The 72,089-nt window shown below is 33.2% G+C and overlaps 1 long non-coding RNA gene across 1 annotated transcript; it reads right to left on the minus strand.

Moving 5' to 3' along the window:
* Nucleotides 1–1,860: 1,860 nt before the first annotated feature.
* Nucleotides 1,861–47,483, minus strand: LOC129222675 (uncharacterized). The gene is made up of 3 exons (XR_008580596.1): nucleotides 47,336–47,483; nucleotides 22,377–22,434; nucleotides 1,861–2,245 (listed from the first exon to the last, which is right to left on the minus strand). It is a non-coding gene; the product is annotated as an uncharacterized LOC129222675 (long non-coding RNA).
* Between the last annotated feature and the right edge of the window lie 24,606 nt (nucleotides 47,484–72,089).

Genomic DNA, 72,089 nt, shown 5'->3' on the forward strand with positions numbered 1-72,089 from the left:
TTTTCTTCAAGGCCTTTCTTTTCTTGGCCATGGTCCTCGAGTTATTTCCTCGAAAAGTGGCAAAATCTTTTCTACGCATTCAATGCATCTGAGGTTAAGTCGACCCCTATTTCTAGCTCCTTTGATTTGGGCCAAAAAGACGTTCTGTGTTGAATGTGCACTGTTCAATCTAATAGCGTAGCCCAGCCCATTTAATTATGTGAATTTTTATAAATTTAACCACTTCAAATTCCTTAAAGGCACCATAAAGATCTAACTTAGAGCGTCAGTGTCAAACATCGCCAACTTTTGTGTTCGTGTGACTTTATTAAGTATATTGTTCAAAATCGGATTATTTGATCTTCTCTTGTAACTTAACAGTTCGCTTTTGTGAACTGTTTCGTTCAGTTCAAACATCGTAATTTGTTCATTTCGGTAGCTTATTTGTTTAATTTTATTGTTTAGTGATGAAATTGAAATTTTGGAAATGAATGGTGATGCAACCTATAAAATTATGTCATATCCTGCACTGTGCATGTTGGGTAGACCCACAAGAAAATGAACACACCCCAGTAAACGAAAAGCTCTGGTGTTTTTTTTTTTTTTATGTTCTTTTTTCCCTTGAAGTTTTGCTTCTTATGGGCCGTTGTGCGACCAAAGTGAACTGTAAAAAAAAAAAAAAAAACTTTCCATGTGCTAAATTCGGCGCGCATGCGCAGAGATTTGTTTAACATCATTTAGCAATTCGTCTGACGCGAAACCTCCGTGGCGCAATCGGTTGTTAATAGAAAGTAACAGCCGAAAGCGGTAGTTCAAGTCGAGAAAATGATATGTTTTTTAATATTGGGGAAAAAAATGGGGCAGTCACGGGTCTGGTCAACATGCATGTACGCTTTGCTTTTACTAAGGGTAAAGGTACGTTGTATGATTCGGATATAATAAATAACTTTGATTAAATTAACTGTATTAACTGAAACTTATCCACTTTGTTGTTTCAATATACCTACAACATTATAAGCTTATGTTATTTAATAACCCTTAGTAAAAGCATATTTTATGTCGACCAGTCCTGCGACTGATTTTTTTAAAAAAAATTTTTAAATTTATTTTTATTATTTTTTAAATTTTTTTAAAAGTATAAATGAGGTTTTGATCGTTTTTCTCGAATGAATTGGCAGAAGTTAGATATGAGATTTCCTTTTATTCATTTCTAAAAATGAAACGACTAAAAAGTGTTCTGTTTGCCAGCTGGTTTGCAGTGTTCATTCACAGAGATGCTGTACTTTTGTCAGTTCAACCCTCCAAAAGAACCTAACGCAGAACTGTAACAGTTCTCCAAATTTTTAGATCTAATTATATACATCAATTTAAATGTTTTTACTGTCACATGTCAAACACCGCTGTTTTTAACGAAGTCATGATTTTTTTTTTAAATTTAATTGTACTGAACCCATATACAGGGCCGACGGGAGGCAATGTTAGTCTAGTCGGAAACTAGAGGCCTGGCCCTTGAGGAGGCACGGCTCAGAATATGAGTATTATAAGTTCTTAAAGCTTTATGAGGGTGGAGGGCCCGGCGACCAAACTGATAAAGAGCCTCAGTTGGCTTTCGACGGCCCTGCCCATAGAAGCACAGTGGCTTCGTTTCAGGCCAGCAGTTTTTCAATTTTCTTCAGCCTCGGTGACTTCAACAATTTGCTGAAACAGAAAACAGAAAGAAAAAAAAAAAAAAAAAAAGAAATGTAGCCTCAAACGAAGCCGCTTTTTTTCAAGGTGTTAATTCGCTGGTCGGTCTACCCTACTATATTCCAAAGGAAATTCTTCAGCAAAATGAAACAAGAGACTTCGTTTTAAAAATTATTTTATTCATTCTCTCACTCAAATTTCAGTTAGCAGTAGACGCTGGGTATATAGTATTACCAGAATACAGAATGGTTTTATAAAGTAGAATTCAAAAACGCATCACTCACAGATTCCTTTCGCCAAACTCTTCCTCTGGAAGGTTGAAGTGACAAATTTCATTAGCTACGGATGAGCGGACTTGCTGGAAAATCAAACGGCGAAATAGAAGAACCATTTCCCAGATGTGGAAGAAATGACTGCAAAAGTTACGCATGCTTGGAGCACCCTTGCGAAGAGTAGATAATGGCAATTCAAATTGCATTGTTAATGCATTTATGTACCCACTGATGGCGTCGGTCAATCATACCTTGTCGTGACTTAGCGTAGAGCCATGATAATTAGCTATCTTATCCATCGCTGCTGTCTGAAATTAATGAAGACAATGCAAGATAACAAAATATGCCAAAGTTTTCAATTGGGGCTTATAACAATGAACTGAAATTGAAATTAAGCTTAAAATGGCTGTCATTATTAATCATACTTACTGTTACATGTAGGTAAATGACTATGCTAATATTTGATGCAATGTATCAAAAAAAGATAGTTTACTTTAGATTTCATCAAAAGTGATTGGAGTTTGAGCTAAATTTATAACGTTATAATGTTATAGGTTTAGCTATAATATAGGTTAGCTAAAGTCTATAGTCTTTTATAAGCGTGTTTTTCATTATTAATTGTAAATAACGGAAAATATTGTAAACGAAGTCCTTCTGGTTGCTTTGCAGTTCAACTCATTGAAATTAGCTACGTTCATACTGAGAGTTAAGTACTGAATTGATTATAACTTTTAACTAATATAGTTAATAACAAGCAAGAGTAGCACGCAAAACATTGTTATTTCATGGTTTGTTGAATAATTTCAGTAACAATAATTTTGATGACTGATACACACAGTTGAACTTGAGATTTAAGATGACTTAAGAAAACTCCTTCCGTTAGCCTTTAACATACGTGCTTTTCATTATTATTGCAAATAACAGAAAATATTTTAAGCTAAGTCCTTCAGGTTGCTTTGCAGTTCAATTCATTGAAATTAGCTAAGTTCATACCGAGAGTTAAGTATTGATTATAACTTTTAACTAATATACTTAATAATAAGCAAGAGTAGCACGCAAAACTTATTCCATAACCACTTCTCAATATTATTCCATGGTTTGTTGAGTACTTGCAGCAATAATAATTGTGATGACTGAGTTGAACTTGAGACTTTAAGATGAATAAAGAAAACTAATTCCGTTAACCTTTAACATGCGTACTTTTCATTATTATGGTAATCTAGAAAACCGCCCGTCAAGGTATGACAGGTGAAAATTGCTTTTACATTTAAACGAAGCAATGGCCTGTTTGGTGATAGTTTTGATAGTTGAAATTTTAACTCTAACTCCAGTGGATAATTAACCCTAATCTCTAGTAGATAACGTTCAATGTTGACCACTTTTTCGTTTCTTCATTCCCCTGAAATGGCAGTTTTATCAGTAAAAAAGTTAAGTTATTAGATACAACTCAGTCTGGTCAAAAAAAAAAAAAAAATCCCAGCATGTCAAATATTGTCAAAAAATACTATCAAATTATCGTGCCGTGGCGCGAGTTTCATTGTTGATGACGTCAGGAGCGTTACTCGATTATTAGATGTCATATATGTGAAGATAACAGAAAATAATAACGTGCTCGTTTAAGTGCTCGTGTAGTAAGTTTTCACGATTCGTCTAGATTTTCCCATTAGTAGATGAACAGGAACAGAAATAACTTCTGCATGATAATGAAAAATAATTGAAAAATCGTCGAAGTTTGTTGAAAAGAAATGCAATTAAAAGAGAACAGAAATTTAATCAACATGAATGTAATACGTGAATTAAGTGCTAAACTATAAATAAGTATAGCAGATTTATTTATTTATTTCAACTTAAAAGAAACAGGTTGTATCTATTTGTATGATATAACTGAAACATTTGAAAAAGAAACATGTCTTGAAAGTTAGCATTTCTGGGTGTTTCTTCATATTTCAATGATCGTTATCCAAATCAACAAAGCACTCATCCTGAATATCTCAGATTTTTATGACGATTTTAAATATCTTACTCATTGGCAACTTAAATTTATGTATGTATTTTTTTAAAAATTCTGTCACTCATAATTGATGAGTAGTTTTAAAATTCGTAAAAAATCATCATTTTTACTTCCTTTTACAAAAATGGAAGTATTGTATTCGCGAAAAAAATTTCACTCAAAAATCGGCCTTAATTTCTATTTTACTCACCCCCGAATGAATGTTGGGGTTTTTTTTTTTCCGACTCGACCACACGTGGATATATGCCTAGGAACGTACAGACACCCGAAATATCCATTTTGACGATCCCCTAGTTAATTATAACGAGTTTTCTCGTGACGTCTGTATGTGCGTATGTGCGTATGTATCTCGCATAACTCAAAAACGGTATTTCCCAGAAAGTTTAAATTTGGTACGTGGACTCCTAGTGGGGTCTAGTTGTGCATCTTCCCTTTTGGTTGCATTCGGATGTTCCTAAGGGGGTCTTTTGCCCCTTTTTGGAGGGAAATCATTGTTAATTTCGATGCAAACTCATGTGGTGTTATAATTTGGCGGACACTTGGCGATATGTCGCCAATCTTTTGGTCGCCAAGTTTTGTCACCAACTTGGCGACAAATTTGACGATTTTTTTTTAAAAAATCCGGTTTCGATTTGGCCACTGTTGGTGATATTTATAGAGTAAACTATTGAATCACATTAAAATTGCCAATAATAGGAAAATGACATTAAATTGGAGCGAAAGGAAGTTATGTGGTACACACATCAGCTCGTTTTTTAAAACTCGCCTGCTGTGCGTTAAAAATGTGACAACTCGGAATCTATGCAGCTAGAGTTGTAGTTTAGTTCATTTTAAAAAAGATGAGGGATTTCACATCAAGGGGAATGTGGAGTAAAGTGAAACAGGGGGGCAAAGTGAAATGGTGGAATATTGACTCTGTTTTCAGCACAAACTATCTGGTAGTATTTCAATTATATAATAGCACATATAGGCTACTCCAGTCAGGACAAAAGTAATTCTGAAGATAAAAGCTTGTGATAATATAAGCAATTTTCAGATATTGATACTCATATTGTAATATTTTATTTTGAGACAGAAATTCTTCTTGATTCAATGAATTTGTTTTTATTATTATTAACATTTTAACTATAATTTGAGATTTACTAATATTCAGTGCATGATTTATGTAATTACTGTTTGACCACGGATTGTATGTAATTCGGCAATCTGCCAAGTAAAGACTATTCCATCTGAATGAATCTGGCAGGGAAGATGGGAAAATATCGATGGGATATTGATACACGCGTTTTATAATGTCACTAGTGCCTTATTCATTTATTGCATTCTCGAAAATAAAATGAGGGAAAACAAAAATAGTTTCCATGGAAACAGCAAAAAGAAAATTAAACATTTTCATTTCGTTCAGGAACGTAAAAGCAAAATGGTAATTTCAAAAAACTTTGTTGTGAATAAATAAATCAATTAATTTTTGTCGTGAGAATATAGATCGAATATACTGTAGATTTAAAAGATGCTGCTGTGAGTAAATTTTCATTTTTACTAAACTAAGGCTAAATAATAGAGAGGCAAAAGTGCACATCTGAAACAAACCAACTAACATCCCTATAAACTAATAGATACGTCCATTTCCGCCTATAAACCGGATATTAGCCTTTCCATGTAATCGATGGTCAAACAGTAATATGAAGCATATTTTTTTTTTTCAATATTTCATCCAATTAGTCAAGTGCATGCGGGGAAAAGTGAATTAGTTAATTTCGTTTATTTATTCAATTATTTGTTAAATCACTTATGCATTCATTTGCTAATTAATTCATTTGCATTCCTTTATTTGAAAATTCATTTATTTATTCATTCATTCACCTATTTTCTTATTCATTCACCATTTTATTGTCTCGTCTATTAATTCTCATGTATTAATCAGTTAACTTACTTATTAATTCGTTTATTGTTTTACTATCTATGTATTTCACAGATCACAGATGAAGAGTACATTGTGAAAAGGGGTTGTAATTTACGCTCCTTTACCACCTTCTATACAGTAAAAAAAAAAAAAAAAAAAAAACTGAAGTCATTTTTTTTATGTGCCTCGAGGAATTTTCATCTGCATATCAATAAGAAAAATGACACTTAAAATAGTTATTGTGAACTTTTTTAAATTTGCTTTTTAAAATGGTAAATACACATGTTGTTACTGCACTCTCACCTAATTCTCCACCTCCACTGCAGTAATTTAGAACAGGGAGAAAAGTCTACATGTGGGCAGAATGAACGAGAAAAACGTCCAATAAACTATTGGAGGCGCTGCATTCTCCGGCTAATGGCGGCTGAAAGAGGTGAAATAAACAAATGCCATAACTTTAACTGTTAAAACAGATTTTTTAAAATTGAGAAAAAATCGCTTATTTTTGAGAACATCACATACTCAAAATGTCTCCGAGACAATTTGACTTAGAATTGAAAAGGAAGAGTTCTTACTTTCGAAATATACCCTCTTCTCAAAAACGATTCACCGTGTTCTCATTTTTGAAACACCGCTCTACTCAGAAATAAGCACAGAGGGTATCATTTCTGAGGATAGGACTGTTTGAAAAATGAGAACATGTCGAATTGGTTTGACAATGCGAATGCCTCAAAAATAAGCACATGTTGTTCCATTCGTGAGTATGGTATAGTTTGCTCACCTGTAATTCTTGCAAAGCTAAATAGTCCATGAACTTATTCGCTCTCCTTGAGAGATTAAAAAGTCTAGATGGGCCATAATCGAACTGAAGCCGACACACTTTATAAATACGTTCAGTTAATCTTTAAACTGGGAGCTAAAAATATTTTTCACAAGAGTGAGAAGTCTTCAGTGAGAAACAGTGAGAAATTGAGCTCCCGCTTTCCTTTCTGCGCATGCGTTATTTTTGAGATGGTCTGCTTACTTGAATTTAAATTGGACATTTACTTATTCCTAAGTCAAAATTGCTTTGAAAAAGTGAGAAGATAGATGTTTTCATGTGTAAGCAGATGATTTTTAACAGTGTATAACCTGCTTTTGAGTTTAGGGAATGAGAGTAATTTTTCTTCACGTTTGTATGTTTTTTCTTTTTTTATTATTTTGAAATTAGTTATTTAAGTCTTGTGGATATTCTGGCCTGCCTATCTAGATAGAGATGAGAAAACGTAGTACGGAATATTTTACTCTTTCCGTAGTTTCTTAAATCACCACAAGGTAGCGCATTCAAGCTCTAGAATTGTGAGTATAGTGGCCATTATTCGTCTTAACTATCTTTGCGCGATGAAGCACTTCTTAATCATCAATTTAGATCCGATTGCTCAAAATCCTTTTAATAACGTTGGCCATACGTGCGTGGAAATCACGTGATCACGGTCGCCGGTTCCACCTTTCCGTTGCCATGACAGCCAGCGCCAAACAACAACTGGACGCGCACGACAACTTTCGGCGTAGAACCGTGTCTTCCAGTGCTTCCCAGACATACTGTAAAAGAACCAATGTTTTTATGCTGAAGAATAGCCATAACTTAGGCTATACAACAGCGTGACTTTTAACTCTTTCATTGAGTTCCTCTTTTGTTGTCTTTTCAATTTACGTATTTGAATGTTTGAGTTGAGTAGAGTTGTACGGTCGGAATAAAAGAAAATGGTACATTAATTTGTACTATTTTTTTGAAACAATAAGCTACAGCATTTTTTTTAGAAAGGAAGTTGAATAGATAGTTTTAAAATGTTTTAGGAAATGAAACTTTGAGTGGGAAAGAAATTAAATGCATGTTTTTTGTTTAATCTGTACCTAGGCCCAGCTCCTGAGGAAGGCGATCGCCTAGTGCGGCAGCTTTTAGAGGCAGCAAATTTTTAAATTGAAACATGTTTTTTTAAAAGTAGGAATATCTGTTCCAGCGTCATTAAATTCACTGTTTCAATGTTAAAAAAAAATAAATAATTTAGAGCGTGTATCAGTGCTTGGATACGCAAAACATAGTTCCGAATTTAACAATAAATTCAATTTAATTTTAAAGGCGGCAAATGGGGTAGTTTCCTTCAGTCAAAAGTACTACCTTTAGTCATTGAAATGGATAGAATGAGCAAAAAAAAAAAAAAAATTACATGGACCCAGAAAATACTTTCATTTTCCCAACAATTTTTTTTTTTAAATTAATTTTTTAAAATGTCCGATTTTTCAAACAAGGCGTGGTCTTTATGACGTCCCAAATGATGCAATTTGGCGCATCTTTCTACTACGTTTCCACGTTATGATAATCAAGCAGCGAATTAAAATTGCGCTCTACGCTTGCTATCAACCATATCGTTGCCAATACATGTGAGTAAAGATGCGAATTAAATATTTTGTTCTGTGAATGGCAACATTGAATGGCATTTCATCATTTGTGATGTCACACGATAGAAGTGTAAACAATGAATGCGCACCGATTTAAGTATTTTTTTTAAATATGAAACTTAAATAAATTATTTAAAAAATGGTCAGATCCTATGTTTTTAAGAATGCTCTATCAGAAAAAAATACTTTTAAAATTTTGGAAACGACACCATTGCGTGGTTTAAAAGTCTTTTATCTGTTTCAGCGCCATAAGCTACACTACTTTAATGTTAAAAAAGATAATTTAAAGTGTGTGCGCCAGTGCTTGGACATGCAAAACGCAGTTTGGAATTTGACTAGAAACTCACTTTAATTTTAAGCATTTTACAATTATTTTTATTTTATTAATTCATTATTATTTTATATTATTGTTATCATTTTCATTCAATGGGGGGGGGGGGGGAATTGTCAATATCGTCTAGGGCGGCAGAACTACTAGCTCGGTCTTGTTTGTACCTGAGAGATAAATGTCACAAAAACGAAATTTTCTAGGGCATATGAGGCAGTGAAAAGCTAAGAGACGCAAGTGCCAAAATTTAAAATTTGGAGATAATCAGTACAAATGGTAGGAGAGACTCTCCTCTGGGGTTACAGGGCGTGAGATGGTACTAGCAGCTCTGGTTGATGCTGCTAAACAGCATCATTTAGAGAAAAAAAAATTCATTGAAAGTCTACCTAGGATCTGATCTTTAAACGAGTTTAACTCGAAACTTTAAAAAGTCCACTTACATTCCTCATATGTTTGAAGTTTTTTTTTTTTCGTTCATCGGATTTATGGAGATTTTTTAATGAATTTATTTTTTCAACTATAGGGGAAGGTTGCCGTCAATGAATCACATAACAGTTTTCGATTTTTTTAGAAAGGAAATCCAACTCAAATTTCACGTTAATTATAGGAACAATTTCTCAGTATATTTCTCTTTTAATAATAATATTCACTTTCATGATAAATATACACAATAAAGAATGAAAGTTAAAAATAAATATTTTAGCATGTGGTCCATTCACGGCTACCGGTTGCTATGGATGGAACATCAAGTTTCCATCGATGGAACATATTCCTCAAATTTAAAAATCAATGCGTAATTTACAAATATTTATAACAGGTGATCAATAGACACTATAAATAACAATAATTTATAGAAAAATAGATTTCTTTTCTAAATTGTTTTATTTTCGGATAAGTGGAAGATAAAAAAAAAGAAAAAACACCACTCTTTGCACTATTTGCATGTTGGTGGATGGAAATGGAAAAAGTAAATAGGTGTATGATTTTTTTTTACTTTTATAAATTTAAAAAAATTGAACAAAAGAAAAATAGATGCGTAATTGCTTAAAAATTTAGGTAAATGTTGAACTCATATAGATATTTGTAAAGTAGAAAAATAGAAAAAGGAATGCTTGCTCGTTTTCTAGTTGTGTTCGCAATGAATACTGAAACACAAAATTTAGTTGAGTTTAAAACGGTGTAAATTTTTGACTGTTTTTATTTGATGTGCTATGTTATATTCACCAAATACAACCTAAGTAATGAGGGGGAAAATGCAATACATAAATAAATAAAAATAAGAAATTAAGTATCGGCTTAAAAGAATATATTTGAGCAATTGAGACATTTTAAATACTTCTTTTGATGCTATTCTGGGCAGCTATTAACAGAAAGCTATAAACATTTCAACTGTTGTAATAGTTACCGTAAAGGTTAAGCAGTTCTGGCAAAGAGCCAAAAAATCACTTGGAAGAGCACCAAATTTGATATTCGTTCTCTATCTTAAAAGATTGATAAAAGTCATTCAGTATGTTTTTTCAATGAAATTATTGCTCTTCAGACACAATTCTATGTTCCATGTTATTTCGAGATAAAAATTTAGTCTTTAACTTTTTAAAGATTATATTCCTATACATTATATTTCGAGAAACACAAGGAAAGTTTAATAAATATTTTCTGCACTTTTAACAGCTTATTTATAAAGCATTCCAAAAACTCCAGTTTTATAAAAATTTTAGTTTTTAAAATCAGTTTTTCCTTAGAGAGAAAACTTCGGAAAATCCAATTGAATGAGAAAAAAAAAAAAAAAAAAAAAACTTTCCTAATGGGGTCGTTTCCAAAATTTTAAAAGTATTTTTTTCTGAAAGAGCATGCTTAAAAACATAGGATCTAACCATTCTTTAAATAATTTATTTAAGTTTAATATTTTAAAAAATTATTTACATCGGTGAGCTTTCATTGTTTACACTTCTGTCGTGTGACATCACAAATGATGAAATGCCATTCAATGTTGCCATTCACAGAACACAATATTTAATTCGCATCTTTACTCACGTGTATTGGTAACGATAGGGTTGATAGCAAGCGTAGAGCGCAATTTTAATTCGCTGCTTGATTATCATAAAGTGGAAACGTAGTAGAAAGATGCACCAAATTGCATCATTTGTGACGTCATAAAGACCACGCCTTGTTTGAAAAATCGGACATTTAAAAAAAATAATTAAAAAAAAACTGTTGGGAAAATCAAAGTATTTTCTGGGTCCATGTAATTTTTTTTGCTCATTCTATCCATTTCAATGACTAAAGTAGTACTTTTGACTGAATTAAACCACCCCATTTTATACAAACTGCACTCGTCAGAAAAAAAAAAAAGCATCAGAATTTCCTCGTTAAGTGCTTAAATTATGTTTTCCAAAAACCTTCCTTAAGGGATGGTTAATCGCTACTTGCTCAATATACGTTAATTACACCGCTATCAACACTGATTTTTTTTTTCCCATTTTACCCGAATAACACACTTAAAATTCCTGTCTGTTGTGTTATAGCTCCTTCACATTCGCATTTATACATACATATTCAATAGGCAGAATTTTTTTGTTCAAGGGACTCTTCAAGCCCCTGCCTGTTATTAGGCGGAATAATGTAATAAAGCCTCCTCAATGCTACTCATTATTTCATTGCAATGCCTATCACGTATTTAATAGGAAAGATCTGATTGATTAGAACAAGGAAAATATCCCATTGATCTAATAATATGCCGTTCAGTTGTCGCCTGGCCCGCCAGTGTCGAGTTTTAAAAAGAATCGTCTGAAAATGTCTCATCACCAGTGGCAATGATGTATGCGTTGAGATACGGAATGTTATTCGATGAATATTGTGACTGAGAAATTTCTATTTACATATTCTTTATTTGCATTTAACGTTGGCTTTTATATTTGCCAAAATATTGAATATTTTTTTCAATACGCCTCCTTATTGAATATTCCTTTCCCCACCCCTTTCCTCGGCATATTAGTTTGCTGAATATTTACAAAGAAGGTTTTAGTATTTTTAAAATACAAGACAAAACTTTGAGCTTAATTGCAGCTTTATAATAATTCATTTACAATTATAGTGAAGGGATTTTTTCATGGATTTAATTAAATATTTCAGACTTTTGTTTAATTAGACTTTGGTTCTAGTAAAATTGAGTACTACGGAATAAGAACATGCTGTTTTCTCTTTGTTCTTTCCTTTCTTTTTCTTTTCTTTTCTTTCCTGGTGTGCTATGAATGTTGCAAACGTTTAATTAGTTTCCTTTTTTTAAAAACATAGAACGCAGAAAAAGAGAATGCAAGAAGAAAGCAAAACAGTAAACGTGTTGGTGATCTTCACTTTATAACAACGTGTTTTCGAAATCGACTTTCCATTTCTTCGTAGGTTTAATTTTTGTTTACTTTTGTCTCTATTTTAGCAAGTGGCAGACCAAGATAGCAGATATTTTAGAATTCAGATCAAAATATGTGTGTTTAGTGCATATAGTTGCAGTTTTCTTTTTATTTTGATATTACTTTAGTGCGCAACAAATCTTGCTATAAATACAATCGAATTTAGATGGCCTTGAATACTTTTGATGAATTATTAGAACATATTTTTTCTAAACGGTTGAAAATGGTACGATTGTCCTAACTGCTTCCACTTTTGTGAGGAAACAGCAATGGTGTAATGACACTACAAGGAAAATTTGTATAGATTATAGAAGAAAATATCAGCAACTTTTTATCCTTCCAAATATTTTTGTCAAGAAATTTTAAAACATTGACGCTTCAGGTAGAAACAAAAAAAGGGGGGGGGGGGGGGCTGGAGGGTATTTATTATTTGATAGCAAGCATCAAAAATAGTAAATGCAATGTTTACAAACAAATCACTCATAAAATGTTCTCACATGAATAAGAAATGCCCCTCCAAACACCTTAAATGATATGAGGCAGTGAGAAGCAAAGGAGATATATAAAGGGACATAAAGGGGATATATAAGGGGATATAAGTGGACATTTTCAAGGCTTGAGTAAAACGTGTTCAAAGATAACGTCCTATGTATTCTTCCATTAATTTTTTTTTCTAAATCATGCTGTACAGCAGCTACTATAGTACTATCTCTTGCTCCAAAAGAGAGGAGAGGTTACCCTACTATCTGTACTAGTTATCTCCAAATTTTTATATTTTGCCACTTACATCCCTTTGCTTCTCATTGTTTCATATGTGATAAAATATTTACTACTTTTTGCTTTACCCCCCAGGAATAATCACAGTATTTTAGTCATTTATTATTATCACCTTGCGTTCCATGGTCGTAATAAAGTCAATTTGCAATAAAAATGGTAGAAGCGAGCTTACCGTTTTACTTTAAAAAAAGAACCAAAAATCTCCCCCCCCCCCCTTTTTAGTGCATAAAACAATGAAATGGAAAAAATTATAAAAAAATCATATTGGATCAAAAATTAACTGTTTGTTTTGGTTTTAGGTTCTGTAAAGGGGACATAATGAAGTTAATTTGCAATAAAATTTGAGTAAGTGTGCTTGCAGTTACATAAAAAGAATTTTTTTTTTTTTTTTTTTTTTTAATGCATAAAACAAAAAGAGCATCATATTTTACTACTTGATTAGACTTTGAAACAGTAGAGTGAGTAGTAGTTTTTCGATACATATTTGGCTTCTACTGTGTTTCTCCCCCCGACATACTGGAGTCCAATTGTTTCAACTAATTTTGATTATTGTTTGGTTTATTTTGCTTCACCTAAGCTTTATTAGACATGTAATTTAGTTATTTTTCAAATCCGAGAAATTTAACTCTTTGGCACTCCGTCCTTACTCCGTCAAAACTCCGTCTACTCTACTCTTTCCAAACTTCAACCATCTGACACCCTTTCATTTATAACCCTTTATCTATTAAATTACATTCAGTCACTAGAACTAGCTTACCCATTAATTCTCGCACGTATCTTTTCAGCCTCACATAACACATATACGATTTGATTTTAAACGTACTTCATTTGTAAAACCTCATGCGAACAAATTTAATCACGTTTTACAAAATGACGAATTAAAATGAAGCCCTACTGGTTTTATGGAACAACATGTATATGTCTCTGCAGAAATTATAGATCTACTACGGCTAAAAAATTAGAGTTAAGTTGTCCTTTTTTTCTTCTCTTTTTCTTCCAGATATTTCTCATTTTAACACGAATTCATAATCATATCATTTTCGATTTTCCGCTACAATTTAGGTGCAGACGAACCATTTCTCTGCCCCACTCTCCCTAATTCAAGCAATCACGCGACAGCCCTGTCAAGTTCTATTTGTATGATCTCTGGAGAGAAGTTGGTAGTTGGAGGAAAAATGGTTTACGGTTTCCATAAGAGAGGTTCACAAAAATGTTGGTTAACAGTTTTAGCATACTTTTCTTTAGTGTGTGTTTATAAAGGGTGTTTTTTTAGAGGTATAGAACTTTTAAGTTGGCAATACTGTTTGATATGTGTGCCATTTTGATAGCTGTCACTTGTTTTGTGTTCAGTTCGGTTTGCCATGAATAGACAAGGCGGTGCAACATGCCACACAGCGCGTGTCACAATTGATTTATTGAAAGAAACGTTCGGTGAACGAATAATTTCGCGTAATGGCCCCGTGAATTGGCCTGCAAGATCATGCGATTTAACACCGCTGGACTACATTTTGTAGGGCTATGTGGAGTCTCTGGTTTGCACCGATAAGCCACAGACGATTGATGCCTTGGAAGAGAACAGTGGCCACCTTATCACTGACATAAGGTCTCTATTGCTGAAAAAAGTGAGAAAATTGGACTTTCCAATTGGACTTTCTCCGAGCCAGCCGAGGTGGCCATATGCCAGAAATCATATTTAAATAAAAATGGCAAAGAATCATCTTTCGAATAAAGCAACATTCATGCCAATTAACAACATTTAACTGTGTTTCATTTGAACCTAAAGTTCTATACTTTTTAAAAAAAACACCCTTTATAATGGAGAACTTATTTTAGAAAATTTCCCTTTAATATCACCGTGGAAAGGTTTTTAGCTGAAAAATAATGTATTTAACCCAAATATCGATGTATCTTTATTCAATTATTCTGCTTTTCTAGCGCTATGGGGTCATTTCCGAAATTTGAAGTGTATTTTTTTCTGAAAGAACATATTTAAAAACATAGGATCTGAACATTTTTTAAATAATTTGACTAAGTTTAATATTAAGAAAAGGTTACTTTAATCGGTGCGCTTTCATTGTTTACGCTTCTGCCGATGACGTCACAAATGATGAAATGCCATTCACCCACAATATTCAATTCGCTTCTTTACTCACATGTGTTGGCAACGATATGGTTGATAGCAAGCGTAGAGCGAAATGTTTAATTCACTTCTTGATTACCATAACGTGGAAACGCGGTAGACAGATGCGCCAAAGTACATTATTTGAGACGTTAAAAAGACCACGCCTTATTTTCAAATTCGGACATCTTACAAAATTAATGAAAAATTAAGCGTTGGGAAAATAAAAGTTCTTTTCCCCTCGCTCCATGTTTTTTTTTTTTTTTTTGCTTATTCTATCCATTTCAGCGACTAAAAGTAGCACTTTTGGCTAAAAGAAACAACCCATTATATATCTATATTTTTTCTATCAATAGTTTTTTGGTCATAGCCAGTCAGAATGTATAGATATACTCCTGTCCACTGCATTTGAGCCGTGGTGTCCTGATTCGTAAGGCGTCGGACTCGTAACCGAAGGGTCCCGTTCGATGGCAGCACGTCGGAGATCGTCAGTGTTCGTTAATGGTGACTGGAGTACGTTAAATATGTTGTGGTCACTAAGTCCTCCAAGCGAATCTATACTTTGGGGTGATGGACCAGGGATTGCTCAGTTTCTGGTCTAGATTAAAAAAAGAAAACTCTCTTCAGGGCCCCGTCCAATTGGTTAAACCACGAATAGTAGTAGGTACGGGGGATCCGGTAGGCCAGCATTTCTTAATTTTTTTAATGAGTGGAACCCTTTTAAATAACCTCTTTTTGTGGAACCCCTGTTTTTTCGTAAGTGGTATAGATTGAAGCAACAGTCTTGAAATGTTTTATTTTCAATCGAAGTAAAAATTAAATTGAAATAAAATTTGCCGAAACGTAATTTCAAAAATTAATAGTGGGTAAAATCTGTAAAAAGAAATTGCTGACACAAAAAACAATTTAAAGTTTAAGTTTTGAAAACTCGTTATTTTAATAGAGTAAGTTTTGTAAAAAGCAAGTAATATAAAGATTGATGGTTTCGTGGAACGCTTGATTGATCTCCATGGAACCAATCTGTTCCGTGGAACACAGTTTAAGAAACGCTGCTGTAGACTGTGCCAGCTCGTCTGAAAGAAAGAGTTTTCTTTCCGTTTCTAGCGCATTCCTCATTTTTTTTTTTTATATCGCCCTTTCTCACATTGAACTTATATTCGCAACTCCAATAAACTATAGGGGGCGCTGCAGCCACTGCCTAATGGCGGATGAAAAAGGTAAAACAAACAAATGCCGTAACTTATAACTTGCTTTGAAGCTTAGTGAATGACAATAATTTTTTATCATATTTGTAGGAAGCTTTCTTTTCTATTCCTCTGAAATTATATTAGACCATAAACTGTCTGAAACCTGTAATTTACTCCAAAGAAAACACGTGGAACGGAATGTTTTACCTTTTTCGGTAGTATTGTTAATCACCGCAAGGTAGCGTATTAGAGTTCTGGAGTTGCGAATTGGAAATTCGACTGAAATTGGATACGCTAAATCCTCATATAAATAATAGCCGAGGCTTTATTGTGACAAGGCTGAACTAGATCCGGTCACTTAACTGTTTTAGTGGTAAGACTGTTGTCATTTCAGGGGAATGAAGAAACGAAAACAATCAACGCTATCTACTGTAGTTTAGGGTTAATCCACTGGTGTTAGGGTTAAAATTTCAACTATCAAAATATCACCACAAAAGCCATTGCTTCGTTCAAATGTAGAAGATAGAAGCAATTTTTGCCCGTCATACCTTGACGAGCGACTTTCTAGTTATTAAAGAAATTCCTGAAATTTTTTTTCTGCCTCTCATATAGTAGTCAATATCTTTTTTGTTTTAATGCATCCACCAAAGCCGAATCGTCAGATTATAGATCTATATTTCTGTCCGCATTTCCTGTAATTGTGTGAGCCCGTCTGAACGAAGGCCAGTCTTCTATCCATTCCCAGCGACTTGCATCACTGCTGCAGCTAACTTTCAATTGACTCTTACAACGGCTAATCGACCCGTGTAGCATTTAAGTATGGAAGGCCAACTCAGATTGGTTAAATACGGGTGCGTGGTTTTACGGATGCAGCCACTGGTGTTCCCCTTCAAAAGCCTAATGACAGGGTATGCGCCAAGCCAATTTTCTTGGACTCAGTTCGTTTTTTGTTTTCCCCCTCTGTCTTTTTTTATTTTAATTCTTTCTTTCCTTTATGTTGGGGAGTTTGGAAAAAGTTCTGCTTTGCTGCCATGAATGTTAAAAATAAGAAAGAAAAGTCTTATCTGTTGTAAAAACTGTGAGGTCTGTTTTACAAGGTGTAACTCCAAGATAAAGGCGATTAAAAATGTTGTCATTAATATAACAGAAACGGCATGCAAAAGTGATGATTAATGTCTAAAATCAGATGAGTTCGACACACACGTTTGACTTTTGGTTTCAATTGAAGGCAAATGATGTAAGGTATTATTCGAAATTGATTTAAATGTTTTTTTTCTTACGAATTTCATCGCTGTTGTTCTTATGTAGAGAGTTCCTCTAGAATGCGCCCATATTTCTTTTTTAAAATTGCAAGAAAAAGAGGCTGAGGCGTCTTGTGGATTTTTGCAAGTCTTATGTGAAAATATTGAGAATTAAAAAAGCAATTTCTGCGGAAGTAAGGAGAAAAATTTCAGTTAAAGGATTAAAATACTCAAAATTCTGTAAATTGACACACGGGTAACTTATAAAAATCTATGAACCAAGAGAATTAAAATTCCCAATTATCTGTAAATTAACGACAACAAATTACCAAAGACTCCGTAAATTGACAAAAAGAAAATCCACAAGTCGATAGAAATGAAATGCACAATACTCTGTAAATTTACAGCAACAAATTGCCCAATGCGCTATAAATTGACAGAAAGATTATTGAGATCCACAAATCGATAGAAATAAAGTGTATAATATTCTGCCATTTGACAGCAGCTAAATACTCAAGATTCCTTAAATTGACAAAAACAAAATTCAAATCCTCTTACAGTCCTTTCCTTAGGTTGCAATTCTCTCTCCACAAGAAAGGCTTCAATAATAAAATAAATAAGTAAAATAAAAAAAGAAAAATTGAAAAAAAAAAAAAAGAGAACCGACTTCTCAAAATTGCTCTAAAAAGTGAAAAATAATTTTAATCTTTAAACACCATCGATGATACTTTTAAACATAATTTTTGAAGTTGGCGCAAAAACAAAAAGTAAAATCCAGTGTAACCATGCTTCGTTCATATTTTTTCAGAAAATCATCCAAAGTTAGGAACGTAACATTTATATAGTTACTAAAATATGCTGTCATCAATGTATAATGTACGTAATAGTGAAGAAACTGCTCCTGGTTAAATTTATAGCTGTAGTTGAGTTATGGCTGTGAATGATTTTATCTATCGTTTTTGTGCCAACTTCAAAAACTATGTTTAAAAGTATTATCGATGGTGTTTAAAGAATAAAATTATTTTTCACTTTTTAGAGCAATTTTGAAGTCGGTTCTATTTTTTTTCAAAAATTTTTTATTTCATTCTTTTTAGTGTAAATGTATTCCAGAAATAGTAAGAAGTTACCATCACGAAACTCCACATTATTTTTTTTTCATAAAAATGCTCCATACTAAAAATAAAATAATAATAATAAATAAAAATAAAAAATAAATGAATAAATAAAAAAAAAACTAAAAACATGCCTTAAACTTTAAGCAATTGGCGCTAAAAATTTATCTTTGTTCCTGTCTGGAATTCATTTGTGTGTTAATTTAATTATAGCCATTAAATATTACGTTTTCCCTAACTAATTTACATTTCACAGCATACAAGTTGCTTGCGATGCAATCCTGTATGTACTTAGCCCAGATCATCTGTTATTGGCATAGATGATAACGATAAAATATACTACTATAGTCGAGGCAGACCTAACCTGATAGCATTTTGAAGGCTAAGCAGATCTTAATCACTGCATTATCTCGCTTCCAGATTAGATTTACCCCCACTATAGAGCAATGACACTGAAGAAACTTGAGAAGCCTTCATTCAAAGTTATCACTAAAATTACTATTAATATTACTGTTATATTGTACCAAACTTTTGTAACAATAGGTATTATATTTAATCATCTAATGATGAATTTGCATGAAATTTACTGTTTTTTGACCATAACTTTTTTCGTCAAGAACAAATATGGTCAAACAAAGTAATGGGACCTAAGTTGAGCCCTCCCCTATCCATTGAAAAAATAATTATCAAAATCGGTTCACCAGGTGAGACGCTGTGAGTGGACAAACAACAACAACAACAAAAAACATACGTATGAACTGCTCTGTGAGTGGACAAAAAAAAAAAAAAAAAAAAAAACATACATACGGTATGAACTGATAACCGTCTTTTTTTTGAAGTCGGTTAAAAGTGAAAATGAAGTTCTCAAAATTGCGAAGCCACACATTGGTATCTGAATATCTAGCATTAATAGTAATCATAAACAATTTTAAATTTGCAATTAGTTAGTTCGCAATTAGCAAGTGACTGCCAGAGTCACTTGAATACTGCTCATCAAAAAAAGAATAATCAAAATCGATTCACCAGGTGAGACGCTGTGAGTGGACAAAAAAAAAAAAAAAAAAAAAAAAAAAAAACATACACACGGTATGATCTGATAACCGTCTCCTTTTTGAAGTCAGTTAATCATATAGGCATCAATTTTCTTAACTTTGTTAATGGTACCCCTGGCTGAAACGTGCTGCTCATGATCATGCACAGGGCAGCCTAAATCTTACTTGGCAAGTTAAAGTAAAAACTGCGTAAATGTTTAAAATGTCTGCTAAGTACTTTAGTGTCACAACATGCAAGTAGGAATGATTTAATTCTTTTACGCAGTTTCATTGTTTTATTTATTTTTTAAAAACATAAGGAGAATGATAGATAGTGATAAAATAGTACCTTCGATAAAGCCTTTATTTATTCCTCCCATATGCACAAAATACTTTTAAATTGTAACATTAGCATTTTTTAATCTCAAAGTTGAATGTAACTAGGTATTAAAGGTAGCACACAAAAGTTTACATCAAGCTATGTTTTAAAGAAAAACAAAGTCAACAGAAAATAAGGAAAGTTTTTATTATTATACAATGATTGCTATACAATGAAAATATATGTAATAAATCGAGATCATTGAATTTGTTATAGACAGCAAATTCGAACTTCCACCAAAGTCTATTTTTCTGCTCAGCTTACTTGGCCGTAAAAATAAAAATAATTACAGAAGCGTATGAAAGAAGTATTTAATATCTCGTAAAAATATTTTACTCAGAAAAGAAAAAAAAATGGCCAAAAAGTGAATTCATTAGTTTAAAAATATTTCAAAATAAATAAATAAATAAGTATTGCTTTGAGATGGCGAGATGTGTGTCAGTTGGTCTTTTTTTTTTTTTTTTAATCCCCTTTCCTCTATTAACTTCCTCACAAAACTAAGTGCTCTAAAGAGCTTGACTCGGACATTCCCAGGTATACTTTTTTGATTAGAGTTTTTTTAAAATACATTTTTGAATAGTTCAAAGAATTTACTGGAAAATATGCATTATATGGGTATTTCAACAGAGATCTAGCAGGCATATTTGCTTGGAATAAACTTTATCGAAAAGGCTTTTGAAGTAGAGCATGTTGATGTAGCAATGCTCTTCTTTTTCTTTAAACCATTTTAAAGAAAACTTATTACAATTTAAGGGTAATTTTGGAATAACAATTTAAAAAAATATATTAGCCCCTACGGAGAAATACAAAGCTTTTTATGAGAAACTCCAATGACATTTTAAATTATTTTTTAACCTTAAGGGGGAAAAAAAGGAAAAACTCGGAAATTTTGAAAATATTTTAAGTTTTTGCCTGAAGAAGTATTAAAAAAAAGCGTACAAATAAAATTAAAAATACCTTTCCTAGTAGACATAAACGAAGACATGAGATTGATTGATTGGCTCAGTAAGTATTTTACTTTCCCCACAAAAGAGATCGCAAACTTCACAAATTTCAGATCATGTCTTAATGGTTCGGGTTCCGCTTTAAGTAGATCCTCAGATAGTTATAGGGGCACTTCCTGCTTGGTCAAAAGTTAGTGCACAAGTTTGTTTGTCGTTTGTATAATATCTCAAGTGCCAAATAAATAGTTTAAAATGAATTTATTTTTCATAAATGATAATTGAGGCACAACATTTTTATTTGCATTCTAAATTGGTATTAGGAAAAAGGGGACTGATTCTCAAAGCTGTGGTTTAATGTTTAGGGGACTCATCTTGGTGTTAGGGGCGATTCACCATAATAAAAGGTGGTTTAAAACCAAAATGCATTATTTAAAAAATAATTAATACAAAAAATCAACGGGAAAAAAATTGGGAGACGCCGTCCCCCTCCCTCTTCCCCGCACGCCAAAAACAGCACCAACTATACTCATATACACACGCTAGAAGTTACACATCATAAACTCGTAATTTTTAGTTCTTTTAATGAATTTTCATTTTTTAAAACCTATGCCAAAAGAAGTATTTAAAAAAAAATATTTTTAGCAGCCGATAAAAATCGAAATTGATTTCTCCGTAGACTTAACATTGGCGAAAGTAAGGATTGATTGGGTTTTGATTCAGTAAATTTAAAACACTTTATTTTTCTGAAAATAAGTAAATAATTAAAATAAATAAATAAAATCCCTACTAACTTATTCTTTTATGTGTAATAGATAATTAACTGAAAATATGTTTTTTCATAATTATTTTTAATATTATTTTAATATTTATTTATATATGAGGCAGTGAGAAGCAAAGGGATGTAAGTGGTAAAATTAAAAATTTGGAGATAACCAGTGCAAAGGGTCGGGAACCCCCCCCCCCCTCTCTATCTTGGGGCAAGAGATAGTACTAGTAGCAATGGTAGGTGCTGGTGTACAGCATGATTTAGGAAAAGAATCAATGAAAGCCTACCAAGGACGTAATCTTTAAACGCGTTTCACTCAAAACTTGAAAATGTCCACTTACATGCCTTTGCTTCTCACTGCCTCATATATTGTTTGGTGTCGATTAAAAAATATAGCAATTAGATTTTTTATGGAAGCTTAAATTAAACTTAAAGCTTTATGGAAGCTTTGTTTTAAGTTGTGTATATTTTTTTCGGCTTCATTCGTTTGATTATTCTACTTATACAGTTGTTTAACTTTATATTGAGATGAATTTCTTTTTCATTTCTAACTTTTCTTAAATATTAAAAAAATGTGCTTGTTTTTAAACTTTTTCTATTTAAGACTATTATATTTTGTAGATAAAAATACTAAAATATAACGACGTCATAACAGTATGAGAGGGGTAATGAATTCAAGTTCGTTTGAAGTCGGTCGCAAAAATGGTTTGTAAGAAATAACGTAGAACTTAATAAAAGCGAGAGATAGAGAGAAGAGAGAGAGATAAGTAGTATTACAAATTCAATGATTCTTACATGGAAAAGAAAGCTCGTTTATTTGCTATTTTTCTCGGAACTTATTCCCATCATAATCCTGAAATTTACAAATAACAATTAGAAGTTAACATTAGAAAAACAATTTAATAATAAAATCAGTCATATAAACACACATTCATCTAGGCCTATACATACATATATCTCTACATAGTATAAAATACAGTCTCCAAAAAGCGTCTGTGTGTTTGAACTCGCAAAACTTGAGAACTACCCGGCTGATTTCGCTGAAATTTTCACAGTTTGTTCCTTTAAGTCCTGAGAAGGTTTGCAGACTAGTTCGGAAAAAATTCGATGAATTGTTCTTTTTTTATTCCAATTTAGGCTCAATTTTCATATAAATTCCCGAATATGGGGGTAAAAAATTGCTTGCACATATTAATATTATATATCGTTAGAAAGAGTAGAATTTTCCGCGTTCTACGCAATTTGTTTCAATGCTCTTAATGAATTACGGCGGGAGTTATTTATGTTTTTAGCTCGAATTTGTTTAGGCTTAGCTGAAGTTTAGGCACTACTTTCTTCATTAAATCTATCAATAAAAAGTGGAGGGGTAGTCCCAGAGTTTTCTTTTTGACACCATTGAAAAAAGCGACATTTTTTAATTCCAGATCTATTTCGACCTTTGGTCGAAAAACTAAGCTTCTATCTCCAAAGGAAAAAAAGTTACAAGTCTTTTAAAATCAAATTCAAAAAATCGCATTTCCATTCAAATTGTTAATTATTTTCTTTCGCATTTTAATTCCTTAAACTTATTTTATTTCGTGTTTCTATGGTTACGCTTTTTAAATCCATCTTTCTCGATTTAATTTCTTAAAAGTATTTTGATATCTAACGCCACTGTTTGGAAGGGAAATTTTGCATGATGTTTTTTTTTTATTATTATTTATTTATTGAAGCCTGATTGTTGTATATACGTCACTTGACACAATTTGTATTTTCAAGGTGGACCGGGCAAAGCCGGGCAGCGCAGCTAGTATGTTCTATAGAAATTGATGTAGTTTGAACTTCTTCTGAGTATGATCACGTCCATACACTTTTTTTAAATTAAGATTTACTTTTTAAAAAAATTACATAAACTCTGATTTCCGATATCTTTTTCAAAATTATAAAAATTCGTTAACATTGTACTCGTAATGTGAATTAGCAGTTTTCGTGTGCACGTATAACTGCTAATTCACATGCCATTCTCATTACAGAGCCCACCATATTGAAATGCTATGGTGATATCTCAAGCGATTTTTTTAAAGTCTGATCATAGATTTTATACCTTATTGTTCTCATTTGACCCGTCCCTCCTTCGTCCTTTGATTTTTGGAAGGACTCCACCTCGCGAGATATGATAGCGAGATACAAATAAAGAGAGTGACAGATAGATATAATAGATACGTAGATATGAATAGATATAAATAAACAGATTTAAATATAAATAGTAGATAAATATATTTGTAGGTAGAGTGATGGATACATGTAGAAATTGTATTTTTTCGAAACTCATTTTTTTTTTTGCTTGGCGCTGCAGTTATATTTTTTTTTTTTATCATGGGGGTGAGGGAGGTGTTATAAACCGCATATAATCACTTCGCTCTATGTTCACTATGTTGTAGATTAGTATATTTTTACCAGATGATTGCAAAAAAAACTGCAAAATGGGTGTCTATAATTTCTTCGACGAAGCAACAACAGTTTTTATTAGTTTTTCCCGTTTCTGACTTCATAGAATTTACCAACGTTTCTTAAATTGTGTTCCGTGGAATCTTGAAGTTTCGTGGTAATCCTTCAAGGGTTCCAAGAAACTTGCAGTTTTTGGCAAAATTGAAATTACTCACTTAAAAAATGTATGAAAATGAGTTTTGAGGGAAGCTTTAAATCAGTAATTTTCGAATGAACGGTAGGGAAAATATCAAAAGGAATTATGGATTAATAGCCCATACATTGTCAATATATGACATTCTGTTTATGTAAGTACATAAAAAAAAAAAAAAACTTTTATTGTGTGAACATGGTTCTCAATTAGTGTCAACAAAAATAAACATCACAACAGACTTAATTCTAAACCTGAAATGTGAATTCAAATTTCATATATAAAACCTAATGTCAACTTTTGAAGTTAATAAGCGCTATTTGAAATAATTTTCACATTTATTGCAAGTAACATGCATTTCATACATAAGGCCTACTGTTAACTTTTGAAGTTATATTTTGAAGATAATATGTGTTATTTGAAATAATTTTCACACTTATTGCAAGTTACATACATTTCATACGTAAAAACTAATGTTTACTTTTGAAGTTACTTTTTGAAGAAGCGTTATTTGAAATAATTTTCAGGTTTATTGCAAGTAAATCATGTTTAGAATTTCGCATTTAAGCTATACTGCCGAAGAGCAACCAGAGGTTCCGCGAGAGAAGACGACACTGAAACATCAAAGAAACGCTGAGCTAAACGATAGGGCTCTTTATAGTCATTCCAAGTTTAAATTAAAAGTCCCTCTATTGTTTGCCTCGTCGAAAATTTCATTCATAAATAACAACGCCAGTCGTCTTCTAAGACAGTTTAGATAACCAACTCTACAAGAAACTTAGCATGGAAAAGGGGAAGTAGCGTGTCTGCAAAACACAATGAAACACCGAAATGTAATTTTACTATTACCTTTAAATTAATTGCAAAAATTATTTTGGAATAACGTGCCAAATCACCACTCGAAAGCTATAAAACTGCCTTTTTTCCCGTTAAGAGTTGAATATTGAGGAAGGCATAAACAATGATGAGGGCCATTAAATCCTGATGCTTCGAATCTCCCATGCTTTGTGCCCGAAATGATACGATCAGTAACGAAAGCCGCTATTAAATTAGTTAACCGCCCATCCAAACGTATTTTGCTTTCTTGCAATGTAGGAGAATTTTTTTTTCTCTTTCTGGTTGGTTTTCATTATTATTTTAAGTTTTTTTTACTTTTCTTCTGGTTTCAACTACGAATGTTCCATGTCATTCTTAAGCATAGGAATCGTTTTTTTTTCCCGTCCCTGCGGGCGGGAAACATCTGCAGTCACGTGACGTGTGTGTCCCTAAGTTCTGCCCTCCCTCTCCATAAGCTTATGATTGGCCAGATATGTAATGAGTATAGGTTGAAAAGGAATCGCACCAGAAGGAAAAAAAACATGTATGGGATTATATTTGTCATCTTTAGTTTCTTTCGTCGTTTTTTTTTTTTTTCTCCTTCCTTCTCCAGACGGTTGTAAGTGGAAGTAAAAACTGATGGAATGCTATCAAATGACATTTTTGATTCTTAATGCTTGTATTTTCACCTAAGCAAAGTAATTTTGTGTGGAGTGTTTCGCAAAGAGAAGTTAGAACCTTCTTTGTGTTTTTCTTTTTCTTCCTTTCTTCCGCATTTTAAAACTCTCATTCAAATGTGTTCAGAAAGCAACATTCGTTCTGAAAAAAAAAAGACCTTATATGTATCTTTTTATAGGAATACTAGCTGCATTGCTCGGCTTTGCCCGGTCTACCTTGAAAATAACCATTGTGTCAAGTGAAGTATATTCAAAAACCAGGCTTAAATGAAAGAATAAAAAACCATCATGCAAAATTTCCCCTCCAAACAATGACGATAGATATTAAAATACTTTTAAGAAATTAAAATAAAATGTGAAATATGGATTTAAAAAGCGTAACCATGGAAACACAAAGTAAAATAAGTTTAAGAATTGAAAATGAGAAAGATGAAAATAAACAATGGATTCAAAAAGCGTTACCGTGGAAACGCAAAATGAAATGGTTAAAAACTTGAATAGAGAACAGATTTTTGAACTTCACTTAATTCGCTTGTAACTTTTTTTCTAATTGAGATAGAGGGTTAAACTCTCGATCTTAGGTCGAGTTAGATCTGGAGTAAAAAAAGCAGCGCTTTCCAATGGTGTCAAACAGAAAACTGTGGGACAATTCCTTCACTTTTTATGGATGGATTTAATAAAGAAAGTAGTGCCTAAATTTCATCTAAGCCTAAAGAAATTCGAGCTAAATAAGCAAATAACTCCCGCCGTAAGTAGGTTAGAACGTTGAAACAAATTACGTAGAACGCGGGAAATTCTACTCTTTCCAGCGATATATAATATTAATATGTGCAAGTAATTTTTCACCCCCATATTCGGGAATTTATGTGAAAATTGGGCCTAAATTGGAATAAAAAACGAACTATTCATCGAATTTTTTCGAACTGGTCTGCAAACCTTTTCAGAATTTAAAGGAACGAACTGTGAAACTTTCAGCAAAATCGGCCGGATAGTTCTCGAGTGTTGCTGGTTCAAACACAGACACTTTTTGGAGACTTCATTTTATACTATGTCAAGATTTCTCGGAAAAGTAAATGGGAACTTCAGTTCCCAAAATGAAATTTAAGTAGTACCCTTCATAGAAGAACTCCGCATACATTTCTTATTATAACTTTGAAAAGGTTCGAATAGTTTAAAATCATTTCCAAGAGTTAGTGCTGTACTCACAGAAATAAATTTTATTTTATAAAGTTAGTTCATAATATATTTCTCCTCATAGCTTCGTGAAGGACTTGTTTCAAGTCGTTTACAACAGTTGACCCTGTATTCATAAAAGCTTTTTTTTTTCTTCATGAAGTTAGTTTACTTTTCTTGTTCGCTTTAAAAAAAAAGATGACAGTGCAAATAATTTTTTTTTCACTTGCGTTTGTCTAAAACATATGAATTTTTATGGCTTTCAATTGCCACCTAAATTTTTGAAAAATCTTTATCACTTTTTATTTTCCTTTGCTCTGCAATAACTCTCTTTACTGCAATGAATAAGATCAGCACACTTGTTCACGTTGAAACTACAAGTAACTTTTTAGCCTGTCAAACTGCGATTTCGAGCTGATTCTGGTCACATTCAACAATTCTTCAGCATACATATTTGACGCATACCCTGAAATATAGACCATTAGAGAACTTCTCTTTTTAAACACGCATAAAGCAGCATAAAAAAAGATTGATTTTAATTTACAGCATATTTTATATGAAATATTAAATTTTAATGCAGACTTTGAAAAATGTAAAGCAACAAATAAACAAACATTTCTTATACAGCTAACTAACCGAAATCAAGTGAGTCTTATTTTTATGTGAGTTGCAAAGCATCAAAGTGAAGTCGGAAATGAAGTGAATTAAGTGAAGCCTGTTTAAAATATACAATTAACTTTGAAAAATAAAAGTATCAAACGTCTCAAAAATGATAACAAAAACATCTTTCGATTGAAAAAGTTGTGAAATTATTGCAATTGGTAGTTCCAAACCTGTCAATGGCAAAAAAATTTCCTCAGTTCAAATGAAAGGAAAAAAAAAAAAAGCAATCGGCAGAGAAGCAAATGAAATGAAAACAACCCAGTGAAATTAAGGAAGGGCTGAAAGCAGTGGCAGTAATGAAAACAACTGGTGTGATACTTAAACAAATACCGAAATTATAATTGTACAAAAACAAATAATTGATGAAAGTAATATGATACCTGTGCATTGAAGTCGAGCATCATTTTTTAACAGATTTTTTGGAGTTAAAATTTGTAGACAAGTAAATACGTAGCATTTCCATTTTTTAAAAAAATCTAGTTATTTTAAAAGACGAATTGATTGCTTTCAATAAACATTGGCTTTTCGTTACTTGAGGAACGGTACCAAATTTTTTAGTTAAGTTGTGCATAAGTAGAAAAGTAGTTGCATTTGGATTAAATGCTCACCAGATCTCTTTTAACTATGATCAGAATTTTAAACACTAAATGTTTAGATAGATATATACAGATAGATATACAAAGTTAATAAAAAATATATAAACATCGTTAATATGAATTGATAAAAATATATAGAAATCGTAGTATAGATATATAGATAGATGATACTGAAGAGGAAATGTCAAATAATTCTGTACTTAAAACAGCGTATGCGTATGTAGTCTTAATTTGGAAAGATGCAAATTAACTGTGTCTGAAATAATTTATTCATAATCGGAACCTTATTTGTGTAAAAGTTTATAAAATTGTTCTTGAGAAATTATGCCGAGTTAGATTTTTACTTTTTCAAAACATGCGTATAATTTGTATAATTTTCTGAATTTTTTATACCTTTAGCTTTGAAAAGTAATACTTCTACGAAGTTAAGCTTCATTTTCCATAAAATAACAATGTTGGTTTGAAAAACTGACATATTGCCCTTTTTTCAGCGGTTGGAGATCAATCGGTGGAAAAACTAAATGGCAGTTGTTTCTTTTCATCACTAGATGACACTAGCGTATCACGTAAACCTTCGAAATGATTTATGTGAAAGATGGAACATCGAAGTGTTTTTCTACTTATCATTACTATTTATTTATATTTGTTATACTAACCTTGAGGAAATGTTCAATTATTATGCTTCTGCAAACTGCTTCGCGTAATTGTTGCTTGGAACAATGTAAAATGTGTTTTAGAAAAATAGAAATTAAAAAGTGATAGTTTGCTTCAATAATGAGTAAAAGCTTTTGAAAACAATAAACATAAGACGAAGTAAAAAAAGATTTTTTACTTAAAAATGGTAAGTAGTGAAAAGAACAAAACTGCTTAATCAATCAAAATTTCACAATTTTATAACTGAATATTTGAAGAACGCTTTGCACGAGCTCAATCTAAGTCGTTAAAAAATACAAAATTTTATACTCAATGCATTTTCAACCAAAAATTAAATTTTGAACAATAGATTTTTTAAAAAATCGATAAAAATGACTTATTACGTAAGTGAACGAAAGCAAAAAAATCCTGATAAAAGTGAAGTGAGCTTGATATTCTCCTTATTTATTAGTCATCAACATCAGTATTATATCAATAAACGAAAAAAAACAAAAACAATAAAAAAAAATTAAAAATTAATTTGAATTTTGATTTCTGGAATTCTAAATTGTGTTTTTCGCAATCATGAGTGTGTATGTGTGTGTAGGCATATGTGTTTGTGTCTGTGTGCAGACATGAGTGTGTGGGTAGTTGTGAGTAGGTGTGTGTGTGTGTATGTCTAGCTGTCTGTATGTATGCGTGTGTATGTGTTTGTGTATGTGTGTAGGTGTATGTATGTGCGTGTATGTATGTGCGTGTATGTATGCGTGTAAGTGTAGGATATTGACGGCAACCTGGAGACGGTTTTCGCTATAGGAGCAGCATCGTGAGGCGGCCGGTCGACGGTAATGCTGCAGAGGGTGCTGGTGAGAAAATAAGATCATAGGACATCAAAACAGTCAAATGAAAGCAATAAGCAATTTTGATGATGTTGGGTTCAGTGCTATTGGTAAAATATATTATATATGGAGGTTCATTTGTGATATTATTAGGTTCGTTAAAATGGAAAAAAACAGGGCCGTTACTATAATTATTTAGCTTTTATTTTCATGAATTAATTAATATCTAAATGTTGCAATAGCACTGAACCCAACATCATCACAGCAATCGTGATTGCTCAAAAAAAAAAAAACTTTCAGTGACACATTTGTGGCACCTGTATTTCTACAAATTTTCCATATATGGGAAAATACTATAATTGGGGCAAACCTATTCTGCAGCATTTATCTGCGTAGCCTTCACAGTGCTGCCAGGTCAGGTTTGCCCCAACTATATAGTTTATGTTTTAAATTCATTTATCTAAAAATGAAGTGATTATTTTGTGTTTCAGCACCAAAAAAAAAATATTTGTTGTTTCAGCGAAATAACTGTTTTCTATTGTAAAATAAATGATGGTTTTGAAAGCGATTTGGATGTGATTAAAAACAGATAGAAAACTAAATTTGTAAAATTTTTTAGCTCAAATTTTTAATTCGATTTAATTTTCTTTGTAATTGATTTCCATTTATTTTTTTGTCGATATAGAGCTAACTTGAACATGAATTAAACGTGTAAACTGCCTTATTGATTAAAATTTCTTTGCCTTTAATAAACAAAAGATTAATTTTATAGTTGCTACATGGTGCAGCTTTCATGCACATAGTTTTAGAAAACTCGTACCAGCATTTGATCCCGGATAAGCCTCTGCTAAAATTGTTAAGTATTGATACTTTATTGGTAATTTGTATATCAGTATTGAATCAAAATCTCTGTGAGCAGTTAGGAAGGAAGTCGAAAACTTAAAAAAATAAATAAACAAATAAATAAATAAACAGTGAGTTTTATGTGATCATCATTTGAGGATAAAATTTAGGAAAGACCATGAGGATTGCACATTTCATAGATTTTTTTTTTTCAAATTCATACTGTGCAGCAGAACCTATCAGAGCTACTCGTACCATCTCTTGCCCCATAACAGGGTTCTCCTAAAATTTGTACCAGTTATCTCCACTTTTAAAATAATTTGGCACTTACATCCCTTTGCTTCTCTATTGTTATATTTTCCAGCTGATGATACAAAGTGGCTTGGAAAAAATACATTAATAATTTTTTTGTTCCTTTTAACCGAGGGGGTTTTGTGTTTCGTCACTGAAAGTTTGCATTTGCTACATTTGTTTTTATTTTTCGTTTTATTTGTTATCGTTTTTTAACGTTTATGAAACTTTAATCTAAATCTGAAAAACGGACATTTTTAGTTTCAACGTAATCTTCAATTAAATTGAAGTGGAACATGAGTGTAGTAATTTTTAAATCTGTCATTTTTTTAAATTTCTGTTTTTAGAGGAAAAAAAAACAAAGTTGCTCGTTACGTTCTTATTCTATAAGTTATAGGTCGATAATATAGGTTTCGAAATTAATAAGTTTTGGAAGCTTAAATGATATATTTGAAATGAATTACAGAAACAAGTATTTAAAGCCAATGACGAAATATTTAACGTTCTCGATTGTGATTTAGCTATAAAGATGCCAAACCTACTTAAGCTCGAAAATGGGGATCCATGTGATGAGAGAATAAAATGCTTTTTTATTTTAAAGTAAATTTCTGTAAGAATCCCCCTCCCCTTTCAATTTGTAATAAGCTGTAACTTACCGCCATTAAACCAGGGTTAAAGCAGAACTACAAGAATAAACCAACAGCCCAGTTAAGACGTCCAGAGACTGTAGTTTCACCCTTGTTATGAGTGCTGCTGTGCTAAATAAATTTTAGCTATCAGATTGTAGATAATCTCAGCGCAGATAACATCTGCGCCATTTTGGTTATCGATTATTCCTGGCTGTTGAGCCCATTCCAAGGGCGAAACTGTAGTCTCTGGATGACGTAACTCGATGGCTATCGGTCTATGCTTGATGTGTGGTGTTTAGACTTAATAAAATGTTTTTGCTTTTAACTAATTTTTTCATCAATAATCTCAACTGTAGACTTAAATTTAGGATTAAGCAGGAACAATATTTTTCTACAATCATGATTTTCATTATTGGTGCGAACTCCACACTTTTCTTTAAATTCTGCTGCGTTTGTTTATGAACGGGAAAGAGCTCCAAAGGTACAAAACTATCATGATCTGAAGGATCTTCTAAATTTTCGTTTTTGAAGGAGAAACGCTTAAAAACGCTCAAAAATGCTTAAAATATTACTTTCGATTCATGTTTAAAAGAAAAAGTTTTTCCCTCAACTGTTATGTGCTAATTATGTTAATTTATGTCAATCGATATTTTAACGCTCATAAAAATGAAATGTGTGATTTGGGTAGATAGAACTTGTTAAAATGTTAAAATGGTACAACAGTCTCTCCCTTAAAAAAAAAAGAAAATCATTCAATTTTCTATTATACGCAAATTTTATAAATGCAAGAAACATAATACGATGTTCTTCAAAAATCTTACGTTTGTAACGGACTTTTAAAATGAAAAATTGTTTATTAAAATTTATAAATGATAAATGATTCATTCAACATAGTTTTTGTTTGATTTTTTTAACGCATCATCAACTATTTTTATGTTATATATTTCAATAGAGATTCTTAAGCGATGGACATTAAAAAAAAAAACAAAAAAACATTTCTTTTAATGTTCTACATTTCTGCTTTATCTGACGAATTGCTCTAATTTCATTTACTAGGTAAATATTTTTCTGTGTGTCTTGACATATATATAAATCATTGTGCTCTAATTTATTAAACTATGAAAACCATCTTCATTCAAATCATGTTTTCCTTTTTTTAAAATAACTGTTAGACCTTATTCTTCAACATTTCGCAAAACTAAATAAAGCTTCTACTAGAGTTATTTTCCAATCAAAATTAGTACGATTCGCACATTAAAAAACCCAGAAGAATAATTCTCCAACTCAAACGGATCTATAAAGTATAACACACACACTCACACTCTCCGCGATTTTTTAATATTCTTTCTATTATTATTATTTGTTCATTCTGAATAAAAACGCAAAATATTTACAACCATTGCCAAAACATAGTTATAATCTTGCAAGAGATTAAACAAAAGTAAGTTTTGAGAACGATAAGTAAAAAAATACAATAGAATAATTCTATTTAATGTTTATAAAAAAATATAATTACTTTTAACCATCAGACGATATTTTTCCAAATACTAATCGAAATTATTTTATTTGTTTCTGAGTAAAAATAAATGTCATCCATCTCTTCAAGCAAAAATGCACTAAAGTAGATACATTATCTTAACGCTTATCTTGACTGTTACTTCTCCACACGTTTGCCGAGGATGCCGCTATAACTTAAACAACTTCCCCGGCAAATCCACGGCACCCAGCGGCGAACAATGCCCGAAGTGCGACGGATCGCAATCGGCGAAAAAGGAATCCGCGTAAATGTTTTATCTGAGCTATCTCGCCGAACATACTTTTAATACAATTACGCCCTTTTATAGCAAAGTCATATAGAGCAAATTTATGGTTATAACGTGATTACTTCAATAATTCTTCAAGTTTTACTGTCTGTTATTTAACTTCTAATTGCGAAATTACGGCTATTACGAAATTTTTATTTGGTCCTATCGACTTCGCTTTCATCGAGTGCGACTGTATTTAGCTTAAAGGTATCGTTTTGATGCATGGTTATATATCATCGTGTTCTATACCAATGCTGATGGTACCCAACATCCAATGTCAACTTTTGCGATTTTTTATTTCTTTTTTAAACGTATTTACCAACGTTTTTACATTATTTTCCAACCTTTGATAACATTCCTTCCAACAAAAATTATAAAAAAAAAAAAAGAAATCTCTAGACTGTGCTAGCTGTGCCATATGATGGTACTGATAACTAGAAATGAAAATATAAAAACGTTTTATTGCTCCCCTGTAAACTTGCCATTTTTAGCATTTAAGGTTGGGCACCTTCACCGTCGATATACTGTTGTAATTTTAGTCCTTTTTGACTAATTTTCTTTATTTCGTTGCTTTTCACATACTAAATTCAATAACTCGCAGATTTTGCCACATACTAAAACCAGTGTGCATGTTCATTTAAGTGAACTAATATACGTTTACATCCTAACGCGAATAAAATAATTAAAAAATCATTTTATTTTTTTTCCCACAGAAATAAATACAGGGGAGAGGAGAGATATGAAGTCCCGTAGACTTCCTTCTGCACACGCCGCTGAGGGAAGCTTAAAAGAAATTAGATAAATCTTTCCAGTAAATAGTTAAATTTAAACAGAATCATGTAAATTGTGTAGCTATAAATTTAAAAAAAGTTACACAAAACGAAATACAAAACTATTAATGAAACATACCCTAATCTATAAAACCAGCTTTATAATTAAGTTCAATCTAGTTTCAAAGCTATGGGATTTTCTTAATGCTAATTAATAATGGGATCGTTTCCAAAATTTTAAATGTATTTTTTTCAGAAAGAGCATGCTTAAAAACATAGGATCTGACCATTTTTTAAATAATTCAAGTTTAATATTTTTTAAAAATTACTTAGATCGGTGAGTTTTCATTGTTTACACTTCTGTCGTGTGACATCACAAATGATGAAATGCCATTCAATATTGGCATTCACAGAACAAAATATTTAATTCACATTTTTACTCACATGTATTGGCAACGATATGGTTGATAGAAAGCGTTAGCCCAATTTTAATTCGCTGCTTGATTATCATAACGAGGAAACGTAGTAGAAAGCTGCGCCAAACTGCATCATTTGTGACGTCATAAAGACCACGCCTTTTTGAAAAATCGGACATTTAAAAAAATTAATTAAACAAAATCTGTTGGGAAAATCAAAGTAATTTCTGTTTTTTGTTTTTGCTCATTCTATCCATTTCAATGACTAAAAGTAGTACTTTTGACTGGAGGAAATCACCCCATTTATTTCTATAATTTAAGAAAAAAAGTACAATTTCAAGAATCATTGAGATTTTTCGGTGTTAATAAGAAATGAGGCTTTATGTAATCTGATTGAGTGATAAAGTAATGACTTAGATGCAATGTCAATAGTACATTAACTCCATTTGATATTAAATATTTAAAGATATTTTAATAACTGCGCACTAAGAACTAATATTTTTCGCAATAATTGAATTGTTACATAAGTTACCAGTATGTACTTTTCAGAAAAAATAGTGTATATTTACAAATAAAACTGTGTGCTGTTTAAATCAAAAACATTATAACAACGCTAAAATTTCACAAATAGCAGTAGAGTTCCAGTTACGGGTTTCGGGATTAACAAGAATCCCTTTTTCGAAATAAAAGAAAAGAGTTGATAAATGAAAACATAAATCCGAAAGAGCTTTTCTATTAACAATGCAACGATTTGTAATTAACAATTATTTAAATTTTGCTTTTTTTTCCATTTTATCAGTAATAATTTTTATATTGAAATAAAATGATCTGGAGTTGAAAATGTTCAGGGAAAATTGTTAATAAGTTACCGTATTTTGCGAGTCAATTGAAGTTTTGGATTTGAGTTGTTGAATAGCGTTGATTTTTTGTAAAACAATATCAGATAACTTTAGTTGCCTGCGAATTTTGCGCATACAAGGTATGTTTTTTTTTTTTTTTTTACTCAGCTTGTTGTATACTTCAATATGGTATGTATATGTATTTATTGAATTCAAAAAAAAAAATATGAAGTCAGTTGAGAAAAATAATGATTGTGCAGGAAAGATGAAAAAAAAAACTTATAGGAAAAATAGGAGAATTTATAAAAATATATGTGTATTTGAGAAATAAAAATAAAAAAGTCATGTTGAGGAACAAACTTTTACAAAAGTGATTGGAGGGGAGGAGTAAAGGGTAAGTCGTGAACTTCTTATTATTGCCTTTGACAGATATTGATCGAATTTTATGCTATTATTTTTAATGCATTTTTTAACATTGAACTTGATGAATAATATTAAAAAGAATAAGAAGTTCTTTACTTTTTTACTAATATGTTGGGAGCATTCAAATTTTCATTCCACCATTGTAAAATGCAAATTACAATTGATAATGTAGATGTTTATCTTCCAAGCCGCCGACTTTCAAAGTCGTCCCGAATCAGGCACCAGGGCAAGGGGTGGGGGGGATGGGGGAGGGCATTGACATTGCGGTGGATGAAAATAACAAGATATGCATAAACGCATAGGAAGACAATCTTAAAGCCATGCATATTATACATATTTTTTAGGCAAACGGTGACTAGATGGTTCGCAAATTACATACTGATAGAAATGAGTAACAAAATTTCAATTTTTCAACAATTAAATACTATCCAAAAGCTGTTATTGCAGCAAGAAATGATTTTAAAAACACAAAAAATGAATAGAGATACAGTGCCATTAAAGATGCGATTTGATGGTTGGCGAAAATGTGTAATTAATTATTGAATTTGCATGCGATTTTGATAGAATAGACCGCTTCTTGGCAGTTGAAAAAAGTGTCATGAAAAATATTTACGTTTTCTTCACTTCAAGGATGCATAATTGAAAGTTGAGTGTAATTTAAATACTACCGTCGTCATTAAAGGGGACTGGGCGACGTTAAATATGCTCGTGGTCTCAATGTCCTCCAAGTGAAACGATACCTCTGGGGGTGCTAGTACCAGGTAGCTATTAGCTCTTGGACTAGTTCTAAATTCTCATTAACTGCTCGATCCGGTGATGGTGCTGCCATCTATCGGTATATAAAAACAATGGAGGCAAGGCACTTAGTATGCAGTCCTCGACATAAATGCAGTTGAAGTCAGTTGTGACTCTTGAATAGAATAGAATAGAATTTAAATACTAACCTTTTGTCGGATGTCTTTTTATCCACACGATCACTTATTTTGCGTTGAAAAGGAGGTTCGTTGTAACCCTGAAATACATGTATGCAGTAATCTGCAATTTTGCGCTATTAAACGTTGTCTTTTCTTATTTCACTTTTGAAGCACAAAAATATTCATTCAAATATACTTATTCAACTGAGCAAATGCTATAACCTTTGCATTCTAAAGCTAGTTACAGTAAAACATTACATAGTTTTTCAGTAAAAAGCTAAAGGAGTTGATTGTTATTTATTTTTTTTTGTTTTTAGAACTGCGCGAATACATTCAAGGAAATAATCTTAATTAGTCATTTTTGTATAAAACAGATAGAAAAAAAACTTAAAAACCAAATATTATTTTAAATCTGATTTTAGGGATAATTGAGGACGAATACAAAGAACGTAAAATACTCGTATATCTTTAAGAAAAGTTTAGCGAAGTTACGGTAACGTAGTCGCTTGGCGAGGTTAACGATAAATAAGGAAGTAGTCGGATACAATATAATGTAACTGTAAATGTTATTTAATGGTGTTTTTTTACTTACTTGACGGATTATTTTAATTTTTATGAAAAATTTAACAGTTTTTTATAGCATAACTTATCTATTAGATGCAAGTTTTACATTTTAACTGAGCTTTCGAAATGGCTGTGACGCCAAAATTTTTCAAAATTCTGCTGAGAAAACTGCCGAAAGCTCCAAAAACTTCTAAAAATAATACAGTTTTGTGTTTTATGAGATTTTCAAAACCTTAGCCTTGAAATTGGCGTAAAAGCGACACCTAAAATTAATATTAAGACCAAGGTATAGTTAGAAAAAAAAAGAATGTGTGATCAGACAATGGTTGTGTCAAATGCCTTTTAAATCAAAAGTATCCTGCACTTCAGAAGACGATTTTACGGTGTCACAAAGATTTGACAGCGCAATATGATTTGCTTGTACCGTATTTAGTTATTAATGTTATTCTGCTAACCTAATAATCGACGAATGAGAAAATCGTCGAATGAATTTCTTATGTTGAAAATATAAGCGAATTTGAATGGACTAATACACACGTCAGCACGTACATAAATTAAAGATTTAATTAGTAAAGATTAATATTTTACTTGTGTGATCACGGTTTTGGAATAAGGACACCGGCCTCTAAAAATGTAAATTTGAAAAAATATCGCATTTCATGTAAAACAAAATTAGATAAGGACAACATCTCTAAAAATCTATAATGGTATAGGGGGATAAAAATACCTAAATATTCATATTAGAATAATAACGACTGCTACTAAAATTATCATTAAAATAAAAAGAACAGCTCTTTGTGATAGTCAACAGAACAACGTTTCTAAAAATCTCCATTTGAATAAGGATAACTGTTCTTAAAATTTCCATTAAGAAACAAATGATTTTACTTAAGTCCCTGGAAGTTAATCGTAAATAACGTTTGAATTTTTTTTTTTTTTTTTTTTTTGTTTTTTTAATAAAGTCTCAATAAAATATGAATTTTTTCAGAAAAATGACTACTGTTGACAAAATGAGATATACATCATTGTAACGTTTTGTAAAAGGGAAGCAAAAAGCTAAATTCTCTACATTGATTGAAAAAAATCTCTCGAGATTTAGAGCTAAAAGCGTCTAGAACTTCTGATCTAATTGTTTTGCAAACTTTGAACGAAGTTCATCTTGTGTAGAAAAATCAGGATAATCGCTTTATACATAATATTAGGATTTTAGAAGTTTTTTTTACCCCTTTACAGATGAATTTATGTGAAAAATTCGCTTAAAATTAAAATACGAAGAAACAAAATCTAAATTCAAAAAAATGGCGTCGAAGTGGAAGTTTCCGTAATCCAAAGCTCTAGCAAATTCCGTAGCGTTAGTATTAACGGTCTGTCCTGTAGAGAAGGCACACATTTAAACTTGTGGGTGGCATATGGCACCTGTTAGGGATGAAACGCTTGTAACACCAGTGGCATCTCATACGGAGGCAGAATGGCACCGGTGTTAGCAATACATTTTTCTAAATCTTGTCGTATAGTACGAAACTTTAAAATATTTTTTATAACATAAAATATGAATGTATGAGAAAAATTTAAGAAGCAAAACATTTAATTGAGCTATATTTTTCGTGCTGCTAGGTTTTTTCCAAATAAAAAAAAAGTTTTTAAGTATCATTCGCCGAATACCAATATGTTTCTATCAAAATAATGGATGATTTAAAAGGTTCTTCAAGGTGTTACAACCAGTTAAGAATGATTTGTTTTGGAGATATTGTCACGAACTTATTGGTTTTGTCGTATAAGTTTTGATTAAGTGCCATTTTGTTTTTGAATCGATTGTTCGTTAAGATATCATCTGCGCTCTTTCTCTGTATAAATAAATTATTCAAACAAGGTTTGTTTTCGAATGTTATTTGTGTGTACAATGTATTTGAGTAAAGATCTTGAATTGCAATAATAATCTCCATTAATATTCATGTTAAACATAGTATCAGAGAAACATTAAATAGAATTGATTCTGTAATCTGCTCGAACAAATGCTTACAGTTGTAAACAATGTATACTCGTGTTTTCTATTTCCATATTTATGAGCTTTCCGAATATATATCATACGAAGTCATGAATGTGCTTTTTCAGATAGCGATAAACATGCTTTGTAATAGGTTTTTAGATGTCTATTTATTTATTTATTTATTTATTTTAAAGAAGCTTGTTCCACAATTGAGTAAAATTTCTTACATAATTTTTTTTAATTTATTTTTTTCTTTAATAATGAAAGGTTTCCCTTGCTTTAATTTTTACAAAAATAATATTTTATCTTTCTTTGAATAATATTTTTCGTTTGAAAATTGTTCGCTTATCAATCGTTTGCTGTTTTTGAAATAGCAAAATATGGAAAAAAAATGGAAAAAGATTTGCCTGGTTTTAATTTTTAATGCACTAATATTTTTTTAATAAATATATTTTTTTCAATTTCAAATAGTAAAACAAAAAAATACGTTTTAAATGAAAGATTTGCCTTGTTTTAATTTTTATCGAGATAATATATTTTTCAATGAAGATTTTTTTGTCCATCGAATGTTAGTTGTTTTTGAAGAGAGAAAAATGTAGATTCTTTTTTAATTACTAATGCAAGACTTCCTATGCTTTAAGTTTACCGAGATAATAGTTTTATCCATGAAGTTTTTCGTCCATTGAATATTTTTTACCGAGATAATATTTTTATAACGGCAACTATATATTTAAAAAAAAAAGATATTTAGTTCAAAACTAATTTTGAAACATTTTTTTGATGATGAAGGATTTGCCTCGTTTTATTTTTTAACGAAATAATATGTTTCTTAAAAAAGATCTTTTTTTTTAAATTTGAAATACTAAAATATAAAAACTTTTTTTTAATGAAAGATGTTGCTTGTAAATTTTACCAAGATAATATTTCTTCGATGAAGATTTTTCGTTCGTCGAATGTTAGCTGTTTTGGAAATGGTAAAAATGCAGAAAGATATTTTTTTATATAATGAAATACTTGCCTTGTTTTAGTTTTTGCCGAGATAATATTTTTGTCAATGAAAATTTTTCGTTCGCTTGCTGTTTCTGATAATATAAAAATGTAGAATTATTTTTTAAAGAATGAAGCAATTGCCTATTTTCAATTTTTACGAGACAATGTATGTGCTTTTTTTAATGAAGATTTCTCGCTTATCGAATGTTAGTTTTTTTTGAAATAGTAAAGTACAGAATTTCTTTCGTACAGTTAATTTCTTGTAAGAACGGAATAACTCGATTCAAAAATAAAAAATTCCTTTGTATACTGATAAATGTTTCTTCCAATGTGTAATTTAGTAAGTTATCAACAAAAGTATGAAAATAAAGCAATACATTTATGGAAAAAAAAACCATAATTGAATGTTCTATTTGCTTTGCAGTGGAATGTAGCCATAGTAAAAGTATAAGGCCTATTTCAGTAGGATACTGTAGTAACAAAGGTTATTTAAATCATTTATGTGGAATTAGGTTAAGGAAAAGTGTCCAGTCAATGTTGTTAAGTTCGTTTTTTTTTTTTCATCGAATTGAAAAATTGATATTTATTCAAATTCACTCAGAACAAAATAAATAAAATGTGCACTCACAGTTTATATATGGTGGTAGTTTTCTTTTCAGTTGATTGACCATTATTTCTTTTTACTTATCGAATTCTGTAATCTTACTATCATTTTATTCCACTCATGATAAAAATTAAAAATGGTTTAACTAAAAACGCGAAATCTCGCCAAGGCTACTTTGCTCGCACAATTCCAAAACTATAACCCTAAACAAATTTGGCGAAACCTTTCAGCTGAGAATAAAAGGAATGAAGTATATTCTTTCTCGGTTAAACATTTTTCATTTTGTTCTACGATAATAAATTCAAGAAAATATTTTGCATACTGTCCATTCCAACTAAATGCTGCTGTAAAATATGATTAGTTAAATTAATTTAAGATTAAAAAAAACTCATATTCTTACAAATTCATACAAAACAATAAAAATTTTTACCTGGTATAACGTTATCCAATTTTATTAATCCAGAGTTTTCTTGTTTACGCTTCCACCATTTAATACTTTTTTGAAAGAAATAAGGAAAACTAACATTATTTTGAGAAGCTCGAGAATACTACTAAGGGACGAATTAATTTCTGTTGTTGAAGGCGTTCTTAGACATGTTGAATGCGTTACTCAGAACAAACTGACCGCGTTTACGTCAACAGATACACATGGAGCGCAACGTGGCAATGTTTTAGTTGCATTCGCAGTTTTATAAATCACCACAAGGTAGCGTATTCGAGCGCTGGAGTTCCGAATAGTCGTCAAGTTTTTGCATGTGTAATTTTGTTTTTGTTGGGAATATTGCTTCCTCGTCAAGCATGGGGAGGGATCAGAAAAAAAAAAGAAAAATATAGAAGAAAGTTTCGTGATGGCCACAACATACTAGTTTTCTAAGTAATTTCTCATTGAATAAAGTGAAATTTCATTTTATTTCAACCAACGTAAGAATTCTGAATATATTTGTGTGAGAATGCATACACTCCATGTAAACATTCTCACAAAACTGAACCATTTTGTTTTAGAGCTGTTTTACTTACGTTTTCCTTACATGCAGCCGTTATCCATAAACCGAACACTACACCAAATGCATCAAGCAACAGTAAATACTTGTTAAATGAATAAATAATGAGTGGTAAGTGAAAATAGTAAATACCAGGAAAAACGCGCACTTTTTCAATGACATTATTTCTGATTTTACGAAAAGAAAATTCAGTTTATTGCAAATCAGTTTTTACGAAAACATCTAACGCTATGCTTTTGCGATGAGAGGGAAATTAATTGTGATGAGAGAGATTATTTTAGTTGTAAAATTAAAATAATCCATTGCTTAAAAAATAGAAACATGGCTTAATATTGCATGAACGTTTGAAAACTTAAGTAAAGAGCTGTACATTTAAATAAGAGTGACATCTTTGCAAAATTTTTACTCTCATTTCTTTATTTATTTGCTAGTTTTTTTAAATTTATATATTTAAGTTCAATTTTTTACCTTCAAGGAGAAATTACTTAACATTTTTATGAAAATAACTGATTTCTTGTGTTGATTATCCCGTTGAAACGTTTTAAAACTGAATTGATTTTTTTTTCTATAACGCACTTTTGTACCTCTCTTTTTTTATTTTAGAAATTCATGTGTGATGCTGGGAGTGAACATTTTTTGGTGAAAATGCAATGCAGTTTTATCAGGAAAGTTTCATTTGAAGTTTTATTTGTTGTCATTTAATATGAATTGAAGCTGAGAAATAATTTATGAACGAATGAGTATGATATTTGTTTCACTTTATTTTCCAAAAGAGTAAACTATTATTCTCAGTGTAAAATAGGAATTTGATAAGATTTATAATTATAAATAAGATAATGTGTAATTCGTAGTAAACATCACATTCTTTTTCTAAAATAGAAAGCAATTTTCATGTTCGGAAGTAATAAAGGTATCTGTGTGGAGATTAAAGATAAGGTATACATTATATTTTCAGTTAAGGGAGAAAAACTAGTATTTTTAATAAAATACGAACTAGATGAAATTCTTTTCAAATGATGTAAATGTCCTCTTCAAATTAAACAGAAGAAAACATGACATTATTTTTAAATTTCAAATTTCTTGAGATTCAAGTTCAAGCACACTCATACGCACACACGTAAAAAGCATCACTATGCTTGAGCATTCCACATTTCTATAGTTGTCTTCTGCTTTTAATACACATGTCATGATCAACCTTTAATGCATAAATACTAATCATGTTTACAATTGTTATTTTTCTCGTTTCCTACTTACATCTATCTTTGATTAGTCACATTTTGTGAATGCAAACTTAATTAAGAGATTTTGAGATCTACTTAGTCTTTAAAAAAATAAAAAAAGGAAGCATTTTTTCCCCATTATTAGAGCTCTATGGGTTAGCCTGGTTAAGTTCACATTTCATTAAAGCAATCGCTGCCTAAGGTTATAGCACTATTCTAGTTCATGAAAGATAAAAATATGTTATACAACTTGGTCAGCATTTAAATCAAGAATCTTCAAAATGAACTGAAAACAGAGGTTCAGCTAGGAGTTTTTTTCAAGGAGTGAAAATACTCTTTGACAGTTTTTTCAGGAGTGAAATTCATTTGGGAGGAGTAAATAAGACGAAAATATTGAAGACCTCAATAGCGCGCAATTCTTTAAATATTCTAACTTTACACGGATGAAGTAGATGCACAGAAAGAAGAAATGTGTCCTATTTTGTTTTTTAACATTTGGACTGTTAGACATTTGTATTTAAAAAAGTAATAAAATCTTAAAAATTCGTTTATTTAATGTAACTAGAATCTTTTTTTCAAGGTGTGAAAAGACTTTGACGGATTTAACAGTAGTGAAATTGATTTTGGAGGAATGAATTAGACGAAAATATTAAAGGACCATAATAGTGATCAATTCCTTGAAGATGTTAACTTTCTAAGGGTAAAATGGAAGATGACAGGGAAAGAAAAAATATGTACTACTTTAGTTTTAACAATTGAAATGCTTGATATTTTGAATTCAAAGCATTAATAAAACAGTCAAAGGTAATGTCTTAAAAATTCCAATTTATTTTGTTTTCCATTTTTCACGATGTTAAATTTTTATCTAAAATAGAAAACGTGAAAATAAGCTTGATTAAGTTTTTGAAGCTTATTTCCCATTTTCAATGCGTGAAATACGCTTGTAGGTGTTAAAAATATCCTTGACAGGGAGTGTCAAGGGGTCTATGTTCACTCAATGTGCTTCCATTCAATATATGTAAAAAGAAACGAATTGTATAAAACCAGAAAATGCGAGAAAATTAGCAAGCCAAGACGTTTAAAAGTAAGTACTGTTTCAATTCTTTAAAAAAAATCTTTCGATGATTATTTCAAAAAAGAGTCTGGTAGTTTCTTAGCTCCTGAAAAATAATTAAAGTTTTCAAAATCTAAACCATATATTTTTTTCTATTATTAGCTTTTTTACGGTGCTTAAATATTTTATAGTGCAACTTGCGAAGAAATCGTCAATGAGACTGTAAATAAACATTGAATTTAGAGAAACGCAGTGTAGAAAACGTTCCTTACGGTAATCCCAAATAAGGCAATGGTTGCATAAAGTAGCAAGCGAAATAAACAAGCGAAATAGAACGCGAAAACTGGAACTAAATGTTAGTAAACTAAAGCCAAAATGAATTTTAGGCACTGCTGCAGAAAATTTACAATGATATTTGAAACAATTTTGAAAAGCTATCACTTCGCACAAATTTGTTTATACTTTTCCCCCTTATTGCTCTCTTGATACTCTCGACGGAAATCTATTCCTTGTTATATTAGTGTTAACATTTATATCTTTTCAATATTTTCCTTTATTTTTAATGTATTAGAAATAAATATTGTATGTATCAAATTTGTTGCCTGTATCCAAACAGTCGCTGTTTCTATTCAGCCAAAAATTTTAAGAGCACCTCTTATCAAAAAAAAAAAAAAAGTTACTAAACGAACTTTGTGGTACAATTATATCATCCAAATAATGAAAAAAAAATTAAAATGCTCTTTGTTTAAATGGTTGCTTCCAAATAATATGCTTTACCTTAGCAGATAATAATACAATGAACTTGTACAAGGCCTTTGTTTGTAAGTTGTATGGTTTAAGTTATTTAATCTTCGTGTATCAATAGCTACACTTTTCTGTTTTTTCAAAATTAGTAAAAGTTAAATTGGAATTATTTCAATTTTTTCTTAGAAGAGAGATACTTTACAAAACACTTTTGACTAACGTATCCGCCTCTGCGGGTTTAAAAATCTTGAGGTGATCTCAATGAATTTAATAAATAAATTTTAAATTTTGTTTCAATTTAAAAAAATGAAAAACTATCGTCATTCCTTCGAGGAATTAAAATTTTATCTTTCGATTGAGTACACTTATGTGTAAACTGTTATTTCGATTGGTAAACAAACATTACATTTAAATATTGTAGGTTCCTTTTACTAAGCAGTATAATAAATCATCAAATCGATGAATGCGATATACTCCCACTGCATGCAAGGGGCTTAATGTAATGTAAAATTATGACAGCTGTGTCGAGAAATTATTTTTCAGCTAATACATGAATTACTAACATAGGATAATTCAAAGCAAAAGAAATATAAATAAATCTTAGCAATTTTATTTCTTAAACCTAAAACAAAAGTTTCTTAAGTCTAGAACAAAAAGAACAATTTTTTTTTTTCCTTTTCATATTCGTTGCAAAATACAAACTTAATGCCTTAGTTTATATTCAATTTTTATTATTGGGTTTTACTTATCGCGTAAAATATTCCAGTAACATTTTAGCCATGCTTTATGAACACAAAGTTTTCTGTTATTTAAAAAAAAAAAAAAAATCATGAAAAAATACATTTTCAGCTTAAGCGCAGTTAATTTCTACATACAATAATGCCAACATTTTCTAACAGTGAACGTCTCAAAAAGCGGATTGAGAAATTTCATTTCATATCACTTTTCATATAAACAAAAACTGATGAAATTCTCCAAAATGTTTAATGATGTCTGTGTATCTATCTTACAATTATCTTCGCCTTTAGTTAATCACGACAGCTACCTAACTTTGAATAGTTCGGTCTTTATTTTTATTAGTAGGTTTAATAATTCAAAAGTTTTAAAACTATGATCAATTTAAAATCTGCATAACACGAATGACCTAACCATAATTTTTATACGCGTTATGTAACTCTCAAAACTTTGACAAAACAAAATAAGTTTAGAACTATAAAACTCTGAAAAATCTTTTGCTGTTTAGAAGAATGATTGAGAAATGATACGTACATAAATTGATCGCTTCTGTGAAATACTTCATATACTATAAAAAACTAGACTTAAATAGATCAGAGCTAGCTTGATAAAATACTTCACATTTTCGTGTTAACCATATCTATAGTTAATCAATTTAAATCTGGCCAAGTATAAGTGACCGAACTATAATTTTTATGTATTTGATTTGATTCTCTAAGCTTAACAATAATTAATCAGTTTAGGGCAATAAAAACACTGAAAAGTATTTTCCTGTTTGGAAAATGATTAGGAATTGGAAAATGATTAGGAAGTGATACGTATCCTTACTGATCTCTTCTGCGAAATATTTTATGTATTATGAGATGGACATAAAAAGATCAGAGCCAGTCTGATACTTCACAAAACTTTTCAATATTGTAGTTAATTTAAATTTGTACAAGTATAAGTGACCAAACTGTAATTCTTAAATGCAAAACTTAGTTCTTAAAATTTGGAGAATACCTAATCAATTCAGGATTATAAAAACACTGAAAAGTTTTTTGCTGTAGGAAAAAATGACGAAGAAGTGATCTTTTTTTATCTCTTAGTATCTTACCTTATCTCTTCTGTGAAATATTTTATGTGTTATGAAGAGCTAAGGATAAATTGATCAGCATTAGTTTGTTAGAATAGTTAGTTTTTAAGCTAAAGTTAATCAATTTAAAATTGACCGAACAAAAACCAAACCATAATTTTTATATGCAGGGTTAAATTCTTAAGGGTTTGAAAATACCTAATCAATTTAGAATTTAAAAATAATAAATAAATAAACACTGAAGAGTGGTTAAAATATTAACAAAAGTGATGCGTATTTTAATTGATCTCTTTTGCAAAATGTTTTATGCATTATAAAGAGCAAGACATAAATAGATCATCACCAGTTTGATAGAATATTTAACAAAACGTTTTTAAGCTGTAGCTATCAATTTAAAATTTACCACACATGAATGATCAAGCTGTAATTTTTGTGTGCGTGATTTAATTTTCAAGCGTTTAACAATACTTAATCAGTTTAGAATTATAGAAGCACTGAAAAATGCGAAAATGATTGAGAGATTATACGTATCTTAGTTGATCTCTACTGCGAAATATTTTATGGATTATGAAGAGTAAGACATAAATGTGGATCAGCTCCAATTTGATGGAATACTTCTTATTTTCTTGTTTAAGCATCTTTAAATTCTTTTCAACAAAGCGTTGACGTTGTTATTATTCTACTTGACGCTGTTTAGAAAAGTTTTGACGTTTATCCGCTGTTTATGTTGTCAATATGACGTTGTTAACTCCGCGTTAGTAGAAAAGTCATTCATGTGCAAAGAAAATCATCGCGACAGGCAGCGCCATTTTGGAAAACAAACAAATCGTACTTACATTCGCAAGTACCCATAACCGTAACCTTGTTCTTCAAATGCTCGTTCTCGTTCCAAAAACAAAAAGACTCCGGTCCTTCAAAACCGCGCGGAAAGGATCGAAACAAACGCATTTTAGCACTTCCTCGTGCGCTGGCCAGACTGAGAAAAATTCAAGAGAACCTCTTTTTCCTGAACGTCCTTCGAGCGGGCGCGGAAAGAACCAAAACAAAACAAAAATTACACTTCAAATACGGTGAAAAATTACCTTCTGCCTGAACGGCAGGCGCATCCACTACGTGTGCAAAGCCGTAAAAATCCTATACACAGCATTAATCAGGCTTCGCTGTAACTTTAACTTGGATCCTTTTTCCCGATAAGGGTACGAGCAGCCTGATGTATCGGGCCCAGGGCCTGTCAGAGGAGAGGTCAAGCTCGGGCCCCCCGAGGTCACGTCGTGCCGAAAGGGGCCCCCCGTTACTCTGGGGGGTGTTCTTTCTGGTCAGCTTGCGTCTTTGGAGATTAATTGCAGGTTTTTCGTGAAGCACACACGTACAGTTTGCTCAATTTTCTTTTTCTCGCGTACTCGGTTTAGTAGAATCGCTGTTAATTCTAGCGGAACCTCAAACTTAATCGTGCAAAGGCTTTTTTTTTCTTCCTTCCAGTGGGAAACGTAATTGGTAAAATTTGCTACTGTTTAAATGGTCAGGTGTTTTGAATGTTAAACTGTTAATATTGTGTGCGGGATGTTTTTTTCTTTGTAAGCGATACCACTGACATTATATGCTGCATTTAAATGAGCTTCTTTAAAGAAAGAAAAAGAATACTTATACTTATTCTTTATTTGATCTTCGTGTTGAAAAAGGCACTTAATGTCACTATTGAACAATAAAAAGAAACTTGAATAAATTGAGAAAAAAAAAATCATACTCTTCTGTGTACAAGATCTGTTTTTTTTTTTTTTTTTTAATTTTTTTTTAATACTTTACGTAAGACAATTTTTGTTAGCAGAAACTGGTGACGGAGTAGAATATTTATCTTCGTTGCACTGAATTAGTCATCGTTCTTTTTTGCCTTGGAAAGGTAAATAGCAGCATCTGCAAATGTTTCCGCTGAAAATAAAACAAAAAAGAAGAAAAAAAAAAAGAATCAGTCAAATTTCAACATTTTACTATTGTTAGTAGGGAAACCAAAACACGTTTCTTAAAATATCTCAAAAACTCAGTTCTGCTTTTCCGTCTACCCTTTAAAAGGGTATCAAAAATTGCTAAATACATTGTTCATTTTTCTACATCAACTCTTTGCTAGGCAACGTTATGCGTACAGTGGCATGCTAAGGTGAAAATGTGAAGAAGATTTATCTTTGGTGTCATTGCTAACCTTTTGTAGGAAGTATATGTCTTCACGGATCTGAGCGTCGGGAAGCTGATTTAAAAACCAACGAATCGATAAACTGGACAGCTCATTCTACAGATTTTGTATAGGACATCAATCCAAAACTGATTTTCATTTTCTTGCAAAACGAAATGTACCAAACATCAGCAAAATGGTTTTCTTTTCGTAAATCATCCTTTAGTACAGTGGTCCCAAGCTTTTTCTACCCGAGGGCCGCCCCTCATCTTGAATTGATCCTCTTGGGTCAGAACACAGATGAAAATTTTAAACATTTTAAAAATTTCTAAATAACATGGGAAAATTTGGAAAAAGGAAAGAGAATAAAATGCCAATGTTGTTACTAGATTATTCTTTTATTAATTGCATCTGTTTTTCAAAAACCAATTTCTGACTATACTAGTGACATTGCCATTAATCGTGTTTTTCGATTTGTAGCATTTAAACAAAACAACGGGCCAAACGGATCAGCTTCGGCCGTTGCAAGCAGTGGTTGGAAACCAGACACCACTGCTTTTGTGTCAAAGAATGCGACTAACCAAAAATAAATAAATAAATAAATAAAAACCTTTACTTAAAATTATTAGTTGAATGTTTAATAGAATTGAGTGAGCAGGATTTTAAAAAAAGTGCGAGAACCCACATTATTTTCGGAACTTATATTAATATCTACCTAAATAGTCTAAAACCCGTCTAATATTACGAATTCACATAAAATTGAAAATAAGTAGAGGAATTGAGTTTCTCTATGAGCTCAAATGCAAATTTAGCCAAAAGTTTGCGAATAGAACAATGCTCAATTCATTTACACAGATGTGATATTTTACGCACATATCTGCACTTTATTCCTAGTGTTTTAAACATTGACTTTAAAGTTTTGTACATTCGATACTTCGAATTTATCGTTCTTCGAAACTATCGTTTCGTTGATAATTCATATTCTGTATCAAAATCTGAAGCATAAACTTTCCAAAAAACATTTTTTTTTTTTGCTTCAAATGTAACGATTTGTTGTCTGTGTTGATCGTACTGTAACGCCCGCAACAAGTACAAATCATTATGTTTTAAACACAAGAAAACGTTTTAGAAAGTTGATACTTCATATTATGACAGATAATAGCTTGTTGTATTCGAATATCTTAAAAGCCAAAGTTTAAAACTCCGGGAGTAAAGTAAAAAAAATATATCTGTCTAAAAACATCTCTCCTTAGAACAAATGGATTGAGTGATAAAGACAGAAATTACTCTTCATAAGATTTAAGACAGAAGAGAGATAGGCTCGTTAGCAGAGCGTATTAATATTTTGGTTTCATTATAAAAAATATAAATAAGCCATGATTAAAAAGAATTTCAAATTGATAACCATTCAAGATGCTGTAGAGCAGGGGTTATCAAACTGGGTGCCGCGACACCCTGGGGGTGCCATAGGAAGAGGTGAGGGGTGCTGCGAAATTTCCGTGAAGGTGAGTGAGCCAAATAATACCCGGTTGATCAGTAAGAAAATCCTCCATTTTTTAATACAGTATAACAAAAACTTACTAAATCCTTTTTCATCGTCATCAAAAAGCTTAACTTATGATAAGGCGTTATCAACAAGCCATTTTTATTACTACCAAGCAACTGTGCAAAAGTTGTTGCAGAAGAGTGTTAAAACCGACTGATCTTATTTTGCTGCAAAACTTGTGTCTACATGGTTGGTTCCCTGAAGCTTAAAAAGAATTGAAAAAAAAAGTTGCTTTATGTTCACGAAACCTAAATTACGTTAGTGGCGAACTCAACAAAATAAAAAATAAAAAATCTCGTTCTGTTCCGTCATTTTTTCTCATAATTTGATGACCTAGAAAAGTAGATTGTAGTACGACAGGACCACGGTTCGCCTTCGTAGTAACAATCCGGTGTCCTTATAATATAACACTGGTATTTTGGAGGAGGATAGGATGCCGCGCTGTATATGCTGCACATGTGTGCACAAACTGTGCGCAAGTGTGGGGAAAAAGACCCCTCAAAATAACGACTTATTAGTTGTTTACGTAATGGAGGCGGACGAGGGTGCAGTGAGAAAATTTGAAATCTTCAAAGGGTGAGTTGAAAAAGTTTGAGAACCCCTGCCGTAGAGAGCATTAACTCTGGTAAGTAAGGTGTCCTTCTCTTTATACGTTTTAAAAGTTACCCTGACTTAAAAATTGAAATCAAAGCTGAAAATAATAACTGGAATAAAATACAAAAATTAAAGTAGGATACACATCCACGGGGTAGTTGAATTCTTTACCACACTTCTTCAAACTCTCAGATTTGCATAAGAGAAAATTTATGAGTGGCAGCAGCAGAATATAGGCTCTTAGCTTTTGTCAGTTCTCTCATCTATGAATTCATGTGATTGAAAAAGGGATTCCTTGTAACTCCGAAAAACGTGTACAATTTTCTTATTTTAAAGAAAATTTAGAAGAAAAAACTTTTTTAATAAAAGAAAATAAATATTTTTGGAACTCATTTAGTAGTTTTTCTGAAATGAAATTACAAGCTAAATGTGTCTGACAGTCGTTGATAATAAAGATCAATGCACTTGTTTTTGCAGTTAAATGCTGCAGGTCAGAAATGTCGAAGATCTTATTAAGTAGTTTGCGATTCAAGTACCAAAACCGCTCGCTTAAGATTGGCATTTGTTGCTGTAATGATTATAATGATAGAGAAAGGCTTGCGCCAGAGAGCCAGGAGCAATAGTGTGTTTAAGAGACTTTTTTCTCTTGCCATGAAAATAATATTCGTATCATTCGTATTTTCGAAGCAATTTTTATATCTTTTTTTCTGCGGTAACGGTTTTGCTTTTTATTGTATAAAAGAAATGAGTATAATTTCTCTCGGAATATAAATAGCCCTCTATATTATAAATTTTACTGTTTGTCTGTAACCCTTTCTGCTTCGGGTTGGTTGTGTCGTCTTCGGGGTTGCAACGTATGGACGTATGATTGGATTCAAAATCATTCAATGGGAACTACAGTAAACTCCCGATTTTCCGCGGAATAGAGTGGCATGGTAACCGCGGATAAGCGAAAACCGTAAATAATCCGAATAATAGGTAAAAAAGGATACTACTGTACACAATAGCTAAAAAATAGGAATAACACTCACACATACATTGAAATTATAGCTAAAAACGATAACATTAAATATAAAAAATATAAGTAAAAGGTAAAAAACGAACAATAACACAATCATAAGTTTAAACGAGCTGATGTGTGCATCACATGACTTCCTTTTACTCCAATTTAATGTCATTTTCTCATTATTGGCAGTTTTAATGTGATTCAATAGTTTACTCTCTAAATATCACCAACAGTGGCCAAATTGAAACCAGATTTAAAAAAAAAATAAAAAAAATCGTCAAATTTGTCGCCAAACTGACGACAAAACTTGACGCTATATCGCCAAGTGTCATCCAAATTATAACACCACTTGAGTTTACATCGAAATTAACAATGATTTCCCCCCAAAAAGGGACAAAAGATCCCCTTTGGAGCATCCGAATGCAACCAAAAATGGAGGTGCACAACTAGACCCCACTAAGAGTCTAAGTACCAAATTTCAACTTTTTAGGACAGTCCGTTCTTGAATTATGCGACATACATACACACGTACACACATACGCACATACATACGTACATACAGACGTCACGAGAAAACTCGTTGTATTTAACTCGGGGGTCGTCAAAATGGATATTTCGGGTGTCTGTACGTTCCTGGGGATATATCCACGTGTGGTCGGATTGAAAAATAAACTCAACATTCATTCGGGGGTGAGCAAAATGGAAATTAAGGCCGATTACGATGTTTGATTGAAAATTTTTTCGCGAATACAATACTTCCTTTTTTGTAAAAGGAAGTAAAGAGAGAGAGAGAGAAATTTTGAACCAAATTGAATCATTTCGCTTTTGTGCTGGGAAATTTTTATTCCCTGAGTAATCAATTTTTGGTATAAAATAGTTTAAAAATGTATTTATATGAACAAAAGTAAAAATTTTTAATATGCTTGCAATTCCATTTGGTTAAAGCTGTAAAGTCTTAACCTGATAATTTTTTTTTTTTACTTTTAGTTTTAAATTTTCAAAACTCAAAAAAATTACATCATTGGAGCAAAAATCATTTTGTTCAAATCGGACCAACCCAAGGAAACTTATTGACAGCTGCAGGAAGAAGGGGAGCAGAGACAAGTTCACGAACATTTTTCTATTCCAAAAGTCTACTTTTTAATGTTTTACTTATTCTTTTTAGACTAATTGCATTCCTGTTGTTTTTACGCTAAATGAAAGCTATCTTTATCTTATATTTGTTTTTAACATTTTTCATGAGTTATTTCCTTTTGTTGATTTATTAATATTTTACATCTAAGTAGAGTATGCAAAAAAAAAGTGCTTCAATGTAATAAAATAAGTTTTGAAGAATTCCTACCATTAAGTATTGTTTGAATGTAAATAACTTTATTATTAATGTTGTATGAAACGTGTCATGTAAGAAATACTTGCAAGTTTAATGGAAATGAAAAAACATATTGTTTTATAAAGCTACATTCGAGTCAAACATTATCATTATTTTTTTCTAATATTTATCTCCTGTCCTTTACTTTTCATATAGAAAAGTAAGGTTTCATTCTCTATTTTTTTTTCTGGTAAATGTTTGCTTTTATTTTATTCTGATTTCGTTTTCATGGAAAAAAAAAGCTTTTTATAAACAATCAAAATGATGCTGAATTTATTTCCATTTAAAACATATTCTTCAAAAGAGACTTAAATTCATCTTGAACTTTCTGTCAGCATATCACAGACATAATTGCCTTTTTCAAACCTATACGTTTCGAAATGAAATAATAACTGGATTTATAATATTAAAATATAACTAATTTCATCGTCACTGTTTTGTTCTTAAGTTTCACAAAACTGAAATACAAAGTTTTTTTTTTAAAAACTTATTTAATGAAATTTCTAAGAGAGAGAACAAATTGTATTGCAGTAAACAAATTAATAGCGTGAGATAGTTATTTGCTTAAAATAACTTTCATGGTTGAATGCATTGGCAGAAACTGCTTCAACAGAACAGTTTTTCCCCGTTCATCTCAGATTAACACTTTTACTCATATTAATTGTGCCAGGTGTTCCCCTTTGTTCTTTATTTTACTCAACTACGTTTAGGACTAATCTCTGTTTATGTTTGGTAAGATGTAATTCTATAGAATGTTCAAGAGAAGAACGTGTTGCCGTTAAAGAAACTTTTAAAGTTATTTGCACTTAAGGTTCCTTCTAAAACAGAAAGCAATTAAAACATTATAGTAGGGGAACGCGATAATGAGCTATATACTTCAAAGGAATTCGCTGAAAAATACTGTAAATTAGAAACTTGCTGAGAAACGAGAAGTTTTAACTGCACTTAGGCAGCTGGCGCATGCATTTGAAGAATGTCCGTTCCTCGGTATCCCCAACCTAAGTTCCTTAACTTTTCAACTCTTGCTTCAGGTAGCGCTTAGGGGAGTAGACTCATCCGCCATTTTGGTTCCGAAAAAGAACGCGCGATACCAGCAGTATGTGTACCAAAATCGTATTGTGTAATTCCACCAGGGCCGTGACTGGGCATTGATGTAAGGTAGGGCACTTGACTTATATAGCAGGCCACTTACAAAAAAAAAAAAAAAAAAAATATGGGGAAGAATTCCTCATGGCCCATAGCCGTCACAAGGTGAAAAAAAAAATACAACTTTGACAACGCCTCTTTTTTATATTTTTTAAACGTATATATTCAGAAAAAGAGACAGAACAGGTCTAGCACCTGCTTTGGGGTGGAGTCATTACTAAAATATAAGCACACAAAGCAGAAGAATTGTGTTCTACAGTCGCTCAAAAAGTGTTGAGACACTTTGCGTGCATAACCTTAAAGCTCTTTATTTTTAAAAAAAATTTCAAGCGAAGGAAAAAAAATATCAAGAAATATTTTAAGATATGGTGTACAATATATAAAGAAAATTTCATTTGAAGTAATTAAATTTTTATTTGACATATATATATATCTCTTCAAGTACAATTCAAAGGCAAACAATGGTCAAGAAAGTATTGGGACACTTTTGAAATAAGAAAGTTACAAAAATAAACTCCATCAATGGTAATGAATTTACTATTACATTTTTAGACAACAATTTTAAGTGTAAAAGTTTCAACATATAAGATTACGTTTATTAAAAAAAAAAAAAAAAAAAAAAAAAAAAATGAGAAACAAAACGGTTGACGTGCAAAATCTGTTAATGAGTCACTGGAAAATTTAAAATTTAGTTCGCTAAATAGGAAAATTCTTAAAATCAATCTTTCATATCGGCATTGGCTAAACTCCAAAATAAATGGCTCGCATCCTTGCTTCCTTCTCTACCTATTTTAAGGAATGGACCCGTTTTCTCAAATGATTGACAAGTGTCATCTGTTCACGGTCGGTCTATAGCTGACTGACATTATAGTATTCTAGATGTCAGTCAGTTACCATGTTTTTAACTATTTTTTTATAAATCAGCCAAAAAAAATTTTCAAAATTTAATTACAATATTAAATTAAGCATAAAAAAAACAAAAAACCAAGGAATTTTTTACAAAATAATAATAATAATAATAATAATGCATATTCTGCGTGGAATGTGGCAAAATGTGTGTCGTTCTGCTTTGAAAATGTTACTCATGGGAATTGCCCTTGTGTCACATAAAAGAAAGCTATCTTGCGGTTCGTCGATTGAAATTTGCAGTTTGTTTTGAAAATTTTACAGTAAGCATTTTCTCAAAATTCACTAAGCATAAATTTCACTCAGAATTTTTTTTTTTTTTTTTTGAACATTTTTTTAAATCAGATTCGTGACCGTTACCTAGGTGGACTCGTTTGCCCATGCTCGGGGGTTGCTCGCTGTGCATCTAGTTAACTACATGTATGGTTCTTGCTGATTCTACCTATTACGAAATGAAGCTTCCGCTTTCGGTTCATCCGCCACCGCCGTCTCTCTGTGGCACAACTATATCAACCACAGAGTATAATGCATTTACAAATGCTTGAATTAGCTAAGCAAGGCGTGACCCAAAGCTGTCTTGTAACCAGAGCTTAATTTACACGGAAATTGAGCTCCTTCAATTTTTTAAACATTGTATGAATTTTACATTTTGGACGAAATTCAAGCTAAACTTGTCAAAATCAAGCTGAAGTCTCGTCAAGCTAAATTCTCGTCAAAACATATTATTATCCTTGCCTAAATAGGCAAGGGACCATGGAAATATATTTTGACGAAGGAAACCACACGAACAGTGTAATAATTTAAAAAATTCAAGTAGGTAGCAATCGAGACAGCATTTTTTGGATGCATAAATTATTTGCCGTCGTACCCCTGTTATCGAGATATGATTTCTGAGATCCTGCAAAAATTTTGAAAAGTCGCCAATTTAAAGACTTGACTAGCAACGGAAGTTCCACCAGGCAAGTGGCAGGACATCCATCTGCAAAGCGTGTGATAGATATGTTTTCTATTTCTCACTGAAACTCGCTGAATTTGAGACTTTTTCTAAAATTTCGACAGACTTTATGACCTTATATCTCGATAATAAGGAACGAGGTAAAATAATTTTGAGTCAAAAAAGTTTTCAAAATGCTCTTTCGGTAGCTACCTGTTTCAAATTATTTTTTTTCCCCCATTATTACACTATTCGTGTTGTTTCCTGGTGAGGATGCTCCCCCCTCCCCCCCCCCCCCTCAGTTTCGTCGACACGAAATTTCCTTCTTCCCTGATTTCATGTTTCAATCTTACTTTTCGATATGCGTAAGGAGAGAGAAAATTTTTAAATGTCGGCGAAACTGAGGATAAACCCTGGTGAAGACCAGGCCCGGCTCCTGGGGTAGACGACCTAGGCCACCGCCTAGGGCGCAAATTTTAGAGGCGGCTAATTCTATGATAGCAAAATGTAAAGATGCTCAAAAACTCAAATTTGTTGCTTAGTTTTTTTTTTTTTTTTTTTTTGCACCACAAATTGCTGCAATACGTGAAAGTCTGCTCAATGATTTAAGAAAAAAATACATATTTTATTAAGATTCGGGGGCGGCACTTGTCAACATAGCATGGGTCAGCAAAACTATTACAGCCGGCCCTGGTGAGGACTGTAGTGCTCCCGCACTTTTTGTGTCAAAAATCACGCTCTGCAAAGGACCCAAAATGTCGGAGAGGTCGGCCCGTCCTCTAAAGCGATTCTAGATAGCGCTGGTTCATTTTTACGACTTTCAGTCGCTCGTCTTCTTCAACGGAGCCCTGGGATATTCTCACTGCCCGGCAGCAGCCAAATTACGCACCTGCACAATTTCCGCTCGTTTGATGGCGAAAATCATAGTGATGCATCAACTCGAGTTGACAGGGACTCTTGGCAAGCCCGCTTGTTTATCGTGATTTCCCTGCCTCCCGATACGCAGGAGGCTTGACGTGGAACTAACCTCTTGGAATTACCACCTAATATTTTCAATAAAGAACAGCTGTTTTCGAGCCCCATCTTTCGCAAACGGATAACTATAGGGTAGCGCCAATTCCAAAGATCGGGGTGTCTTTCTTAATGTCCAATTTTAATGGTCATTAAGTCAATTAGCTTATCAAATGGGATTGTGATTATGAGGCTGAGGATCGATGCCTTCTGAACAATCTGAATCTCATTTTTTTTAAAACTGCAATCGCATAATTGCTGTTAGGAATTCTGAAGAAAACCAGCTTAGACATTCATTTACAAAGTACACAGTACAAACATGAATCTTAAAACCATGTGAAAAGAAAAAAACAATAAGGAGAATTTTCCTTTTGTTTCAATTGTGTAAAGTACATTTTAATAAAGTTCTTCACATTTTTTTCGGGTGGAGAGAGATTTTCATTTTCTTGTAATTTCAATAACCATTTTATGTCTTTTTTTGGGGGGGGGGGAGTTAAAGGGATTTTTATTTTGTTCCTATTATAGTATATGTTTTAACTGAATTTTTTATTCTTCAGGAACGGGGAGGAGTTTTATTTTGTTCCATATAGTTTTCGTCTTCTTCCCACAGATGTGACGTACTTTTTAAAGTCTTACGGCAGGCACCACCGTGCGAGATCCACTATTATGGTCGTAAAAGAGTTGAGTTGCTATAAGTGCTATTTTCAAAAAGTGAATGTTTATTCAAATTTATTTATTTACTTCTTTTTTTTTCTTTTTTTTTTTTTTCGCGAAAATAGAAATGTTAGATCTTATATTTCTTCCCTTCTTATCAACTTCGTTTGAGAGAAGATCATTATTATGATGTAACTCTTCAAGGTAAAATATTTGATACAATTCTGTAAAATGATTTATTCTACAAATCTCTTAATGATCTGCAAAATACCTGGAATATATTTTCAACGCAAGAATTTCCCCTCAAAATCCTCGCAAGTTACTGATTGGATTACCTCCAACCTTATCAGATCTTATCTTAGGATGAGAGACTTGTTGCATCAGGTATGCTTGAACAATCGACTTACCAATGTAAATTGGAGAACTTTACGCAACCACAGGTAAACGCAATCGTGCTTCCTAACCGAAAGTATGTTACGACAAGCAGTAAGAAGAACATTTTCTCGCAGTTTCTACTGAATCTTTTATGCGCTTCAAATGATTTGTGCGATGAACCTTAAGTTGAAATATGAATAGATCGCGCGTAATATACATAATACATTCTTCCTGCAAAAAAAAAGAAAAAAAAAAAACATGGACAGTCAGAATTCTTCGCCTCCTTCGACAAAATATAAAACAGACATTCCTCCCGATACTGGGTCAGCTGATTTACGCATTTCTTTCTGGTCGTGTATTTAAAATAATTTAGTTCTAAGAGAAATATTCAAATTGGCATAGTAAATGTAAGCACTTATGAATAAGCACTAAGACTGAACCAGGATGTTATTAAAGCAATGCAAAATGCTTTAAGTTTTCGATGTACTTGCCTGTTAATCATGGCGATTAAATTTCTTGTCTCATGATTTGATTTATAACAATCGTTTTTTTTTTTTTTTTTTTTTGAGCAATCACGATTGCTTATTGTTCTCACTTGACTGTGACGCCTATACACACACACGAACGCCTACAAACACACACGAACGCCTACACAGACACACACATGAACGCCTACACACACACACACGAACACCTACACACACACGCACGTACTCAACACTCACTCACACACATGCATACATACACTTACGCACCCACACACATGCGCCTACACAAACACACACGCTCGTGATTGCGAAAAACATAATTTGAATTCAAGATGCCAAAAATTCAAATTAATTTTTTCTTTCTTTTTTCTTTTTTTTTTTAACTTAGCGGTTAAGAAAAAGGACACCTTCACCAAGTTTTGAAATTCAATTGAATATAAATTTCAGTACCTTAGAACAGCGGTTCCCAAACTTTTTAGATCACGGAACCCTTAGTAATTTGCTTTTACTTCAAGGAACTCCATTTTTGTTTATGGCTGAAAGACAAAGTGTTAAGGATGTAGGAGTCAAATGATAAAGGTGAAAAATTATTATCATTCGATAGAAGAAACTATTGATTACGTGAGAATTTACGTGTATTTTGACAGATTAACACGTTTTAAGGTGCACTGAACCTTTCTTAACCAATTTTGGAAACTATCTGTCCGTCTGTTTGCGTTCAGCATGTATTTGACCTATTCCTTGAGAGCGATTTAACTCAAAACGTAATGCATGAAATTGAAAGTAGCTTGGTATACATGAATCCACATCTCCATGAGCATCTCCATGTGAGCTGGCGTTGATTCGTTTTGGCACTAATCTCTTCAGACGTTGTCCCAATCGAAGGATTTTCACTTTAAACGTGATTGCTGTCTGTCAAACAGTAACACAAGGATTCGCATAAAAATAAAAAATAAAAATTGGTACCGCATATATGTACCTTAATGGGAGAAGTGCAGATCAGTTTTTGCTACCAATCATTTCAAAGAAGTACACAACAAAATGATTCCCCCCCCCCCCGAGTCAAGCATTACTTCTTATATCTCAGAAAATTACCAGAATTCAAACAGAAACTGAAATACAAGGGGACCTGAACTGAAGATTTGTGGATGTTTGGATTTGGCGCTTACTGCTCAAGAGGAGGACTTTGAAAGCTTTTGTCGTCTAGCATGACTGATATTCTCTTTCAGGATTCAGTGCCTGTGCAAGTGCATTATTAGAACGGTGGTCAAGGCACTTAATCAACCCAACAATGTTGCGATGATACATAGATTTGAAATTCCCTCAAGAAAAAAAATTGCGCCAACCTGGCTGATATAAATCGTATCGTTTAATTGTCACCATAAAACCGAATTTTGGTAAATGCGGTAATACATAAGTATCGATAGCTCATATGAAATGCAGAGAGGAAACTTTCGTTGTGTCCAAATAATACTTCACTGCACACTTCATGGTCATCTGTAATGGCAGATTTATCATGTCACAAATTTTAAAGGTACACATGATAAATGCTTTATACAATTCTGTGAAAGACAAAAGGACCCCAAATATGCATTTACCGGACCTCAAACCTATAAATCTGCTACTGGTCCCTCATACCTATCACACGTTGTTTTACCAGTTTTTAAGGCATCCTGAAGAAAGATCTTTTCTTTAAAAAAATCGTGACGAGGGGCTAAACAACACCAGCCCACTACCCCTAGTGGTATTGATTTAGAATGGAACCTTGGTAAACTTCAGCCACAACTGATTGAACGTGCACTAGTCAAACTGGCGCACATGGTGGACAACTGACGGCGTCAGTATCGAACCATCACCCTTTAACCACGAAACTTAGTGCTTTACTGATTGGGCTAACACGGCCCGTACCTGTAGCATATTATTTAGCAATGTACCGAAAGCAATCTTTCAAAAAACTATGAGGCATTATGAATAAAACAATACTATATTCAATTTGAAATAAGAATGAAAAAATAGTTTTCCCATGAAATTGTTGAAACAGTTACAGTTATAACTGTCCCTCAAATAACTAAATTTTTCGAAGAATGAAGTTGATTTATTTTAAAACTGATAATATTTATGAATTTCTAAGTTGTTTTTTTCCGGTAGAGAACACGCAAATTCAGCTTTCTTTTTAACGCTGTAATTTTGTCTCTCACAACAAATGTGGTTACTGTTTCCCTTTATGTGATTACTGTTCCATTTCAAGTGAAAATAGCACTTGGCTCAGTTCACCAAAAGTGTTGACAAAATGTTTATCAGCCGTCGTTCCTCATGTAAAACATTGCAAACAGCTGAAAATATTGATACCTTTTGCTCCAGTTGAAAATCCATCATTTCATCTGGAAGTTTATACAACCTTTTAAAAACATTTGTTTTGGATAGCCTATATGGAGAAGTAGTGTTCTGTTCTGCCTACCCATATCTTCATAACTATCATGTAATTATTTCTGAAAAAAATGTTGACCTGTCAACAGACTGCTATAATTCGAATCTTCAAATCTTAATATTGATGGAAGAAATTCTCTTATTATAGCTTTTGAAGTGTTTCTTGATTGGTAGTTTTTTGCGTTGTATAGATACCCTCGTGTAATCCAACTCCTTTATATTTCGCATTTAATGCATTGCCATAACCAATAACAATTTCTCAAAAATAACAAAGTAAGCATTTCATTGAATCACCGGATCACGATGTTTTGAAGAATATCACACATCTGATTTATAGATTTTATAACTGTAAAGACATTAACAGTTATAAAATCTACAGGTCCATGTTTCACGGAAGTTGGTTCTTTTCTTTAAAATTTTAATTATATCAAACCATAGAAGCATAATTTTTAAAGATATTATTTACGAGTGCCTTCATTCCACTAGTAGTTTAGTTTAAATATTATACAGCCCCAGCGCTCCATTAGCACACGTTAACGAAAGCTAATGACTAAACCAGGGCTTCGCAACCGGTGTGCCGCGGCACACTGGTGCGCCGCGACAAGGAACCTGGTGTGCCGCAATATTTTCGTAGTTATATAAAAAGAAAGAACCTTGATGTATTTTATTTTAAAGTTACGACCGAATAGCGTTTGTATCGTTCTGTAACTTCTCAATTCACCCTGTCGATCTTGTGCAATAAGACATACCCAAGAAGGGGAGAGGCGGGATTTGCTGCCTCGCCTCTTTTAACTTCTTGTGATCCTATTGCTTTCAGTTTTTGAAAACGGATTCTAATTTCCACGAAATCAACAAATAATACAGAATTTTTTCTAAATATTTCGCAAACGGGATTATCCCCCCCCCCCATGCAGGGATCGTGCCCTCCCGCCCAGAATTTTAGCCACAGCTTTAACTTTTGTTTTCCTCTTTTCCGGTTCCGATACTAATTTCATTTTATCGTAGTTTCTCAAAGCTCGGTTCAGAGACTTAGAAAACTGGAAATTAAATCCATTTACTGTTTCCACCATCGTGAAGCTCTCATGGCAAAGATCTTAACAGATGAGCTGAAGTCAACTTTGGCTGAAGTCGTGAAAATCGTGAATTTCATAAAATCGAGGCCGCTTAATTCTCCCCTTTTCTCCGTATACTTTGTGAAGAACTGGGTGCAGATCACCAACTTACCTCCCTACTTACTTCTTCATACAAAGATTCGCTGGCTTTCATGTGGTAAGATACTATCAATAATTTTCGAATTTAGGGACGAGGTACGACAGTTTTTTATTTTAAAAAACGAAATGCAGTACGTCAGTTTATTGCAAGACAAATATTGACTGGGGAAACTAGCGTACATGGCTGATATTTTTGAACAACTCAACAAACAAATTGAATTGGAAAATGCAAGGACAAGGAGAGAATTTTGGTTACATGTATGGACAAGCTAAACGGGTTCAAATCAAACATTCAGCTGTGAAGAGAAAAAGTAGATCGTGGCTCATTGGACATGTTCAAACGGACCGTCAACAGGGTATGTGAAGAAAACGGCATGGAAGAAAAGCTGCTGAATGTGGTGGCAGAGCATTTAGTCATACATCAGGATAAGTTTAAGCACTATTTCAAGAATACTGACGTAGAACAGTATGACTGGATTCGCGATCCATTCTCTTCATCTGCGGATGCATCAGTTAAAGACCTTTTTTTGAAGGCGCGAGAAGAATTTATAGACCTCAAGAGCGACCGTACTCTTAAACTTGGGTTGAACGAAGTGTCTCTGGACGAATTTTGGTTGCTGGTTAAGAATGAGTATCCCACCATCTCGTGTCTTGCTATTGATGTGCTGCTACCATTTTCAACTACATATCTTTCCGAACTCAGCTTCTTAGCCCTCACACTTATAAAAAACAGCAAGAGATAATCTCTAAAGAGCCTAGATCAAGAACTTTGTGTAGCTTTTTCCAGCATAGAGTCGAACATCAAACGTCTTTGCTCCTTAAGGTAGGCTCAAGTGTCTCATTAGTGTCAAACGGAAGTTAGGTGCTTGGTTTTAATCTCTTGCTTGCTTCTTTCTTGAAACATTATTTGATAAATCGTTTAACTGCACTGTGCACTTTAATGACATGTTTGACAGAAATACTTTGAAACATATGAAGCAAAATTTTTTGTTAAGCCTGGTATAGGTAGTTTTGTTGTTCATTATCAATCTCAATACATTCGAAATATTTCTACTTTCTAAATAAATTTAAATACACTACTTTAGTTATAATTGTTTTATTCATATAAAAATAATCCCCCCCCCCCGTCTTTTTACCTGTGAATGATAACAACATTTCTGTATTACCATTGCGAAATTAAGTTCAGTGTGCCCCGTTGATCTAGAAATTTTTTAAGTGTGCCGCAAAGTAAAAAAGGTTGAGAAGCACTGGACTAAACCATCTAGTTTTGTGGGAGCGAGAATAAAGTCACATTTTTCTTTCTGTATTGCAATAACAATATCCATCAAATACTTTTGCTCGCTTTTTAAGTCAGTTTTCAAAACTTCAATTTCTTCCGACCGAGTTTTTTCTAAGTAAATAATATTTAATTTTGCAAAAGAAGTTGATGATTCACCCATAAATCAGTAAATGTTCTTCTTTTACACTCCGGCTGTAGAATGGGTTATTAAACTGGTTAGTGAGTCGATAGGGGTAGGGTGTTTTTTGGTATAAGACATGACATGGATTAATGTGAAAAACTTTATGCTCGCGATTCTCAATGCAAAAATTGAGTCACGAGTCCAACTTCAAACCTTGATCGAAACTTAGAAACTTGTTTAAAACCAAATAGCTATTGTTACTGTAAGTTACTTTACAACTGTATGAGTCCTGTCCATAACCACTATTCTTGGGAACTGCAGGTGGAATAACAAGTGCAACCAAAGACCATGGTGCAACCACCAAATTGGGGTGGGTTCTGGGTTGTTAATGCAACATAATTTAATTGCAGCTCCCGCAAAAAGATGTATAGTGCACATTTACTGTAAAAAATACCACTGGGATTTAAAAGAAGAAATATTGCAGTATACAAAAACAAGCTAAAAACGTCGATTTTTGGTTGATTTCACGTAATTCTGCGGCTTATGCGCCAACTAAAAACTGTAAAAGAATGTAAATATTTTCAAAGATATATTAAAAGACTATTAAAAGAAGCATTTAAACGGGATTAGAACAAAAATTTTGAACATTTGGATTTTTAAAAAATACTTGAAAATTGACCACTTTTTACCTTTTTTTTTTTTTTTTTTTTCAAAATTTGTTGCCAATGCGCGATCAGAAGACATAAATATTATTATTTCTTATTATTTTTCACACATTTAGGATGGCAATAGACATTTTTTTTTTTGCTATTAGAAGTTACTTATCAAAAATTTCCTTTTTACGGCCCACCCTAGTGGGCAATTCCATGTGACGGAACGGGGCATTTGAAGAAGGTTTGTAGGTAAATTTTGTTTCATAAACACAGATAAACCAATCTAGAAATTTCAGTTTTGATAGCAACAGTAAAGATTTGTCATAAAAACTATGTAGAACATTAAAATTAATCATTTTGGAAAAAAATAATTCGTGAACGATATGCAATAAAATGCCTATGACAGAACGTCACGGGCTTTTTTTTAACATATTCTTCAATTATTTTATTTAAAACTAACTTTTAATAGTCTACGTAATTCTTATGCCAAATCTTTACTCTTGCAATCGAAAATAAAATTTTCTAGCCTGTTTTATTTGTATTCATGAAACAAAATCTACTGACAAAACTAGTCTAAATGTCCTCTTTCGTCACATATCATATAGAATGTCCCAGGTCGTCTGAATTAATGAAAGTGCGGACTAAACAAACTAATCTATAAATTGAGCCAAGGTACATAAACAAACTAATATACACAGTAAAATGTGTACTTTGAATTCAAAAAGAATGAAATATAAAACTGCATAAGAGAAAAGTGCGTATGGTATTGCACATAGTGTGTACTAAGCCTACAAAAATACATTACTGCCCTAACTCGCCTTCTATTTATACAATATGTTTACCTAAATGTCTCTCGGATTAAGCAGAAGTTCAGTTTAATAGGGTCCGGATTAATTATGGTTTACTGCATTAACTGTTTAAAATAAGCAAAAGCATTAAAAGTACTTTTTTAATATCACAAAGCGATTTTTCTGAATTAAATATTAATATTGTAACGGATTCGGTGCGACTTCCACTTTCTTGAAATGAAGACACAGTTCTTGATAAAAACACAGGAAATTTATTTACACTATGTACAGGAAAGATCGTCAACAACTGCTAAATTATTCATCAGCAATTAAGCAATTATCACACAACACCGTAAACTCAACGTTTACACACGTATTTACTTCCAAATACGAAAACAACACAGCGAAATGCCTCGCTATAAACAGAGCAAAATGCCCTCAGCTCGAAATATCAATCCAAACTAACTGTTTATCCATCGCTAACGGCTTAAATACACCGAAAAGAATTTTCTCAAATATTCCACACGCTTCTCGAAATGCGTTGACCGTTATCAAATTTTATCAATGAACAAAGAGGGAATAGGGGTCGTATATTTTAGCCATATGAAAAAGGGGTTGTATATTCATTACGGGAAACTATTTACAGGTTACGTTCCTACAATAATTACTATTTACAGAATTTGTAACATTGCCCCCTTCCTAAGGACTGCACGTCCCGGGCAGTACAATCCCCAGAAAGGGTGCCAAATTTCTATCACAAGTTTACAAATATACACATTAATTAACAACTAACAGATACAGAAAACACAATAATAACAAGAAATATTACTAAACATTAAAAGCAAAAATTATCTACAACTTTTATGTTATCAACCATGGTTGTTTACGTAATACTCATGAACTATGGCCATAGTATGGGGCTAACCGATCATAATGTACAACCCTAGGTTTTGCATTAGGTGATTTTTGGATCCTCACTACGACGTCATTTAGTCGGTTAACGACTTTGTAGGGTCCATCCCAATGCGACTGCAATTTGGGTGAAAGACCTTTCCGTCGGATGGGATTCCATAACCAAACCTTGTCGCCTTCGTTGAATTCATGTCCAGTAGACCTTGTGTCGTATCTGGTCTTCATCTTCTCCGCCGCGATGTTGATTCGCTCTCGTGCGAAGTTATGAACGTCTTCCAACCGGGCCTGGAGATCCTGGATGTATTCCTCAGGTGATGCAGGCGCATCCGGAGGACGACCGAAGACGAGATCACAAGGTAGCCGAAGCTCTCGTCCGAAGAGCATCTGAGATGGGGCATATCCGGTAGTCTCGTGGACAGCACTGCGGTAGGCCAGCAGGAACAAAGGTAGCTTCTTGTCCCAATCCTGTTGATTTCTGGATACCATAAGCGAGAGATTATTTAGGATTGTGCGGTTAAATCTCTCCACCATGCCGTCCGATTGTGGGTGTAGTGGTGTTGTCCTAGTTTTCTCAATTCCAAGAATTTGACATAGGCCCTTAAACACAGCAGAGATGAAATTCCTCCCTTGATCGGAATGAATCTGCAAAGGTGTTCCATATCTCGAGATCCAATGTTGGACTAGAGTCTCTGCTACGGTGGTAGCCTCTTGATCTGGAATGGGATATGCTTCCGGCCATTTGGTGAAGTAGTCGATGGAAACAAGAATGTATTTGTTCCCATCAGCAGTTTTTGGTAGAGGACCCAGGATGTCGATCCCAATTCGTTCGAAAGGAGCTCCAACGTTGTACAGATGTAGCTTCCCTCTGCTTCTCTTCTTCGGTCCTTTACGAGCAGCACAGGCGTCACAAGAATGGCACCACTTCTCCACGTCATCCTTCGCCTTACTCCAGAAGAAGCGCTCCCGAACTTTGTTGAGGGTTTTCACGACACCAAAATGTCCTCCAGTCGCACTACTATGTATTTCTTTCAAAACATCTGAAATCCTTGATCGGGGAAGTAGTAACTGCCACCTAGATGTTTTACCGTCGTCACATTTCCATTTCCGGTGTAGCACGCCGTTCCGTAAATGGAGTGAGTTCCATAAAGCCCAGTATCTTTTTGTTGCAGGACTGAAGATGGAAACGTCCTGCCAGCTAGGGCGTCGACTGTCACTTTCCATGAACTCTAAAATTGGTTTTATGTCGGGGTCTTCAAGTTGATCTTTTCGAACTTGGTCATCACTCCATGGATCAGGTTCTGATGATGTTGGAGTCACTGTCACCTGATAGGCGGTAGGGCTAGTCGTTCCGTACTGTTTCTCGATTCGGGAACAATAGTGGCAGTTCTCAGGACAGGGTCTCCTTGATAAAGCGTCAGCATTACCGTGAGATAACCCTTTTCGATGCTTGATCTCCATGTCATATTCCTGGAGCCGCTGTATCCATCTGGCTATCTGGCCTTCCGGATTTTTGAAGTTCAAAAGCCAAGTTAATGAGGCATGATCTGTCCGAAGCAGAAATTTTCGGCCGTAGAGGTAATGATGGAAGTGTTCTACAGCTTTCACTATGGCCAGTAACTCCTTTCTGGTGACGCAGTAATTTCGCTCCGACTTTGATACGCATTTGTTCCAGTAAGCGATGACATGTTCATTTCCGTCAATTTCTTGGGATAAAACAGCTCCGATGCCCTCGTTGCTCGCATCAGTGTCCAGGATGAAGGATTTTTCAGGCTGAGGATAGGCGAGGATAGGCGTTGATGTTAAAGCCTCCTTCAGTCGTAGAAATGCATCTTCGCATTCTTTGGACCATTCGAACTTTTGCTTGCTCTCCGTCAGCTTATGCAAAGGTCGTGCAATGTTGGAAAAACCCTTTACAAACTTCCTGTAGTAGGTGCAGAGCCCCAGGAAACTTCGCAGCTGATGGATGTTTTCGGGACGACTCCAACTCTTGACAGCAGACACCTTTTCTGGATCGGTTTGTACACCTTCAGAAGAGATGATGTGACCAAGGTAGTTCACTTCCCGGCGGAACAAATTACATTTGGACGGGCTTAACTTCAGATTGGCTTCCTTAAGCTTTTGCAGCACCTTCCTAAGATTTGCCAGATGTTCTTCGAAACTGCGTCCCACGATGATAATATCGTCTAAGTAGACCAGACAGGATTCGTAGGAAAGTCCTCTTAACACTGTCTCCATAAGACGCTCGAACGTAGCTGGTGCATTGCAGAGGCCGAAGGGCATCACTTTAAACTGCCATAAGCCTTGTCCAGTTGTAAATGCTGTCTTTTCTCGGTCATCAGGGTGTATCTCAACCTGCCAGTAGCCGCTCTTCAAGTCCAGGGTCGAAAACCACTTGTGTCCGGAAAGAGTGTCCAAGGTGTCGTCTATCCGTGGAAGAGGGTAGCTGTCTTTCTTGGTGATTTCATTCAGCCGTCGGTAATCGACACAAAATCTGGTGGAGCCATCCTTCTTTCGGACCAAGACGATGGGAGAGGCCTAAGTACTGGATGACGGTTCGATTACATCATTCTCCTTCATCTCTTTCAGGAGGGTCTCAACCTCTTCCTTCTTGGCGAACGGTAGTCGTCTTGGATGCTGTTTAATAGGGGGGTGTTCTCCAGTGTAGATCCTATGCTGCGTTAAATTCGTACGGCCAACATCCTCCGATGTAGATGAAAACAGATGCTTGAAGTCATCCACCAATTGTTCCGCAGCAGTTCTTTGGTCTTTCGTTAATGGTGCACTCCCAATTAACTTCGATGTCAAGGACTCAGAAGACACAGTCTCGGGGGAATTGATTCTTCTAATGATGCAGTTTACTGGAGTACAAGTTGCTAACACTTCACCTTTCCGGATATTCCTTGGCCTTTCACTCACGTTGGCGACTCTCACAGGAATTACATCCTTAGAAAGGTCTACAAGCGTAGATGCCACCAGCACTCCTTTTAGGTTATTGCTTAGGTTAGGGTATTCAATGAGTCCAAATCGAAAACTATTGCTTTCTTCAAGGGAGCCAGGTATTAATGATTCTGACCTTGAGGGAATCGATAAATCTGTTTGAGCTATTATTTGATGAGCGGATTTTACATCACTTTCTGCAGGGAAAACGGCAATGTCTTCTCTCATCGAGTGCAGCTCATTAGTCTTGAAGTCGAGAGTGAAGTCATATTTCTTCAAAAAGTCCAATCCGAGAATGAAGGGGTCCGTGATATTAGCGACGAATGCCGTATGATGGTAGGTGGCATTCCCAAACACTATTTCCAAGTCCACTTTACCGTCAATCTCAATTTTGTCACCTGTCACAGTCTGGAGACTTACGCGTGGCGATGTCCACAGCAGTTTCAATCCAAATTCACGAGCCACATCTGTCCTAATGATTGTCACATTGGCTCCAGTGTCAACAATCAGTCTGCAGGGGTTCCCATTTACATGTGCGTAAATGCAAAGTCCATCACTGCCACTACTAGAAGAGGAAATCTGCAGAGCTTTAGTGGTGGTGATTTCCTTCCCTCGCGTAGCTTGGCGAGCCGGACAACTCCTTCGCAGGTGTCCTTCACTACCGCATTTCCAGCACTTCTGCTCTTGTTTCTTTTGGGCTGTTATGCTGCTCAAATGTCTTGTCAAGTCACCGAGTTGTCTCTCAAGTTCAGCGAGGTGGGACGACCTGGAATCAGACTCATCAGCTTCCTGAGTCCGGATTAGATGGCGATCCACACGGGTTGCTTCTTGGGCGGCCTCGTATCTCATCGCATACCCAACGGCAGAATTCAGGTCTTTGACATCCGCCATCCGTAGAGCTTTCTGGATTTCCGGATCTCGAACCCCGTCGATGTAGTAGTTGAGTGCCAGGTGGTCTCGAACATCCGCAGGACAGTCGCAAAAAGCAAGATGAGACAGTCTCTCGACGTCCGCCGCTAGCTCTTGCAGGGTTTCCCCGGTTTTCTGGAAACGGGACTTCAACTGGAGTCGGCTGAAGTCTTTCTGGCACTTCTCACCGAAGCGAAGCTCCAACGCAGATGTGAGGGCGGCGAAATCCAGACGCTGGCTGTCCGGAAGGGTCTGAAAAATGTCCGCTGCGTCACCTCTCAGGGATGCTGCAAGATGGCAGGCCTTGGTAGCAGAGTCCCATCCGTTCGCTTCCGCCACTATCATGAATTGGGTCTTGTACACCTGCCACGAACTTTTCCCATCAAATGTGGCCAGTTTAATGGACGGTCGAGCAACAGATGTGGGAGCGCAAAACTGTACAGAGCTGTTTTTCGCGGTCGCCAATCTCCTTTCCAGGTCTTTAAAGATGTCTTCTTTAAGTTGATGAAATTTTCTATCTTCTTCTTCCAGTTTATTTTCTACAGCATTGCATCGGCCTTCAACGGAACTTAATTTTTCTTCAAATTTCTCTTCGATTTTATTTTCCACTGCGATGAATCGGCCTTCAACTGCCTCAAACTTTCCTTCAATAGCATCAACTCGATGCTCTATCTCATTAAATTTATTTTCCATCACAGTCTATACCGAAGTAAGATCGTTTTTAATTTCCTCTTGGTTAGAAACTAGGTCATTTTTCAGCACCGTTAAATCACTTTTCAATTGGTTTTGATTAGCCGCCATATCATTCTTTAATTGTTCTTGATTAGCTGCCATATCATTTTTTAATTGTTCTTGATTAGCTGTAAAACTTGCAGTCAAGTCACTTTTTAATTGTTCTTGATTAGCTGTAAAACTTGCAGTCAAGTCACTTTTTAATTGTTCTTGATTAGTAGCCATATCACTCTTCACAGAGGTGATTGCGTCAAGAAGTTGTTTTAATTGTTCATCCATTGCGCGAGTAATCACCATAAAAAATAAAGTCCTAATTCAAAAAAAGTCTTTATGAAAAAATGTCCAAAGTCACACTTACTCCAAGAAAGTCCAGAAGAAGCCCCACGTTGGGCGCCAAATTGTAACGGATTCGGTGCGACTTCCGCTTTCTTGAAATGAAAACACAGTTCTTGATAAAAACACAGGAAATTTATTTACACTATGTACAGGAAAGATCTTCAACAACTGCGAAATTATTCATCAGCAATTAAGCAATTAGCACACAACACCGTAAACTCAACGTTTACACACGTATTTACTTCCGAATACGAAAACAACACAGCGAAATGCCTCGCTATAAACAGAGCAAAATGCTCTCCGTTCGAAATCTGAATCGAAACTAACTGTTTATCCATCGCTAACGGCTTAAATACACCGAAAAGAATTTTCTCAAATATTCCACACGCTTCTCGAAATGCGTTGACCGTTATCAAATTTTATCAATGAACAAAGATGGGAATAGGGTCGTATATTTTAGCCATATGAAAAAGGGGTTGTATATTCATTACGGGAAACTATTGACAGGTTACGTTCTACAATAATTACTATTTACAGAATTTGTAACAATATTTTTTGCTACCAGTTTAAAATATTGACCGGAGCGTGTTTATTAAGTGTATCGGCTTTAGATTGCTTAAGGCCCATCCGGATTGACTAAGCTTCCAATGGGAGCAAATAAGTCACTGGATCGCTACAGCTTTGCGAGGCAGAAATTGCAGGCAAGGAATATGCGTGGTTCTTGCTTGCAATTTTCGCGTAGCTTGGCCGTCGTTGCTCTAATATTTCTGGAGCTGTCTTCGTAAATCAGGAAGGGTTCTAATCAAATAATTTAATCTATTAAGAAGGTTCACGACTGGCTTTAATAGGGGAGATTTCTTAATATTTCAGAAAGGTTACTGACTTTTATCGGAAATCGTTCCTGGTTTTTGCAAGATATGTTACTGGTTGAAATTGGGCACATCAGCTGCCTATTATTTTCCAGGAACGTTTCTGAATCGTTTTTACAGTGTAGGGCATTCTTGGCCTCCATATAAATCCACCTCTGCTCCAAGGGAAGAACTAAGTGCTGGCTGTCAAATAAAAAGGCAACAAAAAAAAATATGTTATGTT

This window comes from Uloborus diversus, chromosome 5 (genome assembly GCF_026930045.1).
Source record: "Uloborus diversus isolate 005 chromosome 5, Udiv.v.3.1, whole genome shotgun sequence".
In the NCBI taxonomy this organism is placed as follows: Eukaryota; Metazoa; Arthropoda; class Arachnida; order Araneae; family Uloboridae; genus Uloborus; species Uloborus diversus.